The following is a 66,344-nucleotide window of genomic DNA, read 5'->3' on the forward strand; positions in this document are numbered from 1 at the left end:
GGTATCAGTGGGGGGAATAGTGCCTCATCATTGGTATCAGTGGAAGGAATAGTGCCCCATCGTTGGTGTCAGTGGGAGGAATAGTGCCCCATCGTTGGTGTCAGTGGGAGGAATAGTGCTCCATCATTGGTGTCAGTGGGAGGAATAGTGCCCCATCATTGGTATTAGTGGGCGGAATAGTGCCCCATCATTGGTGTCAGTGGGAGGAATAGCGCCCCATCATTGGTATCAGTGGGAGGAATAGTGCTCCATCATTGGTGTCAGTGGGAGGAATAGTGCCCCATCATTGGTGTCAGTGGGAGGAATAGTGCCCCATCATTGGTGTCAGTGGGAGGAATAGTGCCCCATCATTGGTGTCAGTGGGAGGAATAGTGCTCCATCATTGGTGTCAGTGGGAGGAATAGTGCCCCATCATTGGTGTCAGTGGGAGGAATAGCGCCCCATCATTGCTGTCAGTGGGAGGAATAGCGCCCTATCATTGGTATCAGTGGGAGGAATAGTGCCCCATCATTGGTGTCAGTGGGAGGAATAGCGCCCCATCATTGGTGTCAGTGGGAGGAATAGTGCCCCATCATTGGTGTCAGTGGGAGGAATAATGCCCCATCATTGGTGTCAGTGGGAGGAATAGTGCCCCATCATTGGTGTCAGTGGGAGGAATAGTGCCCCATCCTTGGTGTCAGTGGGCGGATTAGTAATAATAGTGCCCCCTGTCGGTGTCAGCCCCGGGCCGCAGTTTGGAGACCACTGCTGTACGCTAAAAACAGAATAATGAATTCTAACCACACGAAGCGCATACAGCCGGTGACATCATGCGATGAACGGAAAGGTGACCCCTTGTCAGTGGAACAATCGCCCCCTTACATGGGTGGTCAGTGTAGATGGGAAGTCGATCCTCCATTGCTCACTGGAACCTCCTGAGGAACCCCAGGCTTCCACGGTCCTGAACACTAATCTGACCGTCACTGAATGTGATCTAAAGAGGTTTTTTTTTTTCTCTGACACAAATGCTGACAATAGCAGGCTGTTGTCAAGCCCCCCCCCCCCCCCCCCCCGCGTGCGCGAATGGCAGCGGCGGGCGACTATTGAGGTTGAGAACCCCAGGAAGTGATGGGACTCCCATCTGACCGTCCTCACCATCCATAAAGACAATGTAGAGGCCTCGGGGTGCGAGGAAACGACAGGTCTACAAACACACCGCAGTCACTTCCTGCGCCTGTTTCCCGAATTGTCTCTGACCGCGACCCTTCCCTGTTCATGATCCACACGGAGGTCTGGAGGGCGAACATCTGGGCCAGCCGCCATGCGCACAGAGACCCCCCCATAGACCTCCAGCCTATACTAGGGGGGCTAATGGCAGGCTGCCGAGAGAACCAAAAAATTGTTACCCCCCCCCACCCGGGGTTCACACCGAAACGTTTCTGCCGCGTTTTGCAGAAACACAGTACAGTCCATTGAACATGATTTCCTATGGGACGCGTTCACATCTCCGCATTTTCACCCGGTGCGTTTTTTGGAAAGGGTCGGGGACGTTTTTGAACGCAATAAGTTGCATTTTTGGTTCTATAGACTTCAATGGGAACGCTGCAGAAAAGCATATATTGCATTTCTGCTGCATTTTTGATGCGTTTTGCGTTTAAAATCTGCCTAGCAACAAGGAACATTTGTTGAAGATGGCAAAAAAAGAGCGAAACGCGCCAAAAACGCAATGCAGAAACGCATCAAACGCAACCTGCATAGATTTAGACGATACGGATAAAGGTTGCTTTTAGTCTAGGTTCACACCTATGCAGGTTGCGTTTGATGCGTTTCTGCATTGCGTTTTGCATTGCGCTTTCGGTTTTTGCACTTGGGATTTTTGACGCGTTTTTGATTTTTTTTATATGCATTTTGCTTTTTTTTTTTTTTTTTGTTCTTTTCTTGTTGCTAGGCAGATTTTAAACGCAAAATGCATCAAAAACGCGGCAAAAACTCAATACATGCTTTTCTGTTTTTGCATTTTTTTTTAATTTTTTTTGTTCTTTTCTTGTTGCTAGGCAGATTTTAAACGCAAAATGCATCAAAAACGCGGCAAAAACTCAATAGATGCTTTTCTGTTTTTGCATTTTTTTAATTTTTTTTTGTTCTTTTCTTGTTGCTAGGCAGATTTTAAACGCAAAACGCATCAAAAACGCGGCAGAAACTCAATACATGCTTTTCTGTTTTTGCATTATTTTTTTTTGTTCTTTTCTTGTTGCTAGGCAGTTTTTAAATGCAAAACGCGGCAAAAACGCAATACATGCTTTTCTGTTTTTGCATTTTTTTTCTTTTTTTTGTTCTTTTCTTGTTGCTAGCAAAACGCATCAAAAACGTGGCAAAAATGCAATACATGCTTTTCTGCAGCGTTCCCATTGAAGGCTATTGAAACAAAAATGCAACATTTTGCATTAAAAAAAAGTCCCCGCCCCTTTCCAAAAAACGCACCGCGTGAAAACGTGGAGATGTGGACCTGTCCCAGAGGAAATCATGTTAAATGGACTGTACTGCGTTCCTGCAAAACACTGCGGAAAATGCTTGGGTGTGAATCTAGGGTCACTCTGATCCGCCGCAAAAATGTGTAGGCATTTTTACTGCGCTTTTGCCACACTTTCTGACCGTTTTTAAACAACACATGACTTAACAACTGCACCAGGGGTGTTTTTAGGCGCTTTTCAGGCGTTTTCCATTGATGTCAATGAGAAGAGGTATTTTGGGGCTTTTTTAACTCACCAAAGATGCTGCAAGCAGGAGTTTTTACACCTGATCACATACATAGACATACATTCACATGCATAGACATACATTCACATACATAGATATACATTCACATACATAGACATACATTCACATACATAGATATACATTCACATACATAGATATACATAGACATATATTCACATACATAGATATACATTCACATACATAGACATACATTCACTTACATAGACATACATTCACATACATAGATATACATTCCCATACATAGATATACATTCACATACATAGATATACATAGACATATATTCACATACATAGATATACATTCCCATACATAGATATACATTCACATACATAGACATACATTCACATACATAGATATACATTCCCATACATAGATATACATAGACATATATTCACATACATAGATATACATTCACATACATAGATATACATAGACATATATTCACATACATAGATATACATTCACATACATAGATATACATTCACATACATAGATATACATTCACATACATAGATATACATAGACATATATTCACATACATAGATATACATTCACATACATAGATATACATAGACATATATTCACATACATAGATATACATTCACATACATAGATATACATTCACATACATAGATATACATTCGCATACATAGACATACATTCACATACATAGATATACATTCACATACATAGATATACATTCACATACATAGATATACATAGATATACATTCACATACTGTACATAGACATACATTCCGCCTCTCCGTTCCCCTTTCACATGAGTGGACCGATGGGCTCCGCCTGTCCATTTCATGGTCCTTCCACAGACTTCTGTTTACCGACGGGGTCTGCCTGTCCGTTTCGTGGTCCATCCATAGACTTCTATGGACCGATGGGGTCCGCCTGTCGGTTTCATGGTCCACCCATAGACTTCTATGGACCGATGGGGTCCGCCTGTCGGTTTCGTGGTCCATCCATAGACTTCTATGGACCGATGGGGTCCGCCTGTCCGTTTCATGGTCCATCCATAGACTTTTATGGACCGATGGGGTCCGCCTCTCCGTTTCATGGTCCATCCATAGACTTTTATGGACCGATGGGGTCCGCCTGTCCGTTTCATGGTCCATCCATAGACTTTTATGGACCGATGGGGTCCGCCTGTCCGTTTCATGGTCCATCCATAGACTTCTATGGACCGATGGGGTCCGCCTGTCCGTTTCATGGTCCATCCATAGACTTCTATGGACCGATGAGGTCCGCCTCTCCGTTTCATGGTCCATCCATAGACTTCTATGGACCGATGGGGTCCGCCTGTCCGTTTCATGGTCCATCCATAGACTTCTATGGACCGATGGGGTCCGCCTGTCCGTTTCATGGTCCATCCATAGACTTCTATGGACCGATGGGGTCCGCCTGTCCATTTCATGGTCCATCCATAGACTTTTATGGTCCGATGGGGTTCGCCTCTCCGTTTCATGGTCCATCCATAGACTTCTATGGACCGATGGGGTCCGCCTGTCCGTTTCATGGTCCATCCATAGACTTTTATGGACCGATGGGGTCCGCCTCTCCGTTTCATGGTCCATCCATAGACTTCTATGGACCGATGGGGTCCGCCTGTCCGTTTCATGGTCCATCCATAGACTTCTATGGACCGATGGGGTCCGCCTGTCCGTTTCATGGTCCATCCATAGACTTCTATGGACCGATGAGGTCCGCCTCTCCGTTTCATGGTCCATCCATAGACTTCTATGGACCGATGGGGTCCGCCTGTCCGTTTCATGGTCCATCCATAGACTTCTATGGACCGATGGGGTCCGCCTGTCCGTTTCATGGTCCATCCATAGACTTCTATGGACCGATGGGGTCCGCCTGTCCATTTCATGGTCCATCCATAGACTTTTATGGTCCGATGGGGTTCGCCTCTCCGTTTCATGGTCCATCCATAGACTTCTATGGACCGATGGGGTCCGCCTGTCCGTTTCATGGTCCATCCATAGACTTTTATGGACCGATGGGGTCCGCCTCTCCGTTTCATGGTCCATCCATAGACTTCTATGGACCGATGGGGTCCGCCTGTCCGTTTCATGGTCCATCCATAGACTTCTATGGACCGATGGGGTCCGCCTCGCCGTTTCATGGTCCATCCATAGACTTCTATGGACCGATGGGGTCCGCCTCGCCGTTTCATGGTCCATCTATAGACTTCTATGGACCGATGGGGTCCGCCTGTCTGTTTCATGGTCCATCCATAGACTTCTATGGACAATAGTCCGCTGACATCCGCCAGCATCCAACCTGATCCTGTACGCCAAAAACAGACAGATGGGGATCAGTTCCCCATGCATCCGGCGGATCGGGTCGGATGACAATCAGATAGGACAGGCGGTCCATTTCCATCCGACCGTCCCATTGAAAACAATGGGCAGAGACCTGTCATCCGCCTGCCCAGTAGGAATCAGCGGAGAGATCCCCTCACTGAGCAGGCAGGTCACCCTGATGGATCCGTTCCGTCTGAAAGGGGCCTTACACATTCGCATGGGAGGGGGCAAGATCTAGGGGATCTCTTATTTTTACAGGGGGTCTCCAGATTTCAATAGGCCCCCTACCTGCAGACCCCCAAAACCACTGCTCCAGGGTTGTGGGGAAGAGGCCCTTGTCCTCATCAGCATGGATGGGGTTGAGGAGCCAACCAGACTGCGTGCTTGCATAAGGTTCTGGTATGGGTTTTTTTTTTTCTTTTGGAGTAGAACCCCACATTTTTTTTTTCTTATTTTTTGTGTGGAGGGGGTTCCCCTTCAAAATCCATATCAGGCTCAAAGGGTCTGTAGGCTGCGGGGTGGGGGATGGCCCAGAGGGAAGGCATGGCACACGCAGTGGTTGGAAATCGGGGGTTCTATTGGCAAACCATTCTAGATACAGTGGCAGAGTCTATCCAACAGTAAGAAACAGGCAATATGTGGGACTTGATGTGAGCATAAGCAGCAGAAAAGTTATTTATTTCAGGTACTTATATAGCGCCGTCAATATATGCAGCGCTTTACATATAGATAGTACATTCACATCAGTCCCCGCCCCCGAGGAGCGTACAATCTAAGGTCCCTAACTCTCATACATACACATACTAGGGCCAATTTAGATGGACCAATTAACCTACCAGCATGTATTTGGAGTGTGAGAGGAAACTGGAGTACCTGGTGGAAACCCACACAGGCACAAGGAGAACATGCAAACTTTAGGCAGGTGGTGCTGTGGTTGGGATTCGAACCAATGACCCGAGTACTAACCATTTAGCCATAACAAGTTCCCCATAGAGTTCTGATGACTGTCCTTCCTCCTCCAGAACCTTTCCCTATGCTAGGCACTCTCAAGCCAGTTCCTGTCCCTAACCTAGCCACCCGCAGAATGTGTGCCAACTGCAGTGAACTCGGGCTTTTTGTAAGCTCTGCCCTCACTAAAGATGGCCGCAGAGGTCACCCGAGTGACCAATGGAACAGCAGGCTGTCATGGTTGCGCGTCGTAGGCACACGAATGGCTGTGTGTGTGTGGCAGCCATGTTGTCCGGAGTTCACCCATGACACAAGGGGGCCTAATGGCAGTGGTGGTCTCCTTTTACATCCCCCCAGGAAGCCTGCACAATACACAAATGTTAACTGATGCCAGGACTTTCTTATCAGCCCATTGGCCGGACTCACGGATCTGCCCATCACCCAACCCACAATTTCTGGAAACCCTAATAAAACTGTCACCGTCGTAAGCTCGAGCAATCAGACCTTAGAAATGGGCTGTTTGTTAGTTCGACTCGAACATCAGCCATTCAGTGAACACACGGACAGCAAGTGCGTTCGGCGGGCAAACAGCCCCACAATGCACTGCGCCCTGACAGTGCATTTTGATTGGCTAAAGCAATGCACCTGACCGCATACTTGTTCTTGCTAATATTGTGAAGGGTTGATCGGCCCAAAGCTATCTCGTGGCAGTTTGGAGTTTAAAGAGTTAATTGCTTAGTGAACTCACATGGAAGAAAAATATATTTGAAATATATTTTAAAAATATTCTTCCCAAATATATTGACATTTATTTGAACTGCTACAATTTTGGCCGTATTCAATATATTTCAATAAATATATATACATATATACTGTTTATATATATATATATATATATATATATATATATATATATATTTTTTTTTTTTTTATTCTTTAAATATATTGAATACGGCCAAAATTGCAGCATTTCAAATATATGTCAATATATTTGGGAAGAATATTTTTAAAATATTTTTCAAATATATTTTTCTTCCATATGGGAACTTAACCCAGTGGCAATCGCTGTCAGGCTGCTGGCTGTCAGGGTCCGCCGCGGCTCCGTCCCTGGCGCATGCGCAATAGCGGCGGCTCATGCCGGGACACAGGCACCAGATCCCGACGGGCCGCGGCTAACAGGAGGCCGCGCATGCGCAGTAGGAGCCGCGGGCGCGCCTTGGGCGACCAATGACAGCCCGGGGGCGCGTCCTGGGCGGCCAATGACAGTGCAGGGCGCGATATTTAAAGATGCCCTGCACTGTCACAAATCGCCGCAAGGTCTGATCTGATACCTGTGTTCCCTGTGATTGTGACCCGGATTGTTTGACGTTCTGCCTGCTCCTGCCCTGACCCGGATTATCTGACTACGCTGCCTTCCCCGGTGATTGACCCGGATTGTCCCTGACTACGCTGCCTTCTCCTGTCCCGACCCCCGGCTTGTTTGACCATTCTGCGGACTGACTCCGGTAACTGACCCTGCGTGCGACCTGACCACTCTCTGCCTACTGTCTCGGTACCACGCCATTTCCCACGGTGACAACCGCCGGTTTATCCTGCCGGGTCCTGCCGGCCTCCTCACATCTGGCTCTACTCTGTCCTACTCCTATCCCAGGAGGCTCCCTCTGCCACGGGTGGTATTGCTCGGAGGTCGTGACCTGGTCCTGGTTCTGCTCCAAGTCCATCCCCACCATCAGGGGCCCTGGTGAAAACGCAGACCGGGACTTAGACCCCACGCTCTGGGTGATTCCGCCTAGTGGGCTGCCAGAGGTGCCACCTGGCGGATCCGTAACACTGGCACTTAGATTGTGGTCCTGCGAGCTGGAAAATCTCTGTGCAGGGTGCAGCTGAGAGTGGTATCATTACGCAAGTGACAACGCGGTTTGAGATTGGCCGGACCTTGGTCACGAGTTGGTGAGACGGGCAAGGGTTGGGCACCGCGTTCATCACACAGCCCATCCGATGACACGTATGGAGGCACAAGAGGAATGGGTATTCCTCCTCTCCTCCACTCTCCCTGCAAGGTGAATGCAACAGCGCCACCTGTGTAGGGAGGTCAACCTGCACCTGTATATAGGTCTGGTAGGGATTTTTGAGGTCACCCACCACTCCATTTTTTTTTTCATGGGACCATCCTTCAATTTTATATGAGACCTGAAAACCCTGGTATGAATTTTGGGGAGGATCTCAAGTTTTCTCTTTGTTTACATTTACTTGTCAGCCTGAAATTCCTGATTGACAGCTGATTGTGCCTGGTGGGGATAAGTCAATGGTTGTTAGAATACCAGTTCCTTAACAACTAAAGCCGGCCACACACGGGTCGAATTCTGAAAGAATTTTCTTTCGAAAGTCTTTTCTAAGAAATTTCATTCGAATTTCGCACCATTAGTGGGTCACAATTTGAGTGATTGGGCATGTTGGAAATTTTTTGAAAAATTAACGAATTTCGAATCAATGATGGGAGAATCGTGCGGGGAAAAAGTAATGAGCTGTGACTTGGAAACAAAAGAAAATTCTTGGCCAAGAAAATTCTTTTCTGTAGAACATGTGAAATTGAAGGCTTGGCTGGTTGAATTTCGACATCAATGGTGGTGCCATTGGATTACAAAATGCACTAAATTTCCAATTTTCTAAAGAAAAGTTGTTTGGAATTCGACCCGTGTATGGCCTGCATAAGAGTGCTGAACAGAAAGCTGTCAATCTCAATAAAATAAGTGCAGCGCTAAAACAAGGTAAAATATATTAATAAATGCATATATGAATAAATATAAAGTGGGAGGTGATCATCATCACATAATGACAGTATTGGTGGTAAATTGTCCAACATATACAGTTGCAAGAAAAAGTATGTGAACCCCTTGGGATTACATGGAGTTTTGCATGAATTGGGCATAAAATGTGCTCTGAACGTCATCTAAGTCACAACAATAGAAGAACACAGTCTGCTGAACATAATACTACACAAACATTAGATGTTGCCGTGGTTTAATTGCACATAACATGTAAACATTCACAGTGCAGGGAGGAAAAAGTATGTGAGGCCCTAGCTTAATGACTTCTCCCAGAGCTAATTGGAGCCAGGAGTGAGCCAACCTTGACTCCAATCAGTGTGATGATATTGGATGTGTTGCTGACAGCTGTCCTGCCCTTAAAAAACACACACTTGTTTTGGGTTTACTGGTTTCAAGAAGCACTGTCTGATGTGAACCATGCCTCGCGGAAAAGAGCTCTCAGAAGACCTACGATCAAGAATTGTTGACTTGCATGAAGCTGGAAAGGGTTACAAAAGTATCTCCAAAAGCCTTGATGTTCATGTGTCCACGGTAAGGCAGACTGTCTACAAATGGAGAAAGTTTAGCACTGTTGCTACTCTCCCTAGGCGCGGTCGTCCTGTAAAGACTGCAAGAGCACAGCGCAGAATGCTGCATGAGGTAAAGAAGAATCCCAGAGTGTCAGCTAAAGATCTACAGAAATCTCTGGCACATGCTAACATTTTTGTTGACACATCTACAATAAGGAAAACATTAAACAAGAATGGAGTACATGGGAGGACACCACGGAGGAAGCCATTGCTGTCCAAAAAGAATATTGCAGCACGTTTGAAGTTTGCAAAAGAGCACCTGGATGTTCCACAGCACTACTGGCAAAATATACTGTGGACAGATGAAACCAAGATTGAGTTGTTTGGGAAGAACACACAACACTATGTGTGGAGAAAAAAAGGCACAGCACACCAACATCAAACCTCATCCCCACTGTGAAACATGGCGGAGGGAGCATCATGGTTTGGGGCTGCTTTGCTGCCTCAGGGCCTGGACGGATTGTTGTCATTGATGGGAAAATGAATTCCAGAGTTTATCAAGACATTTTGCAGGAAAACGTACGACCATCTGTCCGCCAACTGAAGCTCCGCAGAGGATGGGTGATGCAACAGGACAATGACCCAAAGCATACAAGTCATTCAACAAAACAATGGCTGCAACAGCACAGAATACGCCTTCTGGAGTGGCCCAGTCAGAGTCCTGACCTCAACCCGATTGAAATGCTGTGCCATGACCTTAAGAGAGCGATTCACACCAGACATCCCAAGAATATTGCTACACTGAAACAGTTTTGTGAAGAGGAGTGGTCCAAAATGACTCCAGATCGTTGTGCAGGTCTGATCTGCAACTACAGGAAATGTTTGGTTGAGGTTATTGCTGCCAAAGGAGGGTCAACCAGTTATTAAGTCCACATTAAGTGCAAAGGTTCACATACTTTTTCCTGCCTGCACTGTGAATGTTTACATGTTATGTGCAATTAAACCATGGCAACATCTAATGTTTGTGTAGTATTATGTTCAGCAGACTGTGTTCTTCTATTGTTGTGACTTAGATGACGTTCAGAGCACATTTTATGCCCAATTCATGCAAAACTCCACGTAATCCCAAGGGGTTCACATACTTTTTCTTGCAACTGTAAACCCCTAAGCAATGGTGGACAAATCCATGTAGAATCCTGTATCCCTTCAATGTAGCGGACACCGAGCTGGAAACATTGACTCTTTATTGGTGTCGATGAGCCAAAATTTTATATTGGGTTTTGTCTACTTGGTTCCTGAGATTTGCCCACTGGTGATCTGAGGCACCCTATACACCACCAGCTTCTGCTGGGGAACCTCAAGTTGCTAAAGGGTTCATTCCATTGAAGCTAGTAACTGCCATGATGTCTTCAGGAAAGAAAATGTTGGAAACATTCTACATAAAATTTCAATGTTTTCTAATCTTTAATGAGCCCGTCCCTCCCACTGGCATATGGAAATATTACATCTTATCCGAATTCCACGCTCTTATCTTCTGTAAATTTTCTAATGTAGTTGGGGTGATTAAAGGAAAGCTGCCCCTTGGTGTACTTAATTTGATATTATGTTTGGCTCTCTCAACTAGCTAAAGATTTTTTTCAAGGTATTTCTCACCAGTTCAATTCCTTTGGCAACATTCTGAAATTTTATTTTCCGATTACACGTTACATTCCTGCCAAATGAGGAATGCGTTATAAAGCCAATGGAACGTCTTAATCGAAGGCTAATTGGAGAGGTGTAGGCCTTGGAGCTCATTCATTTATAGAGGGCTTATGTATAATATGATGGGAAATACACTGGACAATTATTTCCTGACTCGGTGTGTACACACATCCTCTCAGTTTTTGATGGTGTTAATCTGTGTTGACATTTCCATGGCCGCTTCCTGCTGATCAGTAACGGTGGGGGTCATAGGTTGATGAATTTAGCTGGGCGAAACCCAACATGTATCTGGCTTCAACATCGCTTTGTCTGTTGAGGAGAGGCGTGAAGGAACTGAAACCAAAAAAAGACTTTCTAAAGAACTCCCTCAAGAACTATATCTTTCAAACGTTGTCCCTTGATGGACTTCTGAAGACGTTCTAAATGCTTTAGATCCAAGCTAATTAGGGCAGTTTTGGAGGAATAAGGGTAGCAGAGGTCAACATTGTTTTCTCTGTTGAGAAGCGTAAAAGAACTGAAACCAAAAAAGATTTTCTAAAGAACTCCCTCAAGAACCATATCTATCAAAAATTGTTTCTTGACGGATTTCTGAAGGCTTTATAAATGTTTTAGAACCAAGCTAATTAGGGCAGTTTTGAAGAAATAAGGGTAGCAGAGGTAATGATTGCAACTGGAGACTTGTTTCAAAGTTACTTTCATGGTTGAAGAGAAGCGTGAAGGAACTGAAACCAAATAAAAATTTTCTAAAGAACTCCCATAAGAACCATATCTTTCAAACATTGCTCCTTGATGGATTTCTGAAGACTTTATAAATGCTTTAGTTCCAAGCTAATTAGGGCAGTTTTTGTAGGAATAAGGGTAGCAGAGGTGATGATTGCAACTGGTGATTTGTTTCAACATCATTTGCTCTGTTGAGAAGCGAGAAGGAACTGCAACCAAGAAAAGACTTTCGAAAGATCTTTCAAACATTGTTCCTTAATGGATTTCTGAAGGCTTTCTAAATGCTTTAGTTCCATGTTAATTAGGGCAGTTTTTGAGGAACCTGTTGTAATTTCCAGGTAACAGGCTTGTAGGCAGGTGGTAGAGTGGGTTCTTCTTTAAGGTCCTTTCTCCCTCTGGGAGAAGGCTGGGAGACTAGGCAGGACCTAGTTTGGAGGTGGGCAGTTTAGGGAAGGAAGCGCCAACATCATCTACAGTCCTCTACTGCTCTCCCCCATCCTGGGGGAGGGCAGAGTAGCCTGGGGATCTGCATTATAGCCCCTAGAGAGAGAGAGAGAAAAGGGAGCCATGGAGCTAGACTACCCCTGCGTTTTCACCATATCGGGTCAGGCAGAACATCTAATGCAGAAACAAGAGCAGCCACTGGCAGAACTGGGAACAAGAGTCTATTCGCACTGAACTGTATCTTTCTATTGGAGTGCGAGTTCTATTGGTGTCCCCTGGCTCTCGGCCTGGAGATGGTGCCCAGAATCTGGAACCCCGGGGATTGAGGGGGCAAAACACACAGCCAGGAGGGTGGATTGGAGTGTCATCAGGCAAAGTCCTGTGTTGCCCCGAAGGTTACAGTGGGGGTTCGCTCAGCTGCTTGCTTAGACCATGCACGAGACAGCCTGCAACTCGCCCAAGGACAGAGCCCTGACAGACACATTCCAGAACCTTGTAAAAATCCTTCCCAGAAGAGTGGAGGGTGTTCTATCTGCAAAGGGAGGCCAATTTCATATTATTGACCGTGGTTTTGGAACGGGATGTCCGCCAAGGTCATATGGGTTACAGAGAGTCCTGACATCAACCCCACTGAACACCTTTGGGATGGGTTGGAATGCCAGGTCTTTTCATCCAACCTCAGTATCTAATGTCAGCCCTACTTAACATCCTCTTATCCAGCATCAGTACTTGACCTCACAAATACTCTTTTGGCTGAATTGGCACAAACTCCCACAGGCGCGCTCCAAAACTTTATAGGAACCCTTCCCAGGTGGGTGGAGGCTGTTATAGCTGCAAAGGGAGGCCAACTCCATATTATTGGCCATGGTTTTGGAATGGGATGTCCACCAAGTTCATATGGGTTACAGTTTGGTGAAGGTCCTTTTCCATTCCACCATGACTGTGTCCCTGTGTACACAACAACCTTCATAAAGACGATGATGTGGTGTCGAGGAACTCTAGTGTCCTGCACAGAGTCCAGACATCAACCCTACTGAACACCTTTGGGATGGGTTGGAATGCCAGGTCTTTTCATCCAACCTCAATATATAATGTCAGCCCTACTTAACATCCTCTTATCCAGCATCAGTACTTGACCTCACAAATACTCTTTTGGCTGAATGGGCACAAACTCCCACAGGCGCGCTCCAAAACTTTATAGGAACCCTTCCCTGTTGGGTGGAGACTGTTATAGCTGCAAAGGGAGGCCAACTCCATATTATTGGCCATGGTTTTGGAATGGGATGTCCGCCAAGGTCATATGGGTTACAGTTTGGTGAAGGTCCTTTTCCATTCCACCATGACTGTGTCCCTGTGTACACAACAGCCTTCATAAAGACGATGATGTGGTGTCGAGGAACTCTAGTGTCCTGCACAGAGTCCTGACATCAACCCTACTGAACACCTTTGGGATGGGTTGGAATGCCAGGTCTTTTCATCCAACCTCAGTATCTAATGTCAGCCCTACTTAACATCCTCTTATCCAGCATCAGTACTTGACCTCACAAATACTCTTTTGGCTGAATTGGCACAAACTGCCACAGGCGTGCTTCAAAACTTTATAGGAACCCTTCCCTGTTGGGTGGAGGCTGTTATAGCTGCAAAGGGAGGCCAACTCCATATTATTGGCCATGGTTTTGGATTGGGATGTTCATAGGTGTGATGTTCAGGTATCCACAATCCTTTGGCCACATTCCCTTTGCATAATATGTCTGATGTTTAGTACAAAGTAAATAGAAGATATCAAACCAGCTATTGGTGATTACATACCAAAGCCGACACAAATACAGAAAATATGGTTTCATTTCAGATTGTTTTGGTCTTCTCTTCAACAATGTGATCTTGCTTCCCGTCAACCCTATTTGTTACTATGGGAAAACCGGGCCTGAATGATAAAAAAAAGCCCTTTTAAGGCAAAAGATAAAGCAGAATTGAGATCGCCAATAAAACGATGGTGCCCTTCCCTTAATAATTCTTTGTCACTTCGTCCCCAGGGACATTTAATAGTGGCATCATCGTCAGCTCATTAATGGTCCTTCGACTTTATTCCCATCTCTTGTTTGGTTTTACAAGGCAGAAAACGTTCTTAAGTAAACGAGGAGTCGAGTGTTCCGAAATGACTTCTAATCTTCCATGATTATTGTTCTTACGCTGGAGACACGGGATAAATTTATAAAGCTGGAGTCAGCAGACAAATTAAACAAAAACTAAGCTGGTTATGGTTGGTGAGCTCTGCCAGGTCAAGCATCAAAAATAATATTTTCTCATGCAAAAAAGTGGTATGCAGTATCTTAACCCCTTCCCAGCCAGCCAGCATCCCTTAAACAAGGGCCTTGTGCTAGGTGGTGGGCAGGATTGGTCGATCGTGTGACCACCGTGATTGGCTGTCAGAGTGGTCATGTGATTGGGAGCCAGTCCCGCTGGCTACTGATTATTAGCAGAGACCGAGAGCTGTCTTTGACACCTCAGTCACTGAGCTGTGAGCTCACACTCAGCACAGAAAGCTCTGCTGCCCGCGGACATATACACTTTACTGCCAAAAGTATTGGGCCTCCTGCCTTTACAAGCTCATGAACTTTAATGGCCCCCCCAGTCTTAATCCGTAGGGTTCAATATTGAGTTGGCCCTGGCCTTTCCACGCTCATGAACTTTAATGGCCCCCAGTCTTAATCCGTAGGGTTCAATATTGAGTTGGCCCCGGCCTTTCCACGCACATGAACTTTAATGGCCTCCCAGTCTTAGTCCGTAGGGTTTAATATTGAGTTGGCCCCGCCTTTGAAGCTATAACAGCTCAAACTCTTATGGGGAAGGCCATCCACAAGGTTTAGGAGGGTGTCTATGGGAAGGTTGGACCATTCTTCCAGAAGCACATTTGTCAGGTCAGGCACTGATGTCGGGGGAGGAGGCTTGGCTCACAGTCTCCACTCTAATTCATCCCAAAGGTGTTCTATGGGGTTGAGGTCAGGACTCTGTGCAGGACAGTCAAGTTCCTCCACCCCAAACTGGCTCCTCCATGTCTTTATGGACCTTGCTTTGTGCACTGGTGCGCAGTCATGTTGGAACAGGAAAGGGTCATCCTCAAACTCTTCCCATAAAGTTGGGAGCATGAAATTGTCCAAAATGTCTTGGTATGCTGACACCTTAAGAGTTCCCTTCACTGGAACTAGGGGGCCAAGCCCAATCCCTGAAAAAAACCCCACACCATAATCCCCCCTCCACCAAACTTGGCACAATGCAGTCAGGCAAGTACCGTTCTCCTGACCACCACCAAACCCAGACATGTCCATCGGATTGCCAGACAGAGAAGCATGATTGGTCACTCCAGAGAACACGTCTCCACTGCTCTAGAGTCCAGTGGCAGCGTGCTTTACACCACGATATCCGACGCTTTGCATTGCACTTGGTGATGGAAGGCTTGGATGCAGCTGCTCGGCCATGGAAACCCATTCCATGAAGCTCTCTACGCACTGTTGTTGGGCTCATCTGAAGGCCACACCAAGTTTGGAGGTCTTTAGCTATTGACTCTGCAGACAGTTGGCGACTTCTGCGCACTGTGCGCTTCAGCATGCGCTGAGCCCGCCCTGTCATGTGACGTGGCCTACCACTTGGTGGCTGAGTGGCTGTTGTTCCCAGTTGCTTCCACTTTGTTATAATCCCACTAACAGTTGAGCGTGGAATATTTAGTAGCCAGGAAATGTCACGGATGTAACTGTGTTTACTATGTTTCAGTTTGTGAATGGAGGGGAAGCTCTATACAGAACTATTCCTGTCCATTCATTCAGTGCAGCTGTTCAGTTCCAGCCAATCCCTGGGAAAGGTTCCCAGAAGGTGGCTGGGAGGAAGCATAAATAGTTTGAGACCTAGAGAGAGGGGCTCTTGTTGAGGAGGAGGAGATCCCAGCCTGAAGGGCTGCCGCCCATCTAGGCAGTCCACTTTTCTACTGCTCATCGAGGTCCCAGCTATGCTAGCTGGGGGACCTGTTCTGCTGAACTTTGCTGGAGCTGACTGAAGGATTTACCTTGCTGTGGGGGCACCCGCTGCTCCGTGTATCCATTCAGACATGGAGCCATGGCTCGGCCCCGTCCGCTCTCTCTTCTCATTGGCTCACTGGCTGTGATTGACAGCAGCGGAAGCCAATGGCTCCAGCTTCTGTCTCAGCCAATGAGAGGAGGATGGCCCAGGATAGCTGAGACTCCAGTGCACATCGCAGAATCAGGAGGGGACTTAAGTATTTGGGGGGGTGGGGGGTATTTACTAATGCTGGTTCACTCAGATTCTGGTGCATCTGTGCATGGGAGCCAATCAGCTTCTAACCTCAGCTTGTTCAATTAGGCTTTGAAAAGAAAAACTGGAAGCTGATAGGTTTCCATACAAAAGTACATGAGATTCTGACTGGACCAGCTTTAGTAAATAAACCCCTATGTGTATTAGTGTTAGAATATAGCCATCCTCCAAAAATTTTCATTTTGAATAAAATAGAACAGAATAGATAAAACAGAACAGAATAGAAAAGAATAAAATAAAATAGAATAGAAAAAGGAATATAATAGAATAGAATATACTAAAATAGATGATAGAATAGAAAATAATATAATTAAATAACACAGAAAATAGAGAAATAGAATAGAATAAAATAGAAAAGAATAGAATAGAACAAAATAGAATAGAACAGAATGGAATAAAATAGAGAAAATATAGCCATCTTTCAAAATGTGAATTTCAAAAAGAAAAGAATAGAAGAAAACAGAATAAAATAGAAAAGAAAATAATAAAATAGAATAGAGAATAAAAGAATAGACTTAAATAGAATAGACATAGATTAGAAATAGAATAGAATAGAAACAAATTTAATAGAATAGAATTGAATAAAATAGAATTTGTATAACCGTCTTCTAAAATTTAAATTTAAAAAAGAATAGAATAAAATAAAACAGAATAGAATAAAAAAGAAAATAATAGAATAGAAAAGAACAGAAGAGAGAATAAAAATAGAATAAAATAGAATAGAAAATAAAGGAATAGATTAAAAGAGAATGGAATAAAATAGCAAAGAAAATAATAGAATAGAGAATAAAATAATAGAAAAAATCGAATAGAAAACAATAGGAATAGAAAAGAATATAATAGAAAAAAATTTAATAGATTGATTATTCAATTTTTAACTCCACAACGCTGGTTTAACCACTTGACCTCTGGAAGAGCCCCTTCCTGACCAGGCCATTTTTTGCATTCCGGCTCTGCGTTACTTCAACTGACAATTGCGCAATCATGCAACGCTGCACCCAAATGAAATTTACGTCCTTTTTCCCCATGAATAGAGCTTTCTTTCAGTGATATTTGATCACCGCTGTGTTTTTCACTTTTCTGCACAAAAAAGGCTGACAATTTTGAAAAAAAAACCCACAATATTTTTTATTTTCTGCTATATAACATATCCAATAGCAAAAAATGTAAAAAATCATATTTCTTCATAAACTTAGGCCAAAATCTATTCTGCTACATACTGTATTTTTGGTTAAAAAAAAAATCTCAATAAGTGTTTATTGATTAGTTTGCACAAAAGTTATAGCATCTACAAACTATGGGACATATACTAGAATTTTTTTTTTGTTACGTTACTAGTAATGGCGGCGATCAGTGACTTATAGCGGGACTGCAATATTGCGGCGGACATTTTTACACTCACTGACACTTTTTGGGAACTAGTGACGCTAATACAGTGATCAGTCCTAAAAATATGCACTGACTCTGTTCTAATGACACTGGCTGGGAAGGGGTTAAACATCTAGGGTGATCAAAGGGTTAACTGTGTGCCTAGCTATGTGCTTGGTGTACACTGGGTGGTGCTTGTACTAGGGTAAGTGAAGGATCGTGTTCTCAGCTTTGCCGGGACACACGATCCTTCACTACCCCTCTATACAGTTTAGAGATCTGTTGTTGCTGCCGAGGGGTCAATTGTTGCTGAGGGGATCTATTGTTGCTGGGGGAGGCCTATTGTTGCTGAGGAATCTATTGTTGCCGGGGGTCTTTTGTTACGGGGGGTCTTTTGTTACGGGGGGTCTTTTGTTACGTGGGTCTATTGTTATGGGGGTCTATTGTTGTCAGGGGGGTCTATTGTTGCCAGGGGGTCTATTGTTGCTGTAGGGTCTATTGTTGCCAGGGGGATCTATTGTGGCTGGAGGATCTATTGTTGCTAAGGGGATCTATTGTTGCCAGGGGATGTATTGTTGCTGGCTGCATGGGATCTGTTTTTCTGCTTTGCTTGTTAACATTAACAAATTCCATAAAAATTACTTAGCACCACAATATACTTGGTTCTGTATTCTCTAAAAGGGGCGGTACTGTGAGGTGGGTAGGAGGTGGAACCAAGGAACGGTGCTCGGAGGTGGGTAGGGGGTGGAACCAAGGGACGGTGCTTGGAGGTGGGTAGGGGGTGGAACCAAGAGACGGTGCTTGGAGGTGGGTAGGGGGTGGAACCAAGGGACGGTGCTTGGAGGTGGGTAGGGGGTAGAACCAAGGGACGGTGTTTGGAGGTGGGTAGGGGGTGGAGCCAAGGGATGGTGTTTGGAGGTGGGTAGGGTGTGGAACCAAGGGACGGTGTTTGGAGGTGGGTAGGGGGTGGAACCAAGGGATGGTGCTAGCAGGTGGGTAGGGTGTGGAACCAAGGGACGGTGCTCGGAGGTGGGGAGGGTGTGGAACCAAGGGACGGTGCTTGGAGGTGGGGAGGGTGTGGAACCCAGGGACGGTGTTTGGAGGTGGGTGAGAGGTTGAACCAAGGGACGGTGCTCGGAGGTGGGGAGGGGGTGGAACCAAGGGACGGTGTTTGGAGGTAGATAGGAGGTGGAACCAAGGGACAGTGCTTGGAGGTGGGTAAGGGGTTGAACCAAGGGACAGTGCTCCGAGATGGGTAGGGGGTGGAACCAAGGGAAGGTGCTCGGAGGTGGGTAGCGGGTGAAACCAAGGAATGGCGCATGGAGGTGGTTAGGGAATGGAACCAAGGGATGGTGCTCGGAGGTGGGTAGGGGGTGGAACTAAGGGACGGTGCTCAGAGGTGGGTAGCAGGGTAGGGGGTGGAACCAAGAGACAGTGCTTGGAGGTGGGTGTGGGTGGAACCAAGGGATGGTGCTAGCAGGTGTGTAGGGGTGGAACCAAGGGACGGTGTTTGGAAGTGGGTAGGGGGTGGAACCAAGGGATGGTGCTAGGGGGTGGAACCAAGGGACAGTGCTAGGAGATGGGTAGGGGGTGGAACCAAGGGAAGGTGCTCGCAAGTGGGTAGTGGGTGCAACCAAGTGATGGTGCATGGAGGTGGTTAGGGGGTGGAACCAAGGGATGGTGCTCAGAGGTGGGTAGGGGGTGGAACTAAGGGACGGTGCTTGGAGGTGGGTAGGTGGGTAGTGGGTGGAACCAAGAGACGGTGCACAGAGGTGGATAGAAGGTGGAACCAAGGGACAGTGCTCGGAGGTGAGTAGGGGGAGAAACCAAGGGATGTGCTCGGAGGTGGGTAGGGTGTAGAACCAAGGGACGGTGTTTGGAGGTGGGTAGGGGGTGGAACCAAGGGATGGTGCTAGCAGGTGGGTAGGGTGTGGAACCAAGGGGCAGTGCTCGGAGGTGGGTAGGGGGTGGAACCAAGGGATGGTGCTAGGAGGTGGTTAGGGGGTGGAACTAAGGGATGGTGTTTGGAGGTGGGTAGGGTGTGGAACCAAGGGACAGTGTTTGGAGGTGGGTAGGGGGTGGATCCAAGAGACGGTGTTTGGAGGTGGATAGGGGGTGGACCCAAGGGACAGTGCTCGGAGGTGGGTAAGAGGTTGAACAAAGGGACAGTGCTCGGAGATGGGTAGCGGGTGGAACCAAGGGAAGGTGCTTGGCGGTGGTTAGCGGTTGAAACCAAGGAATGGCGCATGGAGGTGGTTAGGGGGTGGAACCAAGGGATGGTGCTCAGAGGTGGGTAGGGGGTGGAACTAAGGGACAGTGCTCAGAGGTGGGTAGCAGGATAGGGGGTGGACCCAAGAGACAGTGCTTGGAGGTAGGTAGGGGGTGGAACCAAGGAATGGTGTTTGGAGGTGTGTAGGGGTGGAACCAAGGGATGGTGCTAGCAGGTGGGTAGGGGGTGGAACCAAGGGATGGTGTTTGGAGGTGGGTAGGGGGTGGAACCAAGGGATGGTGCTCGGAGGTGGATAGCGGGTGAAACAAAGTGATGGTGCATGGAGGTGGTTAGGGGGTGGAACCAAGGGATGGTGCTCAGAGGTGGGTAGGGGGTGGAACTAAGGGATGGTGCTCGGAGGTGGGTAGGGGGTGGAACCAAGGGACAGTGTTTGGAGGTGGGTAGGGGGTGGATCCAAGAGACGGTGTTTGGAGGTGGATAGGGGGTGGACCCAAGGGACAGTGCTCGGAGGTGGGTAAGAGGTTGAACAAAGGGACAGTGCTCGGAGATGGGTAGCGGGTGGAACCAAGGGAAGGTGCTTGGCGGTGGTTAGCGGGTGAAACCAAGGAATGGCGCATGGAGGTGGTTAGGGGGTGGAACCAAGGGATGGTGCTCAGAGGTGGGTAGGGGGTGGAACTAAGGGACAGTGCTCAGAGGTGGGTAGCAGGGTAGGGGGTGGACCCAAGAGACGGTGCTTGGAGGTAGGTAGGGGGTGGAACCAAGGAATGGTGTTTGGAGGTGTGTAGGGGTGGAACCAAGGGATGGTGCTAGCAGGTGGGTAGGGGGTGGAACCAAGGGATGGTGTTTGGAGGTGGGTAGGGGGTGGAACCAAGGGACGCTGTTTGGAGGTGGGTAGGGGGTGGAACCAAGGGATGGTGCTCGGAGGTGGATAGCGGGTGAAACCAAGTGATGGTGCATGGAGGTGGTTAGGGGGTGGAACCAAGGGATGGTGCTCAGAGGTGGGTAGGGGGTGGAACTAAGGGATGGTGCTCGGAGGTGGGTAGGGGGTGGAACCAAGAGACGGTGCACAGAGGTGGATAGTGGGTGGAACCAAGGAACAGTGCACGGAGGTGAGTAGGGGGTGGAACCAAGGGATGTGCTCGGAGGTGGGTAGGTGGTAGAGTCGAGGGACCGTGCATGGAGGTGGGTAGGGGGTGGAACCAAGGGGCAGTGCTCAGAGGTGGGTAGGGGGTGGAACCAAGAGGCAATGCTCGGAGGTGGGTAGGTGGTGGAACCAAGGGACGGTGCATGGAGTTGGATAGAGGGTGGAACCAAGGGATGTGCTTGGAGGTGGGTAGGGGGTGGAACCAAGGGATGGTGATCGGAGGTGGGTAGGGGGTGGACCCAAGGGATGTGCTCAGAGGTGGGTAGGGGGTGGAACCAAGGGACGGTGCTCGGAGGTGGGTAGTAGGTGGAGACAAGGGATGGTGCTCGGAGGTGGGTAGGGGGTGGAACCAAGGGATGTGCTCGGAGGTGGGTAGGGGGTGGAACCAAGGAACGGTGCTCGGAGGTGGGTAGTAGGTGGAGACAAGGGATGGTGCTCCGAAGTGGTAGGGGGTGGAGACAAGGGTGACTCAGAAGGGGGGAGTACCTGCACCCATTCTCTGAGAGAAAAAAAAAGCCCTGCAAAGTAGTAACGGCCATAGAGCGCACTCGCAGCATGAAAAGGAAGCGCTCTGCTAGGGAAGCCACGGCCGAAAGCTGATTTTTTTTCTGTTTCTTATTGACTGGAATTCCTCTTTGTATAAATAAAGCCGGGAATGATGCAAGACGTGCGGATGAGTCACAACGTATTCCATCCTCATTATACAACACGCCAAAACAGCTAGAAAGCACCCCGCTGTGCGTCTAGGAGAGATATCCACCTTAAAGCTGTTTCTAATGGGAAATTCTGTCATAATTCACAATCTCAGTAAAAAATACATTCTGTCAGTAGTTTCCATGTAAAAAAAAAAAAAAAGTAGTTGGGGGGGGGGGGGGGTTTGGCAACAAGGAGCAAGGACCTGAGTGGGAGCCGAAATGGCCGAACAAAGCGATCAAAATGATTGTAAAGGCAGATTTTCGTCCTTTAAAATACCATACATGTCATACTTACCTGCTCTGTGCCGTGATTTAATGTGTTTAATGGATAGAATCAGGGGAGGACTGACTATTGGAGCACTCGGGTACTGCCAGAGGGCCCAGGGCAGTAGGGGGCCCCATGAAATGTCCCTGGTACCTTTTTATAGGCTTTTTGGGGGGTGCTTTGAGTATGGGCAAGGACACAGGGGCCCCATGATCCCCTATTGCCCGGGGGCCCCATGGGTTGTCAGTCCGACCCTGGATAGAATGCATGAAGGTAACAGATCTTGGCCCTTTACCATCACTTTAACCCTTCAATCATCAGGCATCTTTACTGTACAGCCAGCAGGTGCTACCTACGGACCCTGAAATCCACATCAAACTTTGTATCAGCTCGCTCCGTGCGCTGCGCTTCTTTATCTAGTATTAGGGCCCAAATTATGATCTTGTACACAGGCCCACTTTTCATAAAACGCCCCTGGTTGCGTCATAAAGATGCCTGCCGCCCATCTTTAAACCTGAAAGTGCCCATCGGCTTCTACAGAAGGAAGCCAGGACCTTCCATGCAGGCTATGCTGCGGTGGATATTTAAATGCCCCATCTATGCAGCTGAGCTATAATAACCAGATGATGAGGCTCACAGAGATTCCTGGAGGCATGGTTGGGAAGCCTACGGGCACCTGACAGGTTCTCAAATGGCTGTCACCTTTGAACCTGTCGTGTGTTTGGTGGCTTCCCAGCAATGGCAAGGGCAATCTCTGTGAGCCTAAGCTGCAGGCAAGAATTGGACATTGGCTCATTCCTGAACATGAGGGCCCAACAGCTTCCACAGTTTGCTGACGGGCCCTTCTGTGCAGCTGGGTTGCAATATGTGGACGATGGCTGCCACAAATGCAAGTAATGTAGGCAGGGCAATGAGCTTTGTGTAGGTGTGGCTTGAGTGTGGGTGGGGACACATGATCTCCTTTTGCCCAGGGGCCCCATGAGTTCTCAGTCCACCCCTGTTTATACGTATGTGTATTTTAAGGATGTCCTAAAATCCAGGCATTCTAGTCTGCAATTGTGGATATCATCATCACCTTGACCACCCGCCGCTAAACATTATTTTGTGTATCCTGGGTCTGGTGGAGCCTCTAGCTCTGCTTTTCTCAAACTTTTTAACATGAGGAACTCTTGCAATAACTTTCTGGTCTCAGGGAATCCCCTGTGGAATGGTAAAGGAGAAAAATACTCCTTAGATTGGTGATCAGTGGAAAGAACGCCCCTTACATTGATGGTCAGTTGGAAGATGCCCCCTTACATTGGTGGTCAGTGGGAAGATGCCCCCTTACATTGACTGGTGATCATTGGAAAGAATGTCCCTTACATTGATGGTCAGTGGGAAGAATGTCCCTTACATTGGGGATCAGTGGGAAGAATGTCCCTTACATTGGTGATCAGTGGGAAGAATGTCCCTTACATTGGTGATCAGTGGGAAGAATGTTCCTTACATTGGTGATCGGTGGCAAGAATGTCCTTACATTGGTGATCAGTGGGAAGAATGCCCCTTACATTGGTGATCAGTGGGAAGAATGCCCCTTACATTGATGGTCAGTGGGAAGAATGCCCCTTACATTGATGGTCAGTGGGAAGAATGCCCCTTACATTGGGGGCCAGTGGGAAGAATGTCCCTTACATTGGTGATCAGTGGGAAGAATGCCCCTTACATTGGGGGTCAGTGGGAAGAATGTCCCTTACATTGGTGGTCAGTGGGAAGATTGCCCCTTACGTTGGTGATCAGTGGGAAGAATGCCCTTTACATTGATGGTCAGTGGGAAGAATGTCCCTTACATTGGGGGTCAGTGGGAAGAATGTCCCTTACATTGGGGGTCAGTGGGAAGAATGCCCCTTACATTGGGGGCCAGTGGGAAGAATGTCCCTTACATTGGTGGCCAGTGGGAAGAATGTCCCTTACATTGGTGGTCAGTGGGAAGAATGTCCCTTACATTGGTGGTCAGTGGGAAGAATGCCACTTACATTAATGGTCAGTGGGAAGAATGTCCCTTACATTGGGGGTCAGTGGGAAGAATGTCCCTTACATTGATGGTTAGTAGGAAGGATGTTCCTTACAAAGGTGATCATGGCAAACAATGCAATCATTAGTGGTCAGTAGTGCAATCAATAGCAACTTATCTGAGAGGCAGAAATTGCTCCTTTCCTAGCAACCTCTAGAGGAACCCTGGCTGAGAAAGGCTGCTCTAGCTACTTCCAACTATGCCAGAACCTTCTTGGGCTTCTATTTACTCTTCATCTTCAACATGTGGCTTCTGGAGAATATTTCCCAAACAGCTTTGCCACTGTGGAAGACCATCTGTGAACCCAGGGGTTGCCTTCCTAAATTCAGCAGAATATGGGACACTGGATTATCTTCCAAATCTGCAGTTCATCCCTGCTGTGAAATGATGGCCTTGTGCCAGCTGAGATAAACATCTTTAGAATCACGCAAGATCTCCTGAACTCACCATATTATTGATGCACCAATACTGAGACCAGTATCGGTATTGGTGCCAATACCAAGTATTATCACGAGTACTCACGCTCACAAAAATGTTCCTGATACCGGACACTGATACTTTGCAATGAACCCCCTCCACCGAGTACAAACTCACCCTCCACTAAGTACAGACTCCCCTTCCTCAGTACAGACCCCCTTCCACTAAGTACAGACCCCCCTACCTCAGTACGGACCCCCCTACACCAAGTACAGAGTCCCCTCCACTAAGTACAGACTCCTCTTCCTCAGTACAGACCCCCTTCCACTAAGTACAGACCCCCCTCCCTCAGTACGGACCCCCCTACACCAAGTACAGACTCCCCTCCACTAAGTACAGACTCCCCTTCCTCAGTAAAGACCCCCCTCCCTCAGTACGGACCCCCCTACACCAGGTACAGACTCCCCTCCACTAAGTACAGACTCCCCCTCCACTAAGTACAGGCCCCCCTCCACTAAGTATAGACTCCCCTTCCTCAGTACAGACCTCCCTCCTCTAAGTACAGACTTCCCTTCCTCAGTACAGACCTCCCTCCCTCAGTACAGACCCCCCTCTACTAAGTACAGACTCCCCTTCCTCAGTACAGACCCCCCTACCAAGTACAGACTCCCCTTCCTCAGTACAGACTACCCCCTCCCTCAGTACAGACCCCCTCTACTAAGTACAGACCCCCTCCCTCAGTTCAGACTCCCCTCCACTAAGTACAGACCCCCCGTCCTCAGTACAGACCCCCCCTCCTTCAGAACAGATTCCCTTCCACTAAGTACAGGCCCCCCTCCACTAAATACAGACAGCCCTCCCTCAGTACAGACCCCCCCTTCACTAAGTACTGACCTCCCTACCTCAGTACAGACCCCGCTCTTCTAAGTACAGACACCCCCCCCCCTCCACTAAGTACAGACCCCCCTCCCTTAGTATAGACCCCGTTCCTCAGTACAGACCTCCCCCTTCACTAAGTAAAGGTCCCCCTGCACTAAGTACACACCCCACTTCCTCAGTACAGACCCTCCTCCACTAAGTACAGATCCCCCTCCACTAAGTACAGACCCCCCTTTCCTCATTAGACACCCCTCTCTCCACTTGTGCTAGTAGGATGGAAGGGGGATCACATATATGCTGGGGGGCGCTTTGGGAGGGAAGAGGGCTTGTGCTCTTGTGGGGGGGAGGGTTGTATTTCAACTCCAAACCCCCACTTCTAGCATAGGTCCTCTCCCCTCCAAAGTCCCCCCCTCAATACAGATTCTCTTAAACTTCCACCCCCAACAAATCACTTTCTGGTCAGTCTGTCCCTCACCCTCCTCCATGTGACAGTGCTGACCAATCAAAAGCCCTCTAGTCCGAACTGTCATCCCTGCAAGGAGAGGAGAATCTCTCCTACCACTGGGAATATGGAGCACCTGCCTCCACAGTATACATCCCCACACCCTATGACAGCCTGGGTTCACACAGGAGCAGTGGGGAAACCCCATATGATTTGAACAAGAATCGCATTGCTGTTCAAATTGCATGCTGTTCTTTGCGGTGCATTTTGCGTCCATACATTTTGTATGGACGCAAATCGCACCCCAAAGTATCGGTAATCAGAATCGGCGAGAACTTGACCAAAAGTATCGGTACTTATACTCGCCAATAAAAAAAGGGTATCGGTGCATAACTAGGCCGCATACTATGGTATTAAATTAATTTACATTCCTCGCTCTGGTTACCTAATGGGGCGAATTGCCCGAGTCCTGCATGGAAGAATTGCCATAGGGTTTATGGTACAATTATGCATGGGCTTGATAGCAGTTATTTTTGACGCAAGGTCCCACACACCTCCCTAGATTTTTGAAGAGTCGAGCGCAGGGGCGGACTGACCATTTAGCCACTCGGACACTGCCCGAGGGCCCGGGGTCAGTAGGGGGCCCCATGAGATGCCCCTGGTACCTTTCATAGGCTTTTTTGGGTGTGGTTTGAGTGTGGGCTAGGACACAGGGGCCCCATGATTTCCTATTGCCCGGGGGCCCCATGAGTTGTCAGTCCGCCCCTGGTCGAGCATAACTAACGGATTTCAAACGTTGTTACTGGGACTGTTACGTGTCTTGGATTAAACCCCTGTAAGGTTTTTATTGTTAGTGGTATACCTGTTCGGGAGATTCACCCTCTCTACTTGCACTGTGGCCATTGTCACCTGGAGTAAATTTGGTGGGAAAATTCATCTGTGACAACTGTCTCTCTTTGAAGAGATACCTTCTCACTTTTTGTTGTTAAGAAAGTTAGGGAAAATGTCAGAGGTATAACTAGACCCTTCAGGGCCCCAGTGTAAGACACAGTGAAGAGTCCCTCTGACCCCATCCCAGGTCCCTTTCAATCGGTCCCGGGCCTTTGCCACTGGTCCTGGGGCCCTTCCCATCGTTCCCAGGGCCTTTTGCTCTAGTCCTGTGACCCTTCCCTCTGAGTACAGGGCCCTTCCCTGTGAGCTTGGGGCCCTTCCCTCCAGGCCTGGGACCCTTCCCACTGATCTCTACTCCCATTGCATGTTCTGCAGCAGGCCCCGTTTCTGCCATCTTAGGTCCCCCCTCAGTGGCAGAGTGCCAGGGCAAGGACACAAGTGTGACCGTTGCGACCCTGGTAGTTCCACCACTGGAAAATGGAATATATGCTTTGATCAAAGACCTCTCTTTCTCTTTCATGTTTCCCATTTCATGTACCAATAAGTCACTGCCATGTTTCACATGACTGTCATGTTGACTGTCATATGCCTTTAAATGTTTTCAGTGTTTTGACTCTGCTCCTCCCTTTCCTTTAGTTTAGCTAATGTTGCATAGATAGCCCTCCCCAGGGGCGGACTGACCATTTGGAAACTCGGGCACTGCCCAAAGGGCCCGGGGTCAGTAGGGGGCCCCATGAGATGCCCCTGGTCCTTTTTCATAGGCTTTTATGAGTTTGGGCAAGGACACAGGGGCCCCATGATCCCCTATTGCCCGGGGGCCCCATGAGTTGTCAGTCTGCCCCTGGCCCTCCCCCTTTCTCAGAGATACATTGCAGTAAGCCTCATGGCATGGAGCAGGAAACAGCATGTTCTTTTGACCTATGGAATTTCATTGTTGTAAGATTCTCTCAGTTTATGGAATAAAATTCACAAGATCTACAAGATGACATTCTCATTGAGTCACTGACTGTGGTATCCATCAGAGGTTGAAGTTATCGCTATCTCATCACAACTGTAAGTTCCAGAGATCACACTATAAATGCTTAGATTGGAGCCAACAGAACAGTCACAAAAGTAAAAGACACTCAGACATGATTTGAACCACGTTCTTTTTTTTATATAAAAACAATATCTTACAAATTAAACAAAAAAAAAACATTTCAGTTACAGAATAAATTGTCATTTCCCAGTCTGTATCCCATTAGTTATTTTGTGCAAAGCAGTTATTCCAGCTGACTTTTCAGTCTACAGAACCAGGGGTCCCGTTGAGGAATTAATTGGGAATTACCCATTCTATAGAGTAGAAATAAAGTGAGAGGCCCTCGAAGCGATTGTTTGTAGCCCTTCATGGTGGTAAATCCTGAAAGTATCGAGTATTACCCCGTTTCTCCAGATAGTTAGAAAAATGTAAGTAGATATGAATGTATAAAGCCATATACTTGGTATTTGGTTAGAAAAAAAAAAAGTAGAAAAAAAGTAAAAAATTGTATTTAGTATTTTATTTTAAATTGTGCTTGGGTCCTGAACTAAGGAACCATTACTGGCATGTTAACAAAAATTCAGAATTCCAGTGGATTTTAATATTTTCTTTCCTGTTAAATCTCAGATTAAATCCATACGGAAGTTTTTCCATCTTTGCTGCTGGTACTACTTTTATCTGAGCTAGCCTTGGGCTTTGTTTCTTGCTTTTCATGTGCAGTGTTTACCCGATTTTGCTCCACCACCGTCCCCCCAGAAGCAGGACTACTGGTCCTTGATGTCTGGCCATTGACCTGAGAGTTATAGCTCTGGAATGCAATGTCTAACTGTTCTTGGGCAACCCTCAAATGTTTATGTAAGGTGGTGAGGTCTGATGGAACGTTGTCGTCAGGGCTTGTGCAATTCTGTTCTTGGGCAACGTTGGCCAAGTTTTGTTCATGGGCCATGACGCTATTGGGCACTTTTGTGGACTTGTCGGACTTCACCACCATATTGTATTCTGGAGGGCAAGTGATATTCTTTGGGTATGAATAATTGTAGGGTGGCTGCCTGGTGGTAGTAGTCCTCTTGCTGCGAATTACGTCCCTCAGGGTCCCAATTCCGAGGTGAAACATCTCACAGATATTGAGCAACAAGCACAGGCAGCTCACAACATACATAATCAGCAGAAATACTGTCTTCTCTGTTGGTCTAGACACAAAACAGTCTACAATGTGTGGACACGGGAATGTGCTGCACTGGAAATTGGCCAAGACTTGGAAGCCATACAAATAATATTGACCTATCAAAAAGCCAACCTCAAAAACAACCCTTGACAAAAGCTGAAAGACGTACATTTTCATCAGTCCGTCTTCTTTAATACGCGTTCGACCATCATGTTTTTTGTTTTCTTTGTCTTTGCTTTCCACTTTTTCTGGTTCTGTTGGAGCCTCATAGATCATGGGCTCCTCCTCGTCATCCTCAGGATCTTCTACGTTTTCGCCCGTCCGCCATCTCAAGTAAGACTTTTTTTTCTTCTTTTGCAAATGTTTCCGCCTGTCGTTCTCGGCAGCCCGGGCAATCTTGTGGATGGCATAGCCCAGGTACATAACCGATGGAGCCGATATCATGATGATCTGGAAGACCCAAAACCGTACGTGTGACAGCGGTGCAAAGGAGTCATAGCAGACGTTCTCGCAGCCCGGCTGCTTTGTGTTACACGTAAATTTACTTTGTTCATCGGAGTAAATCGATTCTCCGCCGACGGCAGTTAAGACTATTCGGAAGATGATTAGGACTGTGAGCCAGACCTTCCCCACAAAGGTGGAGTGATTGTGAATTTCTTCTAGAAGACGGGTTAAAAAACTCCAGCTCATGTTGGGCATAAGGGCTATTCATTTATAACCTAAAAAGAAAACAAAAAAAAAAAATACATGAATTCAATTGCATTAGGCTTGGCTATTAAACTTCATTCATCTATCCCAGAAAGACCATTATGATAGCTTAAAGCTGAACTTCAGGCAAACTAAATCTAAATACACAGATGAAATACATAAATGAGAGCAGGTTTATCCGCAAAAGGGTATGCATTTCTGTCCATCCAGTTCTGATATTTACATAGCTGTGTTACACAAAACAGCCAGGTGGATGACACCTCTCATAGGAATACAGTGGTGTCCTCTCTCCACCCTCAGCCTGCTGAATGGAGAATGGAAGAACAACAGCTGGTTGATGAGTTCATCTCCCTGCCCATTAGCAAGTTCCTTGCCAGCGCACTTGCATTCAGCTCACTTGATCCTGTGACTCCCTTTGATGGTATCTTCCATTCCCCCTATGAATGCTGTTGTACAGGGACTTCAAGAGTCCAAAACCAAGTCAAATCCAGGTAATTACACTACTTTCATTATATATATATACACACACACACCACACACACACACACACACACACACATATATATATATATATATACACACCACACACACACATATATATATATAGGCTTTATTCAGAGGGAACGTGGGAGAATGCTGTACCACCACCTCCAGCACTGGATGTATACAGTAGCAATGAGTGCTGGGGTGTGTTGAAGGATCTATTAATGATGGCTGCTGGGGGATTTATTGTCGCCGGGAAGATGTATTGTTGCTAGGGGGATCTATTGTGACTAGGGGGAATCTTATGTTGACAGAGAGGCTCAATTGTTGCTGTAGGGATCTACTGTCGAGAGAGTTGTCTATTGTTGCTGGTTGCTAGAGGGACTGTTGAAGCTGGCAGGGATCTGTTGTTGCTGGGGGGGTATATTTTGTTGTGAGGGGTCTATTGTTGCTGGGAAAGTCTGGCTGCAGGGCATCTATTTTACTGCTTTTCTTGCTATCATTAACGGATTTGATACAAATTACTTAGCACCACAAAATGATGCTTGGTTCTGTATTCTCTAAAAGGGACAATACTTGGAGTTGGGTAAGGGGTGAAACCATGAGATGGTGCTCGGAGGTTGGTAGGGGGCAGTCACTCAGAAGGGGGAGTTCCTGCACCTATTCTCTGAGAATATATATATAGATGGATATTTAAAGTGCAACTCTACTTATTTATCTTTTTGTTTTACAGTAGGGGCCCGTGTTGTGGTGGTCTCCTGGGGCGAAGGAAAGTACAAAGGATGGGTAGGTGGGAGTTTTGAGTTGGACCCTCATGGGGTGGGGGAAAGATTGAGGAGTGGTAGGTGGGAGTGTTGAGTTCGGCCCTAAGAGGGAGCAGGAAGGACTGAAGGGTGGTAAGGGCCCTAAGAGGGGGGAAGGACTGAGAGGAGGTAGGGGGAAAGTTGAGTTTGACCCATGGAGGGAGAGAGAAGGACAGAGACCTGGTTGGTGGGAGCATTATATAAAAATATTAAATGTGGCCACACATTAAAATGAACAAAAAATTAGCAAGCTTGCACCCTCTGTGTATCACTGACAGAAAAAAAAACATAAAAAGAATAATTATTGTGCACTCATAAACCAATAATCAGTAAAAACAAATTGAGTAGGTGATAATCTGATGGGTTGGGGCAGGGAGTTCCAGAGGATGGGTGATGCCCTGGAGAAGTCCTGGAGGTGGGCATGGGAGGAGGAGACCAGGGAACTAGAGAGAAGGAGGTCTTGTGAAGAGCGGAGAGTGCGTTTTGGGTGGTATTTGGATATTAGGTCGGTGATGTAGTTTGGGGCAGTATGGTGGACGGCTTTGTACGTCAGTGTTAGGATTTTGAATTTGATCCGTTGGGCAATCGGAAACAAGTGGAGGAACTGGCAGAGGGGGGTGGTGGAAACGGAGCGGTTGGTAAGGTAGATGAGTCTGGCTGCCGTATTCAGGATCGACTGAAGTGGGGATAGCCTGTGGTGAGGCAGGCCAGTGAGGAGGGAGTTGCAGTAGTCGAGTCGTGATATGATGAGGGAGTGGATGAGCTGTTTAGTGGTTTCTGGGGTTAGGAACGTGCGGATTTTGGCGATGTTGCGGAGGTGGAGTCTGTATGAGTTTGTTAGCGATTGGTCTTGGGGCTGGAAGGATAGGTTGGAGTCCAGAATGACACCAAGTACTCTGGCTTGCGGGGTGGGCCTGATGGTGGCATTGTTGGACGTGATGGAGAAGTCAGTGGGTGGAGGTGCGCGGGCTGGGGGGAAAACTAGGAGCTCGGTTTTGGAGAGGTTCAGTTTAAGGAAGTGGAGCGACATCCAATCTGATATGTCGTTCAGTAGGTGTGTGATTCGGGCGGAGACTGAGGGGGTGAGGTGGGGGGTCGAGAGATAGATTTGTGTGTCGTCGGCATAGAGGTGGTAGTTGAAGCCGTGAGAGTGTATCAGTTGGCCAAGGGAGGAGGTGTAGATGGAGAAGAGAAGGGGCCCGAGGACAGAGCCTTGAGGGACCCCGACAGAGAGGGGGAGTGAGGGGGAGGTGGTAGCATTATAGGTAACGCTGAAGGAGCGTTGTGACAGGTAGGATGAGAGCCAGGAGAGAGCAGAATCTCTGAGGCTGAGGGAGTGTAGTTTTTTGAGGAGGAGGGGGTGGTCGACTGTGTCAAAAGCCCTGGAGAGGTCGAGAAGTAGGAGCACTGAATAGTGGCCATTAGCTTTGGCGGTTAGCAGGTGGGATGGAGGAAGATCTGAAGGGCAGTAGGGGGGAGGGTTAATTTGGGCTTTAACGATTCATTATTAAATACAAAGCTGCATTCATCTGTCTTTTATATGAAATAGCTTTAAAAAATTAACATCTCAAAAAGATTCGCTATAGAATCTTTTTACATGGTAATTATTATATTTTTACAAATATTAGCCTTTTCCACAGGTGTAGGCAGGGTGGATTTGATTTAAATCAAACTGATTTAAATCACTAGTCAGTCAGGCTGGATGTAAATCCTAGTTTTCTACATAAAGACTAATTCTTGCTGGTATAACTTTAATATACAAGTAGATGAAGATTTTTAGAATAACAACTTTTCATTTTAGTTTTTTTATCCCCAGTTTAATAGGTTAATCATTCGTATTTGGACAACTTTTCTGTTGTACTTAGGAAGGAGAAAAATAATCATTACCTTAATAATAACAATAAATAATAATTTAAATAGATTTATTCAACTGAAACAATAACATTCCAGCAGATGTGATTTGCTTAAACATTCATGTTTGTTAACTAATTTGGCTAAACAAAATATATATATTTGAAGAAACTTAGACTGTCGGCCCCTTCCTCCTCACACTGTCGGCCCCTTCCTCCTCACACTGTCAGCCCCTCCTCCTCACACTGTCAGCCCCTCCCTCCTCACACTGTCGGCCCCTTCCTCCTCACACTGTCAGCCCCTTCCTCCTCACACTGTCAGCCCCTCCTCCTCACACTGTCAGCCCCTCCCTCCTCACACTGTCGGCCCCTTCCTCCTCACACTGGCAGCCCCTCCCTCCTCACACTGTCGGCCCCTCCCTCCTCACACTGTCAGCCCCTTCCTCCTCACACTGTCAGCCCCTCCTCCTCACACTTAGTTTCACTTTCTTCTTGTGCAGATCTATTCCACTCCAAACAATCAGAAAAATATTTTTTCTATTCTATTCACTGAACTTCTTGAAGCTTGGCACTGAAGGGGTTGATTCTGTATTCATAGGTTTGTAGAAGTTAGGATGAAGGTCTTTTTCTTAACTCTGTTCATGTTATAACATTTTTGCTGTGAAGAAGAGGCATGTGATCTCCGCTGAGTCAAATTCAGTTTTGAGAACTGCAAAAGTAAACCAATCATCTGTGATAATATCTTGTAGGCAGAGAAACTGCCCAATAATCTTACAAAAACCTCTGGAAGAGCATGACATTGTGAATGGATTCATGGAATTTATTTACCAAAACAATTAAACATATACAGCCTTATTCTACATAATTAAAAAACTAATCTTTATTTCATGATGGAATAACCTTTGGATGGTAATATATTTTCCTCAAAAAGCATTATATTTAAAAAAAATCCGATTTAAATAAAAAAAATCTGATTTAAATTTAAAAAAATCCGATTTAAATAAAAAAAATCCGATTTTAAATAAAAAAAAAATCCGATTTAAATTAAAAAAATCTGATTTAAATAAAAAAAAAAATCCGATTTAAATAAAAAAATCTGATTTAAATTTAAAAAAATCCGATTTAAATAAAAAAAAATCCGATTTAAATAAAAAAATCTGATTTAAATTAAAAAAAATCCGATTTAAATAAAAAAAAATCCGATTTAAATTAAAAAAAATCTGATTTAAATAAAAAAAATCCGATTTTAAATAAAAAAAAAATCCGATTTAAATTAAAAAAATCTGATTTAAATAAAAAAAAAAATCCGATTTAAATAAAAAAATCTGATTTAAATTTAAAAAAATCCGATTTAAATAAAAAAAAATCCGATTTAAATAAAAAAATCTGATTTAAATTAAAAAAAATCCGATTTAAATAAAAAAAAAATCCGATTTAAATAAAAAAAATACGATTTAAATTAAAAAAAATACGATTTAAATCAAAAAAATCAGATTTTTTTGATTTTTTTAAAAAAAATCATTGATTTTTATCCACCCTGGGTGTAGGTGACCAGTCTACTGGTAAACATAAAAAGGTTAAAAAAAAAATTCAAACTTTGTTCCTATTACACAAATTCCCTCTCTAAAAATTCACGAAACCTTTTTTAATGCGAATTGCCAATCACTTTTTTGTACCATTAACCCATAACTAAGGACCCACGGCCGCTTTCCCTGGAGAGAGCGATGCTGTTTATCTAACCTTCTGTAATTGTGACATTTTAACGCCTATTCATGTATTTTCTTCAGTTTTCCAAAGAGCTATAAAAGTTTTTGGCAACCTATTCTCATCTGCAGAAAAAAAAAAAGAAAATTCACAATAGCCCTGGGAAATCAACACCCGTTCCAGCAAACTCATCACTGCTATAACATAGAATAGAAGGCTAAACTTTGATGTGAGAGGATATCCCCTGCTTGTTTACACTGGAGACAGTACAGTGATTCAACAACCCCCCTTATTTAGGTTGGGAATATTCCAAATTAATCTCGCTGTGAGGAATGTGTCCTTAGATATTCTGCACAAGGCATTCCTTGGGAGAACCGAAAATACCTTCAACTTTTTTTTTTCGTCTGCGCTTATAATAGTGAATATCCCCCTGAAGTAGCAATATTTGAGGCTTCGTTCCGACATGCCCAGGTAATCTCAGAGCAGAACCAATATGTATTCAAACTGAAGAGGAGACATTGGAGTTTATGGGCGCATCTGGTGTAGAAAGTGAAAACCTAAACTTTATGTTTCACACAAAGTATATATATATATGTTTTAGGACAGGGACGGACTGACAACTCAATAGTAGATCATGGGGCCCCTGTGTCCTTGCCCAAACTCAAAAAAGCCTATGAAAAAGGTACCAGGGGCATCTCATGGGGCCCCCTACTGACCCCGGGCCCTCGGGCAGTGCCCGAGTTTTGAAATGGTCAGTCCGCCCCTGTCTTACGGCTATCCTGGCATCCAATGGAGGTCTACACCAGTGGTGGTCATTGTTCTTGATATGGGATGCCCTCAATATCACCAAGGGTCTGCACATAAAATTAATTGAATATTCAGTGTCAGAGGCAGCAGACACACAACAGGATATAGTCAAAGACTATGGGAATGATACAAGAGATAGTCAGAGACTATGGATATAATCCAGGAGATGGGCAGATATTATGGGCATAATACCAGGGATGGTCAGAGACTGCGCAGATGATACTCTTGTAGAACCTTGGGAAGTTGGGCCATTACTCTCACACACAAGCTCTGCCCTGGTCTCCAACAATTTGAAACACTCCCTCAATACTGCTGCAATAAACAGTTCACCGCCCCCCCCCCCCCCCCCAAGCAGCTAAAGCCCAGGAGCCTAACTTGCAGCCCTTTGGCTCTTTGTGTGCAGCCCTTGGGTTCCCTGGAGACACTAATCAGAGATTCCCTATTGCTTTGTTATAGTAGTGATGTCTAGCAGTCTCATATAATATGTCTCCGGTCTATTACTGTCTCCTTAAGCATGTCCCCAATCTGAAACAACTCCTAGAGCATGCTCACAGTCTCCTGCAGCATGTTCACAGCCTCTAACCATCTCCTGTACCATATTTGCAGTCTCTGACCATCTCCTGTATCATGTCTGCAGTCTGTGGCCTTCTCCTGTATCATGTCTGCAGTCTCTGACCATGTCCTGTACCATATTTGCAGTCTCTGACCATCTCCTGTATCATATCTGCAGTCTCTGACCATCTCCTGTATCATGTCTGCAGTCTGTGGCCTTCTCCTGTATCATGTCTGCAGTCCCTGACCATCTACTGTGCTACGTTTGCAGCCTCTAACCGGCTGCTGTACTATGTCAGCAGTTTCTGACTATCTCTTGCATCATGTCTGCAGTCTCTGATCATCTCCTGAATCATGTCTGTAGTCTCTGACCATCTACTGTAGTACGTCTGCAGTCACTGACCATCTGCTGTTCCATTACTGCAGTCTCTGACTATCTCTTGCATCATGTCTGCAGTCTCTGACTATCTCTTGCATCATGTCTGCAGTCTCTGACTATCTTCTGTACCATGTCTGCAGTTTCTGTCCATCTCCTGTAGTATGTCTGCAATCTCTGGCCATCTCTTGTACCATTTCTGCAGTCTCTGACCATCTTTTATATCATGCTTGCAGTCTCTGATTATCTCCTGTATCGTGTCTGCAGTCTCTGATCATCTCTTGTACCATGCCTGTAGTCTCTGACCATCTTTTGTATCATATCTGGAGTCTCTGACCATCTCCTGTAGTATGTCCACAGTCTCTGACCATCTCCTGTAGTATGTCCGCAGTCTCTGACCATCTCCTGTAGTATGTCCGCAGTCTCTGACCATCTCCTGTAGTATGTCCGCAGTCTCTGACCATCTCCTGTAGTATGTCCGCAGTCTCTGACCATCTCCTGTATCATGCCTGCAGTCTCTGACCATCTTTGTTACTATGTCTGCAGTCTCTAACTATCTTCCATACAATGTCTGCATGTCTTTGACTATTTCCTGTTATATGTCTGCTGTCTCTGACACTGAATATTCACTGAATTTTATGTGTGGCCCTTTAGTGATGTCACATGCCACACTTGAGGCCCCCTATATGAAGAAAGTTGACCACCACTGAGCTAGAGCATGGCCCTTTTTCGTCATCCACCCTGAAAAATGTCACGCAGCCATCCCAGGAGAGCATGTGGCCAGGAAACCTTGAGTCACTAAATATAGGGTATGCTTTCCCTTTAAGCGTGTTCCTCATGCCTAAATGTTAGTCTTGCTCATGGCTCTGCCTGGAAAAGTCACTTCTTGCACACACCCCGCCACATTATTAGATGTCACTTTTTGACCTGCAGTTCCTTCTTACACGAAAATGTTTCCTACTCTTTCAATAATGAGGCCGGTCTGGGAGGATATAGTGTGTGATGGATAGCTGCTTTAATGATGATGGATCTTACAGGGGTCTGAAGGCCGTTAACCAGATGTAGATAACGAAACTCTGGAACAAGTACATAGAAATGCCATGAAATCCCAACTGAGAGGAACATGGGGCATGATAAAAAATTACTTTGAGCCAAGTTCCCCACCTTTAAGATTGAGGTACTTCTTCAGGCACCCAGGCCACCTAGCTGTGTGATGAGTAACTCAAAGGCCTCCCAAGTTCTTTGGAACATGCCTAAGCCATATATGGTGCCCCATGACCTACCCTCCTGTCCTCACCAGGTGGAATATTGGAGGGGAAGCTCTGTAGGGCATGTCTAAACAATATATTTGGTGCTCCATGACCTCCCCTCCTGTCCTCACCATGTTTAATATTGGAGGGGAAGCTCTTTAGAGAATGTCTAAGCCATACATGGTACCCCATGACCTCCCCTCCTGTCCTCACCAGATGTAATATTGGAGGGGAAGCTCTGTAGGGCATGACTAAGCCATATATGGTGCTCCATGACCTCCCCTCCTGTCCTCACAAGGCGTAATATGGAGGGGAATTTCTGTAGGGCATGTCTAAGTCATAAAGGGTGCCCCATGACCTCCTCTCCTGTCCTCACCAGGTGTAATATTGGAGGGGAAGCTCTGTAGGGCATGTCTAGGCCATATATGGTGCCCCATGACCTCCCCGCCTGTCCTCACCAGGTGTAATATTGGAGGGGAAGCTCTGTAGGGCATGTCTAAGTCATATAGGGTGCCCCATGACCTCCCCTCCTGTCCTCACCAGGTGTAATATTGGAGGGGAAGCTCTGTAGGGCATGTTTAGGCCATATATGGTGCCCCATGACCTCCTCTCCTGTCCTCACCAGGTGTAATATTGGAGGGGAAGCTCTGCAGGGCATGTATAAGTCATGTACGGTGCCCCATGACCTCCCCTCCTGTCCTCACCAGGTGTAATATTGGAGGGGAAGCTCTGTAGGGCATGTCTAAGTCATATACGGTGCCCCATGACCTCTCCTCCTGTCCTCACCAGGTGTAATATGGAGGGACAGCTCTGTGGGGCATGTCTAAGCCATACATGGTGCCCCATGACCTCCCCTCCTGTCCTCACCAGGTGTAATATTGGATGGGAAGCTCTGTAGGGCATGTCTAAGTCATATAGGGTGCTCCATGACCTCCCCTCCTGTCCTCACCAGGTGTAATATTGGAGGGGAAGCTCTGTAGGGCATGTCTAAGTCATGTAGGGCGCCCCATGACTTCTTCCTCCTCCCGGCGTCAGTATGTGTAACAGTGGAGATCTGCAGAGGGGTAGAGGGACTGTTGCAGAAAAGAATTAAGCCCTTTTTACACGGATGTTCCGATTGGGTTTGCCTGCCCGTTTTTCAGGTGGACCAGGTCGGAGCCTCTATTCTACTCTATGGAGCGGCGGGTGTAAACAGACATTTACATCTGCCGATATCCAATCTGATCCACCAAAAAGAGACAGGTGGGGATCCATTCCTCTTCTGGATGGGATGGCAGTCGGACGTAAACGGACAGGCGGTCCATTTGCATCCGACTGCCCATAGAGGACAGCGGGCTGTGTCTGTGTCTGCTCTGCAGCAGCGAAGCGGACGCGGACCTGTCATCCGGTTGCTCAGCAGGAATCAGCAGGGAGATCTCCCGCTGAGCAATGCGAATCCACTGACAGGTCCATGTGAAAGGGGCCTTAGACTTGACCAGGGATGGTCTTTAAATGGACAAGGTACCGAATCAAGTCATGGCAATGACAGCCAACCTGTGCATGCCAAGCTGCTGGTAGAGCCACAGCCAGGACAGAGGACCTCTGCATACAGCTGGGAGTCCTCGTTAGTGCAAGATATGGACACCATGGGGTTGATTTATTAAAACTGGGGAGTGCAAAATCTGGTGCAGCTGTGCATGGCAGCCAATCATCTTCCAACTTCAGCTTGTTCAATTAAGCTTTGGCAATAAAACCTGGAAGCTGATTGGTTTCTATGCAGAGCTGCACCAGATTTTTCACTCCCCACTTTTAGTAAATCATCTCCCATGGTTTCTATAGGTTAAGGCTGGAGGAGCTGAGAGACGAGAAAACTGATAACGTTACAACATTTTGGGCTACGCTTTTAGCATGTCTTTAAAGTGGAGCTCCGCCCAAAAGGGGAAGTTCTGCTTTAAGTCTTTGTCCCCCACTCTCCATTAAGGATTGGCACCTTTTCGGGAGCGGGAGGGAGTACCAGAATTTGATAGGTACTTGCTTGCACCTCCACTGTGATCGCCTACGGCGATTGGAAGCGGAAGTTGTCCTCCCCCCTCCCTCTCCGTAGTCTTCTGGGACATGTGACAGGTCCCAGAAGACTACGGGGCCATTCACAAAGCGCAGCGCTTCTCGTTCATGCGCAGTGGGCACCCGGCTGTGAAGCCGCGAGCTGTCACAGCTGGGTGCCCACACTGAAGACTGTAGTAAAGAACAAAAAAAAAAAGGAGAAGAGCGGACAAACCTTGCGCATTACCTCAGTACAAAATTTGTGTATTTATTAATAAGTTATACTCACAAGAGTAGCAGTAAAAAAAGGCAGATAACACTGTTCAACAGGTAAAAAGTTTTGGGCATAAAATTAGCTAATCTTACATAATTTTGGGGTGCTGAAAACGAAAATGACCCTAAAAAATGTTGATTGGCTCTAGTTTCCATGATATATTCACCCATCTAATGACGTAAGCCATTCAAAATTATGATGCAACTTCAGCTGCATATTGTGCAATTGATACTGGTGACCAATAGAAAATGTCATGTATACTGAGATGATGCAATATTAGCCTTTAATTGCATCACTTCACTGCATAAAAGCTGCAGTATCTGTAGCTGATTGTAGTTGGACAGCGTCTTTACATTTCGTTTTATGCTTATATAGGCTACTCAGTAATGCCTCGAACTTGTGTGAATAAAGCAGATAATTTCTGCTATATCTGCGGTGAAATAACTTTTATCTCACAAAAAAGGAGGATAACAGGAATGATTAAGAAAGCCTACAACTTGTATTTTGGCTGCAAGATAGGAGACCAGGACAAGAGCTGGGCACCACATATATGCTGCAATTCTTGTGGGACGGCACTGGAGCAATGGTTGAATGGAAAAAAGGCATCTATGCCTTTCGCTGTGCCGATGATTTGGAGAGAGCCAACAGATCATGTTAGTAATTGTTACTTTTGTATGGTGCCTCCAATTGTAAAAGGGCTAAATAAGAAGAAAAAGTTATCTGTGCACTATCCAAATATTCCATCGGCAATACGTCCAGTTCCTCATGGAGAGGGGCTACCAATTCCTAAAGCACCAGAATCCTTCGTGGTTGAGTCAAGTGAGGAAGAACCTGAAGCGTGTAGTCACGTGCAGTTGTAAGAGATAGCCCTTTCCTCGAATACAAGAGAAAAGCCAAGAGAAGCAAAACCGACACAAACTGAAGACAAAACTAGTGAGAATCCTAAGTATTAAAATGATTCAACTTCGCTTATGGCTATAATTTTTCTTGGTAATCCTATGCAATATATTATGCCATTTAGGCTTTGTTATGTAGTCAATATCACTTGCTTTATATTTGTGGAAAGACATCTATCTATATAATTATTGTGCATTATGTAGTCATTACGCCTATAGTAGAAAACTTTCCGTTTACAGAAAAACTAGAGCCAATTGACAAATTTCATTGTTATATTTGAACTCAGAATATGAAATTCATTAAGAAATGGATCCTTTTGTTTCCAAAACTGGCAAAAAATAAAAATTTGTTGAACAGTGTAACATCCAAAACCAACAACGGGTTAAACGACATGTGCAAGTTCCATCCAAAAGGGAGATAAACTCTTGATCCATCTGACGCGTTTCAACGTGGGATCCCTTCTTCCTCAGAGCTAGTCACAAAGGGATTAATTCCCCTAAGTATCAAATTCTTATATAACCGGCACGCCCTCGTGAGTGGGACAGTCATGTAGACGGAGGGGGACCGGGTTATTTTGGGGGTTAAGCGTGTCACATAGATCCATAGAACCATAAAATGTCATAACATACAAAAAGTGCAAAGCCAATCAATAAATATAGACAAATAATAGATGATGAATATACATAAAAATATATAAATAGAAAAATGATGGTATAATATGACCACAAATGGAAAAGGATAAATTGCAATAGTGCAAATAATAGTGATAATACTATAATGGTATATAAAGACATTAGAGATAAAAATGAAGACGAAGACTTAAACTGATTAAACATTAAATTACTAAGTGGGAACACAGAGAGAGAAAAAAGGGGGGGGGGGGTTCTGGCCCACACTAAAGATGCCGGCGCCAGGAAGAGAAGACGGTCGGTGAAACCAGCGGTGGTGAGGACATGGCTGGACCGAGGGACAGGTAACTGACTGTATATTAAAAGTCAGCAGCTACAGTTTTTGTAGCTGCTGACTTTTATTTTTTTTCAGCTAGAGCTCCGCTTTAACCACTTCCGGTCTTGGCCAATTCTGACATTCCTCTTTCACATGTAAACATTTTTTTTCCTAGAAAATTACCCAGAACCCCTAAACATTATATATTTTTATGCAGAGGCCATAGAGAATAAAATGGTGGCTGTTGCATATTTTTAGGTCACACGGTTTTGTGCTGCGGTTTTTAAAACGCAAATTATTTGGGAGAAAATAAACTTTAATGACTAAAGTCCCTTTCTCTGCAGATTAAAGTCTCTCTCTCTCTTTGCTATAAGCAAATTGTGTAAAAAAAAAAAAAAATACTGATCACTTCCCCAAAGTAGTACAATGTTACTATGGTAACATTATACTACTTTGGTCATAGTGAAATATGAAAAAAAAATCTTAAAAAAAATAAAAAAAATGTAATAAAAAAAAAAATATATATATATATATTTTTTTTTTTCATACTGTCACCAGTCAGTGTCCCTGTTCACCGCCATGCCAGTTATATGATGACGCTGTACTTCACTGGTGACAGTATGTAAAAAAAATAGTGAAATAAATTTTTAAAATTTTTTTTTTCCGAAAAATGACAAAAAAAATACAACTTCAAAAAACGCGCCATTCCTCTTATGAAGTACGTCCGACTGTCTACTCTGCAAAAAGGGGTCATTTGGGGGATATCTGTACTGTTCTGACATTTGGGGGATATCTGTACTGTTCTGACATTTGGGGGATATCTGTACTATTCTGACATTCTTGGACCTCAAGAAATTAGATTGGCTGTCAGTACTTCAGGATTGATCAATATTCAGATCTATACCATAGTTTGTGAACTCTATAACTTTCCTACAAACTAAATAATACATCCTAATTTGGGTTATTTTCACCAAAGACATGTAGCAGAATACATCTCGGCCTAAATTTATGAAGAACAATTATTTATTTCCAAACTTTTATAACAGAAACAAAGAAAAACGTGTTTTTTTTCAAAATTTTTGGTCTTTTTTTGTTAATTTAGCAAAAAATAAAAACCCCGGCGGTGATTAAATACCACCAAAAGAAAGCTCTAGTTGTGTGAAGAAAATGATAAAATTTTAGTTAGGGTACAATGTTGAATGACCGCGCAATTGTCATTCAAAGTGTGAGAGCGCTGAAACCTGAAAACTGGCCTGGGGGGGAAGGTGTAAAATTGCCCGGTATTGAAATGGTTAAGAATAATAATAATAATAAGACACTTATTGGGATTTTTTTTTAACCAAAAATATGTAGCAGAATACATTTTGGTCTGAATTTATGAAGAGAATTTATTTTTTATTTTATTTTTTTTAATTTATGTTTTATAGAAGAAATGTTTAAATAACTGTTTTTTAAAAAAAAGTTAGTCTTTTATAGCGCAAAAAATAAAAAACATACAGCTCTACTTGAGGGAAACAAATGACATAAATGTAATTTATGTACAGCGTTGCATGACCGCGCCATTGTCAGTTAAAGTATAGTATAAAGTAAAGTATAAGTCACTGATTGCCGCCATTAATGGTATTAAAAAAAAAAAATTAAAAATGCAGTATATATACCATAGTTTGCTATATAAATCCTGAATAATAATAATAATAACAATAATAATAATAACAATAATAATAATAAATATAATAATAATAATAATTTAGTAACAGCTGTGACATGTCTCGGTGGCAGACACAGAGAAAAATACAATTCAGCACATGCTGAGCACAGCAATTCTCTGCTATGGATGCAATTTGCGCATATTTAAACAATTCTGCGATATGAATTTTACAAAAGCGCGTTACAAAACATCTTTTAGTGATAAAACTAAAATGAACATTCTGTTTATATTTTCTTTTCCAGAACATACTTTTGACCCCGAGGCTGAATTTCGTAAAAACTCTCGTAAGAAACAAAAACCTTCCGCGCTCGACAACAGAAAAACATTCCCCGACAACTTCCCCCCGAGAAGGATTCCTTCTTATAATTTTTACGACGCACAGAAAAAACGTAAACTCACCAATGCGTCTGCAGATTTTCAAATGGTTAAACTGTAAAGTAGTGAAAAAAAAAAAAATTCTTGGAAGTATTTGTTTCCTAAGTTCCTGGAAAAGTGGAGGTAAAGTCGAAGAATATACTCACTTTACAAGGCACTTTTTTGCAAGATGCGAAATCCCAAGACAGACGCAAGGATCCGATAGCTCGGGGTTTAGAAAAAAAAAAAAAAGAAGAAAAAAAAATACAAAACTGGAATTTGGAAAAACGCACAAAAGTAACGATGAGGCGAAAACCTTTTATGAGTATTTAAACATCCCGTCAGTGTGATGTATAGGCGTGCTCCGTTCCCTCATATCCTGCTGTTGCAAGTTTACATTCTTCTGTTGCTATAGAAGAAAAAAAACATTCCTTTGGTGCGTGGAGAAAATCCATCCGATTTCTTGTTTCCTGTTGTCTTTGCAGAATCCCTTTATGATCTGGATAACCACTGGGTGGGTTTGGGGAAAACTGTCCACCGTATGCACCACTCTGCTGGCTGGGATTCTCGGAGCAATGTCTGGAATCCTTCTCTCTCTCTTTTTTTTTTTTTCTTTTTTTCTCTCCCTGGAGAGTAAACAAGTCAGCAGAGATGAGTGAGGGAGAGAAGCTCATAGGACACAAACCAAAAGAAAGGACACGCTACACGTGTCTGTAATGTGTCTGCGAAGATTCTGCGGCCTCAGAACTCCAGAAAGGGGAGCACCAAAAAAAAAATGGAAAGGAGAGTTCCAAAAAGATGGAGTTAAAAAAAATGGAAAGCAGAGCTCCAAAAAATGGAAAGAAGAGATCCCTAAAAGATGGAATGGAGAGCTCCAAAAGATGGAAAGAAGAGATCCCTAAAAGATGGAATGGAGAGCTCCAAAAGATGGAAAGAAGAGATCCCTAAAAGATGGAATGGAGAGCTGAAAAAAATGGAAAGGAGAGCTCCAAAAGATGGAAAGAAGAGATCCCTAAAAGATGGAATGGAGAGCTGAAAAAAATGGAAAGGAGAGCTCCAAAAGATGGAAAGAAGAGATCCCTAAAAGATGAATGGTGAGCTCCAATAATGGAAGGAAGATCCCAAAAAATGGAAAGGAGAACTCCTAAAATAGAAAGGGGAGCTCCAAAAAGATTGAAAGAAAAGCTCCAAAAAAAGGAAAAGAGAGCTCCAAAAGAGATGTAGAGTTCCAAAAAATGGAATGCAGAGGTCCAAAAGATGGAAAGTAGAGATCCCCAAAAGATGGAATAGAGAGATAAAAAAAATGGAAAGGAGAGCTCCAAAAAATTGGAAAAATGAGCTCCAAAAAATGGAAAGGAGAGCTCCAAAAATTGGAAAAATTAGCTCCAAAAAATGGAAAAGAGAGCTCCAAAAGATGGAAAGAAGAGATCCCTAAAGGTGGAGTGGAGAGCTGAAAAAAAATGGAAAGGAGAATTCCAAAAAATTGGAAAAAAAGAGCTCCAAAAAATGGAAAGGAGAGCTCCAAAAATGGAAAGAGATCCCTAAAAGATGGAACGGAGATCTAAAAAACGAAAAAGAGAGCTCTAAAACCAGGAAAAATTAGCTCCAAAAAGATGGAAAGGAGAGCTCCAAAACATAGAAAATACAGCTCAAAACTAATGGAAGGAGAGCACCAAAAAAGATGAATGGTGAGTTCCAATAACAGAAGGAAGATCCCAAAAAATGGAAAGGAGAACTCCAAAAACAAAAAGCGGAACTCCGAAAAGATTGAAAGTAAGCTCCAAAAAAATGGAAAGGAGAGCTCCAAAAGAGATGGAGAGTGCCAAAAAATGGAATGCAGAGCTCCAAAAGATAGAAAGTAGAGATCCCTAAAAGATAAAAAGGAGAGCTTCAAAAAATTGGAAAAAAGATCTCCAAAAAGACAGGTTCCATGCCCTACCCACTTCCCAGCACCGCCCCTTTTAGTGAATACAGAACCAAGTATACTTTTTTGGTGCTAATTAATTTTTATCCAATTTGTTAATAACAAAAAAAGCAGTAAAATAGATCCCCTGCAGCCAGCAAAAGTAGACCTCCCCCCCAGCAACAATGGATCCTCCAGAAACAATGGACCTGACCGCAACAATAGATTCCCCAAACAACAATAGACCCTGGTCAGCAATAATAGATCTCACAGCCAGCATTAAAAGACCCTCCAGCAGCCAGCTACAATAGAACTCTCCTCAACAGTAGATCCCTTTCAACAACATTTAATTCCGGAGCAGCAACAATAGACCTTCCCACTGTCCCTTGGTTCCATGCCCTACCCACTTCCCAGCACCGCCCCTTTTAGAGAATACAGAACCAAGTATCATTTTTTGGTGCTAATTAATTTGTATCCAGTTTGTTAATGATAACAAGAAAAGCAGTAATATAGATCCTCTGCAGCTAGCAAAAATAGACCCCCCCAGCAACAATGGATTCCTCCAGAAACAATGGACCTGACCGCAACAATAGATTCTTCAAACAATAGATCCCGGTCAGCAACAATAGATCTCACAGCAGCCAGCATTAAAAGACCCTCCAGCAGCCAGCTACAGTAGACCCCTCCCTCAACAGTAGATCCCTTCCAACAACATTTAATTTTCCAGCAGCAACAATAAACCTCCCGAATACCAACCCCCCCCCCCCACGACAATAAATCTCCACCAGCGACAATAGACCCCCGACAGCCAGCATTAATAGATCCTCCAGCACACCCTAGAACTCTTTGCCACTCAGTGCTGGAGGTGCCAGGGCCATGTTATCCCCACCACCAACCACCCATTCCATGCTGAAAAAAATCCCTACCAAATGTTGGTCTTTAGGATAAATGATACAAATATGATGTAAAAAAAAATAAATGTTCCACAATTCAGACCATTTCAACAATGACTAAATTAATGGGATGTGGCCCTGGCTGGCCGAGATTTGACCCAACATTCTGTAAAACGTTGGGTTGGAGGTGCACAAACGGAGTGTGTTCTGCAAACGTCTCGAGCAGTTTGCGCTGACCTCAAATAACCTCCATTCCCTGTGGATTGGGGAAGAGTTTCCACGCCACTAAAATTATTTTTGGATTGAAGAAATAAAAAGTCTAAATCTGCGTACGGGTCGACTTTTACAGAGAGCTCAGCTGGCTGGGAAATGGGGGACAGTTTCCTGAGGCCAATAACTTGGGAAGTGTCAGTCTATCTTTGAGATTAAAGGGTTTTACACAAAGTTTAGGGCAACGTTTCTCCTACGGGGTTCCTCCAGAGGTTCCTACGGCTTCCTTGAACAATGAGCAGGTTCTGCTTCCCAAATATGCAACCACTGACCATCATGATCTCTTGGCCATCTGTAAAGGGAGAATTCTTCTCATGGAGTTCAAATATAAGGGGTGTTCATCTACTGACTACCAATGTAAGGAACATTCTTTCCGTTAACCACCAATGAAGGGGGCATTGTTCTTATTGACCACCAATGTAAGGAGCATTCTTCCCACTGGCCACCAATGTAAGGGACATTCCTCCCACTGGCCACCAATGTAAGGGGCGTTCTTTCCACTAGCCACCAAAGTAAAGAGCATTCTTCCCATTGGCCACCAATACAAGGGACATTTTTCCTAATGAATACCAATGTAAGGAGCGTTGTACCTACTGGCCACCAAAGTAAGGAATAAGGAACATTCTTCCCATTGACCACCAATGTAAGGAACATTCTTCACACTGACCACCAAGGTAAGGAACGTTCTTCCCATTGACTACCAAGGTAAGGAACATTCTTCCCATTGACCACCAAGGTAAGGAACATTCTTTACACTGACCACCAATGAAGGGGGCATTCTTTTTATTGACCATCAGTGTAAGGGACATTCTTCCCACTGACCACCAATGTAAGGAACATTATTCCCACTGACCACCAATGTAAGGAACATTATTCCCATTGACCACATGCAAGGGGCATTCATCTCACTGATCACCAATGTAAGAAACATTCTTCCCATTGTCCACCAATGAAAGGGACATTCTTCACACTGACCACAAAAGAAGGGGGCATTCTTCTTACTGACCACCAATGTAAGGGGCATTGTTCCCACTGACCACCAATGTAAGAAACATTCTTCCCATTGGCCACCAATGCAAGGGGCATTCTTCACACTGACCACCAATGTAAGGGGCATTCTCCCCATTGACCACCAACATAAGGAGCATTCTTTCTATTGACCACCAATGCAAGGGGAATTCTTCCCACTGACCACCAATGTAAGAAACATTCTTCGCATTGGCCACCAAGGCAAGGGGCATTCTTCACACTGACCACCAATGAAGGGGGCATTCTTCACACTCACCACCAATGTAAGGACATTCTTCCTTCTTAACTCTCTCCACCAACGTAAGGAGCATTCATCCCACTGGCCACCAATGTAAGGAGCATTCATCCCACTGGCCACCAATGTAAGGAGCATTCATCCCACTGATCACCAATGTAAGGGGCATTCTTCCCATTGACCACCAAGGTGAGGAACATTCTTTCCTCTGACCACAAATGTAGGGGGCAGGTAGTACTGTGAACTCTGTGATCTCAGCTTCAAGGAATTCAAACATTCTGCATTATGGATTTAATAAGCAGGAAGGAAATTATGAGTGAATCATGAAACCTCGTTTTCTTACTATGTGGTTCCCCCCCCCCCCCACCCCCCCACCAGCCTGAAGTATCTGTCATCTGTGATCTATCACTGGGAGAAGTTCAGAAGATGTTCTAGTCCGGGCCTGCCATCCGGTGGGGTGGGGGGATCTCATCACTCCTCTTCTGCCGCAATGTATCTAAACAGAACACCAAATCCACAACCATCTAATGTTTTCTATGAACCAGCGGCTTATAACGGAACACAGAGAAGTTTCTGGACAAAAAGAGAACTTGGCATCCCGAAGTCCCATGTACTGGCAGGAGAACCAGAGCTATTTTTAGCTGCTGAGGATTTTTGTTTTCCAAAAGTATGTAAATATTAACGTGAGCCACACTGAAATGTTACAAAGCGTTTTTGTTTCTCCGGCATTTTTGTATTATTTGAAAACATGATCTAAGCTGGAGCGACCCTAAAGCCCGGGTTCACAGAGCTCAGTGGTAGGTGACTGGGGGGAAGGGACACACTACCCTCTACACAGCACAGAGGAACAAAGCTGGGGCTGTCAATCACAGGCTGTGTGTTGGAGATCCCTCCCCTGTCACCATTTTTTGTTGCATGTTTCGACACTTTTTTTGCGTTTGACCCGTGTTTTCCAAGTGTAAATAGGGCCCCTGATTTGTTTATGACCCCCCCAGTGAGGTGATACACAGGGATGGTGGTTCACAGAGATGCAGCAAATCCACCTACATAAGTTGTACCTGTTTATCTGCAGAATTCTCTTCTCTACATCCTTTCTAAGTGCAGAGTTTATACAGCTTGTCTGAGCTTTCAGAAAGCAGGGGGGGGGGGGCTGAGAGCTGAAGTTACACTTTCAGTGATAGCTGACTAGAGGGAAGGGACACACTCCCCTCCACACAGCACACAGGAACAGAGCTGAGGCTGTCAATCACAGGCTGTGTGTTGGAGATCCCTCCCCTGTCACCATTTGTTGCATGTTTCGACACATTTTTTGCACGTTTGACCCGCGTTTTCCAAGTGTGAATAGGGCCTTAGGCTACATCCATATGCATCCCCTGGTTTGTTTTATGACCCCCCAGTGAGGTGATACACAGAGATGGTGGTACACAGAGATGCAGCAAATCCACCTACATAAGTTGTACCTGTTTATCTGAGGCCTTCTCTTCTCTACATCCTTTCTAAGTGCAGAATTTATACAGCTTGTCTGAGCTTTCAGAAAGCAGGGGGCTGAGAGCTGAAGTTACACTCTGCAGAGTGAGAGCTGATTGGGGGGAAGGGACACACTCTCCTCCACACAGCACACAGGAACAGATTTGAGGCTGTCAATCACAGGCTGTGTGTTGGAGATCCCTCCCCTGTCACCATTTTTCTCTTGGAGTCGTTTTTTGTGTCTTTGCCCCGTGTTTTTCAAGTGTGAATAGGGCTTAGGCTACATCCACATGCATCCCCTGGTTTGTTTTATGACATGGGGGGGGGGGCTGAGAGTTGAAGTTACACTCTCAGTGATAGCTGACTGGAGGGAAGGGAAATACTCCCCTCCACACAGCACACAGGAACAGAGCTGAGGCTGTCAATCACATGCTGTGTGTTGGAGATTCCTCCCCTGACACCATTTTTGTCTTGGTGTCAGGAAAACTTGTCAGAAGTGACTCGTGCTGATAGCAGAGGAAGGAAGCAGCAGACAGAAATAACACTTAGCCCGGGTTCACACTGATGCGGTGCGGAATTCACAGCGGTTTCTGTGCGAATTCCCCAACCGCATCAGAATCGCACCCTGTTCATGCGAAACGCTGTGGGTGTGTATGTTAAATTAACAACACCCTGAAAGCGGTCCACAAAACGCGGTGTGATGTGCAGAATCGGATCGGTGTGAATACCCATGCGATCTGATTCTAGTGCGGACCCAAAAAAGGGTCCTGCACCTTTTTGGCGCGGTGAGATTAGAGCCGTACATAATGTAAGGCTCCGATCGCACCGCACACAAATCGCATGTGATTGGCGCAGGAATGCGGTGCGGTTTATGTGCGAATCACATGCGATGTACCGCACCACATATTTGTGAACCTGGGTACAAAGTGGGACTCCAGTCAGGGAGTTTTCAATTAGGGGAGGACCTGTGTCAGGTATCCTCATTGGTGGAGATCCGAAACCATTCACACTACGGGGCGTAGTCATCAAAAATCTGCATAGTAATTCTCCCAGTGAAAGTGCCTGAATATACAATGAATGGTGTTAGGTCAGTTCCTGTGCTAAGTCGCTGATCGCCCCCATTACTAGTATTAAAAAAAAAAAAAAATTCCAGTGTATATATACAGTGGGGCAAAAAAGTATTTAGTCCCCACCAATTGTACAAGTTCTCCCACTTACAAAGATGAGAGAGGCCTGTAATTGGCATCATAGGGAGACCTCAACTATGAGAGACAAAATGAGAAAACAAATCCAGACAATCTCATTGGCTGATCTGGAAAGAATTTATTTGCAAATTATGGTGGAAAATAAGTATTTGGTCACCTACAAACAAGCAAGATTTCTGGCTCTCACAGACCTGGACCTTCTTCTTTAAGAGGCTCCTCTGTCCTGCACTCATTACCTGTATCAATGGCACCTGTTTGAACTTGTTATCAGTATAAAAGACACCTGTCCACAACCTCAAACAGTCACACTCCAAACTCCACTATGGTGAAGACCAAAGAGCTGTCGAAGGACACCAGAAACAAAATTGTAGACCTGCACCAGGCTGGAAAGACTGAATCTGCAATAGGCAAGCAGCTTGGTGTGAACAAATCAACTGTGGGAGCAATAATTAGAAAATGAAAGACATACAAGACCACTGATAATCTCCCTCAATCTGGGGCTCCACACAAGATCTCACCCCGTGGGGTCAAAATGATCACAAGAACAGTGAGCAAAAATCCCAGGACCACACGGGGGGACCTAGTGAATGACCTGCAGAGAGCTGGGACCAATGTAACAAAGGCTACCATCAGTAACACACTACGCCGCCAGGGACTCAGATCCTGCAGTGCCAGACGTGTCCCCCTGCTTAAGCCAGTACATGTCCGGGCCCGTCTGAAGTTTGCTAGAGAGCATTTGGATGATCCAGAAGAGGATTGGGAGAATGTCATATGGTCAGATGAAACCAAAATAGAACTGTTTGGTAGAAACACAACTCGTCGTGTTTGGAGGAGAGAGAATGCTGAGTTGCATCCAAAGAACACTATACCTACTGTGAAGCATGGGGGTGGTAACATCATGCTTTGGGGCTGTTTCTCCGCAAAGGGACCAGGATGCCTGATCCATGTACAGGACAGAATGAATGGGGCCATGTATCATGAGATTTTGAGTGCAAACCTCCTTCCATCAGCAAGGGCATTGAAGATGAAACGTGGCTGGGTCTTCCAACATGACAATGATCCCAAACATACCGCCCGGGCAACGAAGGAGTGGCTTCGTAAGAAGCATTTCAAGGTCCTGGAGTGGCCTAGCCAGTCTCCAGATCTCAACCCCATAGAAAACCTTTGGAGGGAGTTGAAAGTCCGTGTTGCCCAGCGACAGCCCCAAAACATCACTGCTCTAGAGGAGATCTGCATGGAGGATGGGCCAACATACCAGCAACAGTGTGTGCCAACCTTGTGAAGACTTACAGGAAACGTCTGACCTCTGTCATTGCCAACAAAGGATATATAACAAAGTATTGAGATGAACTTTTCATATTCACCAAATACTTATTTTCCACCATAATTTGCAAATAAATTCTTTCCAGATCAGCCAATGTGATTGTCTGGATTTGTTTTCTCATTTTGTCTCTCATAGTTGAGGTCTCCCTATGATGCCAATTACAGGCCTCTCTCATCTTTGTAAGTGGGGGAACTTGCACAATTGGTGGCTGACTAAATACTTTTTTGCCCCACTGTATATACAGTGGGGATCAAAAGTTTGGGCACCCCAGCTAAAAATTTGTATTAATGTGCATAAAGAAGCCAAGGAAAGGTGGAAAAATCTCCAAAAGGCATCAAATTACAGATTAGACATTCTTATAATATGTCAACAAAAGTTAGATTTTATTTCCATCATTTACACTTTCAAAATAACAGAAAACAAAAAAATGGCGTCTGCAAAAGTTTGGGCACCCTGCAGAGTTAATATCTTGTACTGCCCCCTTTGGCAAGTATCACAGCTTGTAAACGCTTTTTGTAGCCAGCCAAGAGTCTTTCAATTCTTGTTTGAGGTATCTTTGCCCATTCTTCCTTACAAAAGTCTTCCAGTTCTTTGAGATTTCTGGGCTGTCTGTCACGCACGGCTCTTTTAAGGTCTATCCATAGATTTTCAATGATGTTGAGGTCAGGAGATTGTGAAGGCCATGGCAAAACCTTCAGTTTACGCCTCTTGATGTAATCCCCCGTGGATTTCGAGCTGCGTTTAGGATCATTATCCATTTGTAGAAGCCATCCTCTCTTTAACTTCAGCTTTTTCACAGATGACATCAAGTTACCATCCAAAGTTTGCTGAACTTTTATTGAATCCATTTTTCCTTCTACTCGTGAGATGTTCCCTGTGCCACTGGCTGCAACACAACCCCAAAGCATGATTGATCCAACCCCATGCTTAACAGTTGGACAGAGGTTCTTTTCATTAAATTCTGTGCCCCTTCTTCTCCAAACGTACCTTTGCTCATTCCGGCCAAAAAGTTCAATTTTAACCTCATCGGTCCACAGAACTTGTTTCCAAAATGCATCAGGCTTGTCTATATATTCATTTGCAAAGTTCAAACGATGATTTTTGTGGTGAGGACGTAGAAGAGGTTTTTCTTCTGATGACTCTTCCATGAAGACCATATTTGTACAAGTATCTCTTTATAGTGGAATAGTGTACCACAACTCCAGTGTCTGCCAGATCTTTCTGGAGGGATCGTGCAGTCAAACGTGGGTTTTGAATTGTTTTTCTCACAATCCTGCGAGCTGTTCTGTCTGGTATTTTTCTTGTTCTTCCAGATCTTGCTTTAACTTCCACTGTTCCTGATGACTGCCATTTCTTAATTACATTCCGAACAGAGGATATTGACATCTGAAAACGCTTTGCTATCTTCTTATAGCCTTCTCCAGCTTTGTGAGCGTCAACTATTTTCAGTTTCAGTTTTCTAGACAACTGCTTAGAAGAACCCATGGTGCTGATTGTTGGGGCAAGGTCAGATGAGTCTGGGCATTTAAAACCTTTGAGATTGACATCACCTGGTCTTCCCAGACGATGATTGAGAACAATCCATGACACTGGCAGGTCTCAGCTTGGCAAAGGGGGCAGTGCATGCTATAAATTCTGCAGGGGGCCCAAACTTTTGCAGACGCCATTTTTTTGTTTTCTGTTATTTTGAAAGTGTAAATGATGGAAATAAAATCTAACTTTTGTTGACATATTATAAGAATGTCTAATCTGTAATTTGATGCCTTTTGGAGATTTTTCCATCTTTCCTTGGCTTCTTTATGCACATTAATACAAATGTTTAGCTGGGGTGCCCAAACTTTTGATCCCCACTGTATATATATAGACCCGCCATATGTAGACCCAATAATTTTCCTGCAAACCAATTACTATACACTTATTGGGATTTTTTTTTATATTTTGGCCTAAATTTATGAGGAATTTTTTTTTAAATTTATATTTGTATTATTTATAGCAAAAAGGAAATTTTTTAATTATTTATTATAGGTCTTTTTTCATTTATAGGGCATAAAATAATAATCCTCGTGGACTGGACTTTTTTTTTAATATTTTTCTTACATTTTATGTATAAATTATTTTAGCGCCGCAGCTTATATACTATTAATAAAATAATAATATGTCATGTGTGTTTCCATATCTTTAACCACGTGCTATATAGAAGATTGCCCCCTTCATTGGGGGTCAGTGGGAAGAATGCTCCTTACATAGGGGGTCAGTGAGAAGAATGTCCATTACATTGGTGATCAGTGGGAAGAATGTCCCTTACATTGGGGGTCAGTGGGAAGAATGCCCCTTACATTGGGGGTCAGTGGGAAGAATGCTCCTTACATTGGTGGTCAGTGGGAAGAATGCTCCTTACATTGGTGGTCAGTGGGAAGAATGTCCCTTACATTGGTGGTCAGTGGGAAGAATGTCCCTTACATTGGTGGTCAGTGGGAAGAATGTCCCTTACATTGGTGGTCAGTGGGAAGAATGTCCCTTACATTGGTGGTCAGTGGGAAGAATGTCCCTTACATTGGGGATCAGTGGGAAGAATGTCCCTTACATTGGTGGTCAGTGGGAAGAATGTCCCTTACATTGGTGGTCAGTGGGAAGAATGTCCCTTACATTGGGGATCAGTGGGAAGAATGTCCCTTACATTGGTGGTCAGTGGGAAGAATGTCCCTTACATTGGGAAGAATGTCCCTTACATTGGTGGTCAGTGGGAAGAATGTCCCTTACATTGGTGGTCAGTGGGAAGAATGTCCCTTACATTGGTGGTCAGTGGGAAGAATGTCCCTTACATTGGTGGGCAGTGGGAAGAATGTCCCTTACATTGGTGGTCAGTGGGAAGAATGTCCCTTACATTGGGGATCAGTGGGAAGAATGTCCCTTACATTGGGGATCAGTGGGAAGAATGTCCCTTACATTGGGGATCAGTGGGAAGAATGTCCCTTACATTGGTGGTCAGTGGGAAGAATGTCCCTTACATTGGGGATCAGTGGGAAGAATGTCCCTTACATTGGGGATCAGTGGGAAGAATGTCCCTTACATTGGTGGTCAGTGGGAAGAATGTCCCTTACATTGGGGATCAGTGGGAAGAATGCTCCTTACATTGGTGATCAGTGGGAAGAATGTCCCTTACATTGGTGGTCAGTGGGAAGAAATGTCCCTTACATTGGGGGTCAGTGGGAAGAATGTTTCCTCCCCCTTCATGACCAGGCCATTTTTTGCTATTCGGCACTGCACTACTTTTTCGGACAATTGTGCGGTCATGCAACGCTGTACCCAAATGAAATTTATACCGTTTTTTCCACACAAATAGAGCTTGCTGTTAGTGGTGTTTGAACATCTTGGGGTGTTTTAATTCTTTGCAAAGAGAAGACAGAAATCTTGATTGGATCCTCGGACATGCATGCCTGCTCAGGGACATTTCCATTCAGCAGAAGGTGATCCGGGAGGCATAAAGTCCGCCTATACCTGGCAGATCGATTTTTCAGCATTTAGCCCGGGTTCACATTTGTGCAGTGCGACATACCACATGTGATTCTCACAGGAGCCGCACCGCATTCCTGTGCAGTTCACATGCGAATTCTGTGCGGTGCGATTTGAGACGTGTATTTACTGCACGCACGCTTTACTGCGTTTTACCAAAAAGGTGCAGGACCCTTTTTTTGTTCCGCACTAGAATCGGATCGCACAGGTATTCACACCAATCCGATTCTGCACATCGCACCGCATTTTGCGTACCGATTTCGGGGTGTTGTTAACTTAACAGACACCTCCGCAGCGGTTCGCATGAATGGGGTGCGATTCTGATGCGGTGTGGAATGCTGTGAATTCCGCACCGCATCAGTGTGAACCCGGGCTAAGTGTCATTTCTGTCTGCTGCTTCCTTCCTCTGCTATCAGTCACTTCTGACACGTTTTTCTGACACCAAGAGAAAAATGGTGACAAGAGGGATCTCCAACACACAGCCTGTGATTGAAAGGTCTCAGCTCTGTTCCTGTGTGCTGTGTGAAGGGGAGTGTGTCCCGTCCCCCCCAGTCTGCTATCACTGAGCTCTGCAGAGTGTAACTTCAGCTCTAAGCCCCATGCTTATTAAAAGCTCAGACAAGCTGTATAAATTCTGCATTTATAAAGGATGATGTAGAGGAGAGAAGGCTACAGATAAACATGTACAACTTATGTAGGTGGATTTGTTGCATCTCTGTGTATCACCTGAGGCCAATCTCCTCATTGGGGGATATGTCATAAAACAAACCAGGGGATGCGTGTGGTTATAGCCTAACCCCTTCACACTTGGAAAACGCAGGACAAAGACGCAAAAAACGACTCCAAGAGAAAAATGGTGACGGGGAGGGATCTCCAACACACAGCCTGTGATTGACAGCCTCAGCTCTGTTCCTGTGTGCTGTGTGAAGAGGAGTGTGTCCCTTCCCCCCAGTCAGCTCTCAGAGTGTAACTTCAGCTCTCAGCCCCCTGCTTTCTGAAAGCTCAGACAAGCTGTATAAATTCTTCACTTAGAAAGGATATAGAGAAGAGAATGTTACAGATAAACAGGTACAACATATGTAGGTGGATTTGTTGCATCTCTGTATCACCTCACTGGGGGATATGTCATAAAACAAACCAGGGGATGCGTGTGGGTGGAGCCTAAGGCCCTATTCGCACTTGGAAAATGCGGGGCAAACACGCAAAAAATGCACCGAAACATGCGGTGCCCTTATTTTTTAAATGGCGGCCAAAACGCAGGTAACAGTTGCGCATTTTCCGCACGACAAAACGCGCAATGCAAAAACACGCTCGGCCTACGTCCAAAATTTGGTACGTGAGCTTCTTTAGCGCGGAGGGAGGCTAATTCAAATGAATAGTGCTGCAGAAAAAAAGCGCGCTATAAAAACGCGCTAAATACACAATGTGATGGCAACACTCAACCGTGAACGTAGTCCATCCCCAGACATCTGCCCAGCATTGGATGGTACTGTGTTGTCAGCCAGCGCAAAACGCCATAAGATACGACGGAAATACATGCGTTTACCCCTCCCCCACCACCACAAACAGCGCCCCCCATCCCTTCTACCCAATCACTGCAGTATTTTAAAAAACAAAAACAAATCTAAAAACCTCAAATATTCACCGCAGTCACGGGGTACACCGGCTCCTGGGGTGTCCCTCCTCCGAACTGCAGAGATGGGGGAGAGTCCTTCAATGGGTGCCCATCTCACTGCCTGGTTTTCATGGACACTTCCTATTGGTTGCCTAGCAACCTAAAAAATCTAAAAACCTCAAATATTCACCGCAGTCACGGGGTACACCGGCTCCTGGGGTGTCCCTCCTCCGAACTGCAGAGATGGGGGAGGGTCCTTCAGTGGGTGCCCATCTCACTTCCTGGTTTTCATGGTCACTTCCTATTGGTTGCATAGCAACCTAAAAAATCTAAAAACCTCAAATATTCACCGCAGTCACGGGGTACACCGGCTCCTGGGGGTATCCCTCCTCCCAAATGCAGAGATGGGGGAGGGTCCTTCAATGGGTGCCCATCTCATTTCCTGGTTTTCATGGACACTTCCTATTGGTTGCCTAGCAACGGGGCCCTCTCAGGCGTTTTTGGTTGCTTTTTCTTAATCATTTTAGGCCAGAAGATTACGTAAACCCCCAAAACACGAAGGCAGAGACCCCGGAGAACACAATAGTGATGGTTCCAATTGTTTATGTCGCACGATAACCACGCAAGGGTCCAGGAAATACAAAATTATATAAAAACAAATCTATATTCACTTGCCGACCGCACACTATAGAGATACTGACACAGCGCCGATCAGATGTTCCGGGAACTGAACTTGAAAACCGTAAAACGTATAAAAAAAAGCACCGAAACACACTAAAACGCACTAAAATGCACCGGAACACACTAAAACGCACTGGAATGCACATGTCCCTATTTCAATTGAAGAAAAAGGGAAAAATTAACCAGAACGTGTAAAAAATGCACCAAAAATCCAACAATGTGGCAAAAATGCATCAAAAACGCACAGAAAGTAGGTGATATGGTGGTCAGTGTCATAGTTCACATCAAGGCTTGCAGTTCCGGTGTGTTCCGGTTGCAGAAAAAAAAGTAGAACAGGCTGCATCTTTCCTGCACAGAACTGTACTGAAAAACCATAAAACATTAAAAAAACGCACCGGAACGCCCTTGTCCCTATTTCAATTGAAGAAAAAGAGGGGGGGGGAATGAACCAGAACGCATCAAAAATGCACCAGAATGCATCAAAAACGTAAAAAGTAGTACAGGCTGCATTTTTCCTGCACAGAACTGTACTGGAAAGCCGTAAAACATGTTAAAAAACGCACCGGAACAGACTGGAATGTACTAAAACGCACTGCAACGCACGTGTCCCTATTTCAATTGAAGAAAAAAATAATAAACCTAGCGCTCTACTTGTGGGAAACAAATGACAGAAATTTAATTTATGTACAGCGTTGCATGACCGCGCAATTGTCAGTTAAAGTATAGTATACAGTAAAGTATAATTCACTGATCGCCGCCATTGCTAGTATTAAAACAAAATCCAGTATATATACCGTAGTTTGCTATCATTTTCACGCAAACCAATTCATATACACTGATTGGGATTTTTTTTTTTTACTAAAGACCTAGCAGAATGCATTTTGGCCAAAATTTATGAAGAAATTTTATTTTTTTTTATTGGATATTTTTTTATTAAAATTTTTTTTTTAAAAATCCAGTATATATACCGTAGTTTGCTATCATTTTCACAAAAACCAATTCTTTTTTTTTTTTAACCATAAATTTTTTTTATTGGATAATTTTTATATCAAAAATTAAAAAATTTTTCAAATCTTATTTTTTTTTTAGTTTATAGCGCAAGAAATAAAAAAAACCCCAGTGCTGATCAAATACCAACAAAAGAAAGCTCTATCTGTGTGAAAAAAAGTGATATAAATTTCATTTCTGTACAGCGTTGCATGACTGTGCAATTGTCAGTTAAAGTAGCGCATTTTTATGTATATTTTATTAGATGTTTTGAACAGTTTTATTGAGTTGCAAGAAATAAAAATTATATCTTTTTTGTATATTTGGGTGCCATTGTGCGATCAATGATGTGACACCTTAAAAAAAATCCCATTTTGTTTTTTTTAAATATAATTGAATATTTTTTTGGTTTATCATTTCCTAATCCCAAAATGTATTTTTAACAAAACAATTCCAGGGAGTGACTGGAAGCTGAATCATAGTCTGCCTCCCTACAGGGAAAAAATCCACATATTAGGAAGGCTGTGTCAGTAGTGAGGAATGATGACTTCATACACAGCGCTCCACCGTGACTGTTCTGTCTGTTATCTTCTATCTCTCCATTATCAGGAGGAGGACTGACGTTGGGACGCGGCAGCACAAAGTCGGGAACAGATGACTAGAAAATGCCCATTGCCAAGGAGAAAAATGTGAAGCCTTTTTTTTTTTACTTTTTGGATAGACCAGGCCAGGTTTGGTTTTTTTTTTTGTTTTTTTTTTCTGTTTTTGTTGTTTTTTTGTAGCCTGTATCTATCAGTGGGTTGATTTTTCCTTCTTGGATACAACAGGCCAGGTTTTTTTTTTTTGTAGCCTGCATCCCATTGGGTCGATTTTTCCTTCACTTCCTGCCTCAGAGACAAATGCGAAGCCATTATTTTTTTTAACTTCGTGGATAGAGTGGGCCAGGTTTTGTTTTGCTTGGTTTTTTTTTTTGTATTTTTAACTTTTTAGATAGACCAGGCCAGGTTTTGTTTTGATTTTGTTTTTTGCTTGTTTTTTTTTTTTTTTTTTTAACTGTTTAGATAGACCAGGTCAGGTTTTGTTGTGTTTTTTTTGTTTTTAATTTTTTTTACTTTTTGGACAGGGCAGGCCAGGTTTTGTTTTGATTTTGTTTTTTGCTTTTTTTTTTTTTAACTGTTTAGATAGACCAGGTCAGGTTTTGTTGTGTTTTTTTTGTTTTTTATTTTTTTACTTTTTGGACAGGGCAGGCTAGGTTTAGTTTTTTTGTTTTGTTTTGTTTTTGTAGCCTGTATCCCATTGATTTGAATTTTCCTTCTTGGATAGAGAAGACCAGGTTTTATTTTATTTTTTGTTTTGTTTGTTTGTTTGATTTGTGGGGTTTTTGTGTAGCCTGCATCCCATTGGGTCAATTTTTTTTTCCTTCACTTTCTGCCCCAGAGACAAATGTGAAGCCATTCATTTTTTTTAACTTTGTGGATAGAGCAGGCCAGGTTTTGTTTTGCTTTTGTTTTTTTTTGCTTTTTTTTTGTTTTTTTAACTTTTTAGATAGACCAGGCCAGATTTTGTTGTTTTACTTTTTGGACAGAGCAGGCCAGGTTTTGTTTTGTTTTTTGTTTTACTTTTTGGACAGAGCAGGCCAGGTTTTGTTTTGTTTTTTGTTTTACTTTTTGGACAGAGCAGGCCAGGTTTAGTTTTTTTGTTGCCTGTATCCCATTGATTTGATTTTTCCTTCTTGGATAGAGCAGATCGGGTTTTATTTTATTTTTTGTTTTGTTTGTTTTGTGTTTTTTTTAGCCTGTATTTTTAACTTTTTAGATAGACCAGGCCAGGTTTTGTTGTGTTTTTTTTTTTTTTACTTTTTGGACAGAGCAGACCAGGTTTTTTATTTTTTTTAACTTTGTGGATAGAGCAGGCCAGGTTTTGTTTTGCTTGGGTTTTTTTTTAACATTTTAGATACACCAGGCCAGGTTTTGTGTCTTTTTTTTTGGTTTGTTTGTTTTTTTTTGCTTTTTGGACAGAGCAATCCAGGTTTGTTTTTGTTGTTGTTTTTTTTGTTTGTTTGTTTGATTTGTGGGGATCTTTTTGTAGCCTGTATCCCATTGGCTCAATTTTTTTTCTTCACTTCCTGCCCCAGAGACAAATGTGAAGCCATTCATTTTGTTAACTTTGTGGATAGAGCAGGCCAGGTTTTGTTTTGCTTTTGTTTTTTTGCTTGTTTTTTTTTTTTTTTTTTTTTTTTAACTTTTTAGATAGACCAGGCCAGGTTTTGTTGTGTTTTTTGTTTTTTTTTTACTTTTTGGACAAAGCAGGCCAGGTTTTGTTTTGCTTTTGTTTTTTTGCTTGTTTTTTTTTTTTTTTTTTTTAACTTTTTAGATAGACCAGGCCAGGTTTTGTTGTGTTTTTTGTTTTTTTTTTACTTTTTGGACAAAGCAGGCCAGGTTTTGTTTTGCTTTTGTTTTTTGGGGGGTCTTTTTTTACTTTTTTAGATAGACCAGGCCAGGTTTTGTTGTGTTTTTTTTTTGTTTTGTTTTTTTTGGGACAGAGCAGGCCAGGTTTTGTCTTGTTTTTTTTTGTTTTTTTTTTACTTTTTGGACAAAGCAAGCAAGGTTTTGTTTTTGTTTTTTTGTAGCCTGTATCCCATTGGGTTGATTTTTCATTCTTTGATAGAGCAGACCAGTTTTTATTTTATTTTTTGTTTTGTTTATTTGTTTTGTGGTTTTTTTTGTAGCCTGTATCCCATTGGGTCTATTTTTCCTTCACTTCCCGCCCCAGAGACACAACAGGAATTGAGAAGAAAAATATCCAAAGCGAAGGGGAATTCCCTCTTAGACAGCCGTTACCGGAAGATTCCACCTCTATTCTAAAATTTCAGCCTGGTGACAATGGTCACCAGAAAAAATAGTCCCTATGATCCAGTGCTGCTTTCTCCAGGTTGAATGATGCCCAGAATTCAACCCACTTCCTGTGAGCCCTGAGTGTCATGGACACACCCACAGGAGTTCCTTTATCATGGCAGCCCAGGCTCACAGGAGGATGCTGCGAAGAAGGAAGTTCACAGCAAAGAGGGGGACCCTGAGACATCCTGTGACAGTGGAGAAAAAAGAAGTGTGCATGCAAGTAATAGAAAAATTACGTAGGTGGGGTAAGCTTAGAGTTGGGCTTTAAATTTAAGCCAAAATTGATGTCATTTTGTTTCCCACAAGTAGAGCTCCGGCTTTTTATTTTTTGCGCTATAAATGAAAAAAGACCAAAAAAACCCACTAAACTTTTTTTAAATTTCTGCTATAAAACATCCAATAAAAAAAAATTAAAAAAATCAAATTTCTTCATGAATTTAGACCGAAATTGATATAATTTTTTTCCCACAAGTAGAGCTCTGGGTTTTTTATTTTTTGCACTATAAATGAAAAAAGACCAAAAAAAACCTAAACTTTTTTTAAATTTCTGTTATAAAACATCCAATAAAAAAATAAAATTTCTTCATGAATTTAGACTGAAATTGATATCATTTTTTCCCACAAGTAGAGCTCTGGGTTTTTTATTTTTTGCGCTATAAATGAAAAAAGACCAAAAAAAACCTAAACTTTTTTTAAATTTCTGTTATAAAACATCCAATAAAAAAATTAAATTTCTTCATGAATTTAGACTGAAATTGATATAATTTTTTCCCACAAGTAGAGCTCTGGGTTTTTTTTATTTTTTTGCGCTATAAACGAAAGAAGACCAAAAAAAAACCCCAAAAAACTTTTTTTTTAAATTTCTCATAGAAAACATCCAATAATAAAAATTTAAAAAAAATAAAATTTCTTCATAAATTTAGACCAAAATTGATATAATTTTTTCCCGCAGGTAGAGCTCTGGGTTTTTTTTATTTTTTGCACTATAAACGAAAAAGACAAAAAAAAAACCCAAACTTTTTTTTCATTTCTGTTATAAAAACATCCAATAAAAAATGTTTAAAAAATCAAATTTCTTCATAATTTTAGGCCAAAATTTATGTAATTTTTTTCCTCACAAGTAGAGCTCTGGGTTTTTAATTTGTGCGATATAAACGAAAAAAGACCCTGCAATAACTATGACATCAGGATGTTTATTGAGCGCATAAACAAGCACATGCACCCAAAATAATCACGCATGTTTATGGAAAGATTTTTTCTTTTTAATGAGAAAGACCTTTTAACTTCAGATGTTAAGAAGTAATATTTGGATAATAATCAATCGAGCTCTCAAAGTTTGAGTCAAAGTTCTAGTCTACCATCAGCCCCCCCCCCAAAAAAAATACATACATCAGTTTAAAGAAAAAGGCACTTCTAAGGTACTAAAAACGCATCTGTAAAAAGTATTTTCTCAAGGAATTTTTCTGGAGAAAAAAATAAAAAGGATATCAAATTGGTATTTATTCACTTCAGTTCTGGATTTACCCCCCACCCTCCGTGACCAGGCCATTTTTTACAATATGGCGCTGCGTTACTTTGACAATTGCGCGGTCAGGCAACACTGTACATAAATTAAATTTATGTAATTTTTTTCCCCATAGGTAGAGCTCTTGATTTTTTATTTTTTGCGCTATACACAAAAGAAGACCAAAAAAAAACCCAAAAAACTTTTTTTAATTTCTGCTATAAAACATTCAATAAAATTTTTTTTTTTTGAAAAAAAAATCTAATTTCATAAATTTAGGCCAAAATTGATGTCATTTTTTCCCACAAGTAGAGCTCTGCGTTGTTTTTTTTTTGCGCTATAAACGAAAAAAGACCAAAAAAATCCCCAAAAAACTTTTTTCATTTCTGGGATAATACATCCAATAAAAAAAGTTTAAAAAAAAATAAAATTTCATAAATTTAGGTCAAAATTTATGTAATTTTTTTCCCACAAGTAGAGCTCTGGGTTTTTTATTTGTTTACGCTATAAACGAAAAAAGACCAAAAAAAAACCTAAACTTTTTTTTAATTTCTGTTATAAAACATCCAATAAATAATGTTTAAAAAATCGAATTTCCTCATAAATTTAGGCCAAAATTGATGTCATTTTTTTCCCACAAGTAGAGCTCTGGGTTTTTTATTTTTTTTGCGCTATAAACGAAAAAAGACCAAAAAAAAAAACCTAAACTTTTTTTTAATTTCTGTTATAAAACATCCAATAAATAATGTTTAAAAAATCGAATTTCCTCATAAATTTAGGCCAAAATTTATGTCATTTTTTCCCCACAAGTAGAGCTCTGGGTTTTTTATTTGATTGCGCTATAAATGAAAAAAGACCAAAAAAAACCTAAACTTTTTTTTAATTTCTGTTATAAAACATCCAATAAAAAAATGTTTAAAAAAATCACATTTCTTCTTGAATTTAGGCTAAAATTTACGTAATTTTTTTCCCACAAGTAGAGCTCTGGGTTTTTTATTTGTTTGCACCATAAACGAAAGAAGACAAAAAACAAAAAAAAAAAAAAAACTGTTATAAAACATCCAATAAAAAATGTTTAAATCAAATTTCTTCATAAATTTAGGCTGAAATTGATGTCATTTTTTTCCCACAGAGCACTGGGTTTTTAGTTTTTTGCACTATATTAACGAAAAAAAGACCAAAAAAAACCCCAAAACGTTTTTTAAAATTTCTGTTATAAAACATCCAAGAAATGTTTAAAAAATCTAATTTCTTCATGAATTTAGGCTGAAATTGATGTCATTTTTCCCCACAAGTAGAGCTCTGGGTTTTTTTTATTTTCTGCGATATAAACGAAAAAAGACCAAAATTTAAAAAAAAAAATTTTTGGTTAATTTCTGCCATAAAAACAGCCAATAAAATAAAAAAAAAAAAATCAAACTTCTTCAAAAAATTAGGCCAAGATGTGTTCTGCTACATATTTACAGTAAAAAAAATCCCAATAAGTGTATATTGAAAGTATAGCGTCTACAAACTACGGTATATATACTGGAATAATTTTTTTTATACTAGTAATGGCGGTGATCAGCGACTTATAGCGGGACTGCGATATTGCGGCGGACAGGCTGACTCTATTTGACACTTTGTGGGAACCATTGACACTTCGGTGTCAGTCGTTCACACCATAGAAACGCAGTCCAGATGTGTTCTGGATATGTTTCTGCAATGCGCATTTTTGACATGTTTTTGGCACATTCCGATGCGTTATTGATGATTTTTTGGTGCGTTTTTGATGCGTTCTTTTTAATTTTTCCCCCTGTCTTTTTCTTCAATTGAACAAGGGACATGTGTGTTCCAGTGCGTTTTTGGTGATTTTAGCGCGTTCCAGTGTACAGTTCTGTGCAGGAAAAATGCCGCCTGTTCTACTTGTTTTTTCTGCATCTGGAACGCACTGGAACTGCAAGCACTGATGTGAACTATGACACTGACAACCATAGAACGTACTTTTTGTGTGTTTTGGATGTAGAAAAAAAAGCAACTGAAACGCTTCTGAATCTTTTGAAAAAAGAAAAATTTCCTCTGAATTTTGGTTCATTACAAAACGAATTGCACATGTCTAGATACAATTATAAGGTCTCCTTCCATTGTACTGAAAGTTAGGCGGCTCAAGGCTAGGAGGTGTTATGTTAGATCGAAATATTGAGTGAGGATGAAGTCGTGTCAACATCAATTAGACTTGACCCACCTCAAAGACTTGACCCACCTCAAAGACTTGACCCACCTCATAGACTTGACCCACCTCAAAGACTTGACCCACCTCAAAGACATGACCCACCTCAAAGACTTGACCCACCTCATAGACTTGACCCACCTCAAAGACTTGACCCACCTCAAAGACTTGACCCACCTCAAAGACTTGACCCACCTCATAGACTTGACCCACCTCAAAGACTTGACCCACCTCAAAGACATGACCCACCTCAAAGACTTGACCCACCTCATAGACTTGACCCACCTCAAAGACTTGACCCACCTCATAGACTTGACCCACCTCATAGACTTGACCCACCTCAAAGACTTGACCCACCTCAAAGACTTGACCCACCTCATAGACTTGACCCACCTCATAGACTTGACCCACCTCATAGACTTGACCCACCTCAAAGACTTGACCCACCTCATAGACTTGACCCACCTCATAGACTTGACCCACTTCAAAGACTTGACCCACCTCATAGACTTGACCCACCTCAAAGACTTGACCCACCTCAAAGACTTGACCCACCTCATAGACTTGACCCACCAATTTGATTCCCGTCAAACTGATATTTACATGAATTCATCATCTCTCAATGTTTCAGTCCAACATTATACCTACTAACCATGACCCACCGTCCCATCAATATCACAAAGAGAATATATTATTGGATCAGGAGTCGATCGATAGGATCTAAACCATGGCGTTGGTAAGATCCAACCTACCCAAAAGCT

The 66,344-nt window shown here is 43.7% G+C and overlaps 1 protein-coding gene across 1 annotated transcript; it reads right to left on the reverse strand.

The window, feature by feature from the left end:
- Positions 1-28,069: 28,069 nt before the first annotated feature.
- On the reverse strand, positions 28,070-44,038 carry LOC149427697 (gap junction gamma-1 protein-like). The gene is made up of 2 exons (XM_089667764.1): positions 44,019-44,038; positions 28,070-29,837 (listed from the first exon to the last, which is right to left on the reverse strand). Exon 2 carries the CDS (start codon positions 29,815-29,817, stop codon positions 28,582-28,584), a length of 1,236 nt encoding a protein of 411 aa, XP_089523890.1. The 5' UTR covers positions 29,818-29,837; positions 44,019-44,038; the 3' UTR covers positions 28,070-28,581.
- Positions 44,039-66,344: the final 22,306 nt, after the last annotated feature.

Source organism: Staurois parvus, unplaced genomic scaffold (genome assembly GCF_062004578.1).
Source record: "Staurois parvus isolate SC_StPar_1 unplaced genomic scaffold, SC_StPar_1.0 ptg003568l, whole genome shotgun sequence".
Taxonomy (NCBI): domain Eukaryota; kingdom Metazoa; phylum Chordata; class Amphibia; order Anura; family Ranidae; genus Staurois; species Staurois parvus.

Coding starts and splice junctions, on each gene's coding strand:
- LOC149427697 (XM_089667764.1), bottom strand. CDS start 29,817: ATGCCCAACATGAGCTGGAGTTTTTTAACCCGTCTTCTAGAAGAAATT.